At 44.5% G+C, this 72,089-nt stretch overlaps 1 protein-coding gene across 1 annotated transcript; it reads right to left on the reverse strand.

Moving 5' to 3' along the window:
* Window positions 1–8,286: 8,286 nt before the first annotated feature.
* On the reverse strand, window positions 8,287–51,547 carry LOC115321591 (connectin-like). Its single transcript, XM_040220878.1, has 3 exons — window positions 51,501–51,547; window positions 49,948–50,942; window positions 8,287–8,816 (listed from the first exon to the last, which is right to left on the reverse strand). The coding sequence occupies exons 1-3, from the start codon at window positions 51,545–51,547 to the stop codon at window positions 8,287–8,289; spliced, it is 1,572 nt and encodes a 523-aa protein (XP_040076812.1).
* Between the last annotated feature and the right edge of the window lie 20,542 nt (window positions 51,548–72,089).

Raw genomic sequence — 72,089 nt, forward strand, 5'->3', positions numbered from 1 at the left:
ACATGCGTATTAAATGACAGAGAAGAGTCTATATAAACTCCAAGATCACGATTGCCATCCACCCTTTGCAATGGGGCTTTGCCGAGTTGGTAACAGAAACAAAAAAGCCTTAGCTTCTTAGCAAATGACATAACAACAGTCTTAGTGGGATTAAGTGTCAGCCTCTTGAGGCTACACCAATTACTCACTGATCTGACATCATCTATTAGTTTCACACAGTCCTCTATAGATACTATCTGCCTAAATAACTTGATGTCATCGGCGTACTGCAGGATTTCTGAATTTAGAACACATGAGCTAAGGTCGTTTATGAAAATATTAAATAAAATCGGCCCAAGAATGGACCCCTGGGGAACACCAGGGAGCGGGACAAAAGGCCGGGAGAGATGACCAAGGATACGTACAAAGTTGTGTTTATCGGACAAATAATTGTGGAGCAATGTGCATAGTGTAGTACTCATACCATACGATTTCGGCTTTTGTAAAAGTAGCGAGTGGTCAACGAAATCAAATGCCTTAGACATATCAAAATATACAGCGTCAACCTGACCCCGCTGACACACAATAGGCGAAACGAAATTAAGAAAAGACACCAAGTTTGATTCCACTGATCTTCCGCGCACAAAACCATGTTGTGAGGGGAGGATCTTATGTTTAAAAAAAGCTCGAAATATGTTCCGAAAGTACTATTTCATAAACCTTTGCAAATGGACATAATAATGAAATGGGTTTATAGTTTTTTTGGATCATCTGTTCTTCCTTTATTATGTATCGGCACGGTTATCGGGTTTTTCCAAATCGAAGGAAAAGGGCAAGTCGATAATGAAAGGTTAAAAATATGCATTAGAATGGGTGTGAAAATGGAAGAGCATCCTTTGATAATAAAACTCGGGATACAGCTAAATGCGACCGATAACTTAGGCTTCAGTTTTTGTATTAGAAGTTCAATGTCAGAATTTTCAAAGAATGGAATTGATAGGCAATCGCTACCACTGTCAGCAACGTCAGATGCACATAAACCATTCCGGCTGCAAGAATACACAGAGGCAAAATAGCTCGCAAAAGCGTTCGCCACATCTTCGGGTTCACTAATCGGAATTCCAGACGAGTCAGCGATGTTTGTTATCGATGAAGTTGTGGCTGTACGGTTCTTGACGTAGAGTACCTCCCCGAACTGCAATGAGTCACGATATAAACTGCGCTTTACTGATTCACGATGCAATCTCTTATCGCGCTGCAAGCACGACATTGTCTGCGCACGTGATTCGGAAAATTTGGCGTACCAGAACGCCGAGTTAGAAGCCTTATATTTCCTATGATAACACAATTTGGATCTTAAAGCTGATCTCAGCTCGAAAGATTACTAGTGAGGATAACGAGTTGTTTGATGACGTTTTTTTAGGAACGAGGTGCTCAAGTGCACATAAGATATGTTTAGTAAACGCCGCTACCGCAGAGTTTACATCAGTCATGTTGTATATGTGTGCCCAGTTTACGCTATCTAAATATTAAAATAGACCAAAGTAATCGCCTCGTGAAAATGAAAAAAATTTCGTTCGGGGAGGGATGGTCCCCAGGCGGTGAATAATTGGATCTGGTTCGGTCTCCTGTTTTCGGGTGCACTTAATGGCTGTTACACATTCCGGGTTGATGCGGATGAACATCTTGAGAGCCTTCGTGCTAGAAACAGACTTCGAACCTCTAAAGACCGGTTGTGAGTCTTGCTTACAAACTAGGAAGAAACAATAAACGTCGCAGCTGGAGTTTGAGACTTTCGTGTGTGTGTGTGTGTCGCCCAGACTTTTGTTCCTCCGTCACGGGTTTCCACAGTGTGTGAAGGTTCATACGCTCGCCCGTATTTTGTTCCGTTATTTAACCAAATAGCGAAACTGTTTTCGCGTTGAATTACGCATGAACATGACATCAACCCCGAGACTAAGAGTAAAAAGGACACAAACACTCAAGGGTCTCGATACATCGTTCTTACATTGTTATTCAAAGTTTCGTTTCCTTTTTTAACGTTTGTTTCGCTCATACAAAATGTACCTAAAAATACTATCGTCTCTGTGATCAGGTACAGCTTACTGCTTTTGCGTACCTTCGAGCCAAACCCTTTTCTCTTAAAAAAAAGTATTAACTTTAAAGAACAACGAGAGACTATCAAGAACTCAATACTCGCTCGAGTTGTAGTTTTCATTTTTGAGTAATGAGCGAACGGTATCGATGAACACTCGCCAGATTCGGCGATAATTAATCAACAAGAACGGCGAGCTGAGCCACGCGCAAGATGGAAGCTCCGGACAGAGGGAGGGAGAGAGATTTGCTACGTTAAAAAAGGCGTCCTCGGATCGATGCTTGAGCGGCTGACCCCCGTGATTCATTAACCGCAGTCGCCGAAGAAGCGGCCGTCAAACACGAAGCAGCTTGGACCTAAGCAGCGTCTCGGCAATGTGTGCCGCCGACAGGTCGCTTTAGCCTTAGGCCACGCTCCAACGTGACGATGGGGCTTCTCCCGAGTGGTCGTTACTCACGACGAGGAGGCAGAAGAAAAAGGCCTCTTTAATGAGTCGCGTGCCTCTGGATTCGGGTACTCACGGGACAACGCTTATCTCTTTTTCATTTCTTTGTCCCTGCTTGCAAATATATCAAACGCTCTTTGATTTTTTTTTTCTTTTTAATTTTGATCGAGTTGTGTCTTTTTTTTTAATATGGAGCACATTAATATAAATTCCGCACACAATGGACAATATACTGTAGAACAAATTGGCCATACGAGTAGATATGTGTCTCGTTGTCATGGACAACTCCCATTATGAACGGCTTTTTTAGAAAAACGAAGGTGTCGCTTAACACCCTGTTCCCACTAATAAATAAATACCTTTGTTTTTCCGGTGACAAAGAAATATAGTAGTTTTGGCTAGGGCTGTCCGAACAAGCTTCCGTCATGTCCCCTTCCCACAGGCAGGTTATTTTGACGTCAGTTTACCACGCTAAACTGCAAGAACGATTTTTAACGACTTAAGTAGGACGTATATAGGAGACGTGTTTCGAGTTTAAGGTCCCATCGTGGGACTCTTCGCTCTGCGCGTTACCTGTCTGAGAAAATTTCGAAGTCTTTTCTGAAACAGTTAGCGCCAGAAGAAGTTATCGCGTCCCCTGTCACCGGTATTGTACGACCAATATTGGCCCAGATGCCTAGCTTGGCGTTGTTCATCGCGTGCGCTCTGCTTCGGCTAGAGTTCGGCGATTTCCATCCCCACATGTTTGGTCACAAAGGAATAAATCTGGACTATCCGACTACGCATTGGATGTATCGGAGCGCGAAACAAACAACAACAACCCAGTCATTGTGCCACTCCGTGAGCCACATTTCGTGGCCGCACTTTGAAACAGAAACGGAAGGCATCCAATCAGAAACTGAAGCACATGACGCTGCGTAATGCATGGAAACACTTTCTTGGTTCCGTGGTGCGTTAAATATAAAAAAATAAGCTTTCGCCGCATGAACGGCCCCGTCTGAAAGCATTGACTCTTGGGATAAGAAGGGTTAGGTTTTCATATATTTTATTTCAAATTCAGTCGCAATGCTGGAGGCATTATAGAGGCGGGAGGGTAGAATTATCAGTTTGTCGGAAGCATGACAATAAGGAATTTGGATGACATTATGTACAAAACGTAATCTAACAAATGTATCGTCGGAACATCTGATCGGGTTGCTACACCACCATCTTTGTAGGCGACTACAGGGTGACACAATGAAAAGCAGCACTTTGCGGTACCTGACCCGTTCCCAGGGCCAGTCGCGCGCGCATCTGGTCCAGTTGAGAGACCTGTAGCAATGAAGTGATTTAGGCAAATAGTTGGACTCGATTACACGAAAACAATGCCCAATCGTTTCCTGTATAATGTGCAGTGCCATTGACCATGAACTCAATCGAACGTTGTTCGAAATATTTATAGCCACGTTTGTTATTTTTAAACGCAGCCTGTTTGGGAGTCTACACACTTCTTTCCAGCGAGGACGAATACATTTACCCAAGGTATGAAAAAGTATGTTTCGAAAACCATACATCCTGCTACTTTTCGGGCGAAAGTAAATTGAAAAGAGCGACGCAGGCACGGAACTCCGTAAACCAGTTAAGACATGATTGCCAATATTTACTAGTCCGTCGCAGTAGTTCTGCAACCTTGGGTCACGAGTTCTGTAACTGAACTCTCCCATATTAATACACGACACAGGGCTCATTCGATTGGCCTGCACCAGCCCGCAGCGGTGCAGAAAAGTGCAAGAAAATGTATACTTCAGATTGTGTTTTCAGATAAGCTGCACTCGTAAATCGAATAAGGCGGTATGCGCCAAGTCCAGCTGGTGCAGGAGGTGCAGGGAAATCGAAAGAACCCCCAGTCATGACAATGTATCACGAAATGAAATTACTCAGCGACACTGCGCATGCCTCGTCACAGTGTTCACCGTATGCTCCCATTCACAGCGCAGACTGAAAATTTTGGTCGATTTCTTTCGTATTTTAGACTCATCATTCGTTAAGCTCGCTCCGTAGGTTGCAGTCATTTTGTGAACAAGTGCTTTGGAAAAGACAGATGGTATATGTAGAGGACGCTAGTGTAGCGACAGAACAACTATGAATCGTGGCGCCACCTTCGGGTTTTGGAATGGTGTATTTAAACAATGTGCGGAATAAACCGGGGGCTTTTTTCTCAACCGAACCACGTGGCTGGCGGGTCCACTCACTCTCGGCCGCCTCGGCCGCCTCGGTCGCTCGCGCCTGATCCTTGCGCGCCCGAGCCTTCTTCAGTATAGAGAATGTTTTTAAAGTGTTGTTCACGGAAACCAAAATGGAGTATGCTTCACAGGCTGGTGGGGGGGGGGGGGGGGGGGGAGTAGAGTATCATACATATGTACAGTTCAATATAATGGTCTTCAAAATAGAATGCTTTGAACGAAGGCAGCAAAATACTGTACATGTGTGGTGCACTGTGAATATTGTTCCGGAACGGTGCCTCATATGTATAGAATCTCAAGAATTGCCACTGCATCAGCAAGGGCCGGCCGCAGTCCTTTCCTCAAGAATTGGGAGCTTGAGCAGTCTCGTTTTTGCACTATTGCGGGGGTATCAGCTAAGAATATGTTAAATTTCTCGGAACTATTTAGAACGCGTATTTAGCGGGTAAAAGGGTTGGCTACTTTGCTGGCACCCTGGTTGTCATATATCTAACACACACTATAATGACTAAATGACAAATGAAAACCAGTTACAACATAGAGCAGTAATTATATCGTTTGAGAATAATATACGGTAGTTCATTGTGTCATAAAATACTACTCAAAACAGAGTCATTTAGGATGATCCGTCGTGCACACATTCAAGGCAGTCGAATAAAAACTGCAATCAGCCACATTTAGACAATCGGTAGACTCCAGATATTGCAGGTTTCCAGACAGGCACCATCGGGAAGTATTCTTGTACAAGTGTGTCATTTTCTCGCGAATGCGTGACGGCATCCGAGCAGTATCTGATATTTCTTATCAAAGTGCAAAAACGATCAGCTGAAGCTCCCTCGTAATTTGTTGTGCAGGTGCAAAAGTACACTTAGTGAGAGCGACTGGGGCCGCTCGACGAATCTCGCAACAGTACGTGGGTCTAGAACGCCATGCTAAGGGTCACTTAGAAAACACTGAAGCGTGCGCACATTTGTAAAACACAGTTCCAATTCAAGGCAAAATGAGTCAGTCCTGGTGTTTTGTATTGTCGCTAAAACAGATTCGCAGTCCTAAATTTTATGACACGTATTTTTTCGCGCAACTATTAACGGAAAGTTTACGAATTTTGTTTCTTCGTAAAGGAAACTTATCACAAAATAAAGGCGAAATGGAAAGTACCAATTTTGCAGTTTGATGACTCAGGCAGCGGTGTCAAGCAAGGGTTCAATAATACAAAATAATACCTCAAAGTTCATTTAAGAGGCTTCATGGAGTCACCCTCAGAACAAGAATCGTGTAATTAGACTAGATACGTCTACCATTTTGACAATGCTTTGGTTTTTTTACTTAAAAGGGTCATGGTTTGATATCTGCCGAGTAGTTAAGATGGGTGATGTATACCCGACACTGAAAGTTAATTTTACCTTGTTTCTTTGATATACTAAAGCTTTAAAGACATACAAAGAACGAAGGTAGTCGAAGTTGAGTGAAGGAACTTCCAACGAAACAGCCAGGAATATGCAAACTGGGAACCGACGTTTCGGTAAGATAATTAGTAACCCAATAATCACAGCCACTGGAAGGTTTCCAAGGTTTTTGGTTTCTATTTTTTTAACTTAAAGAAACGTTTTGATGTTCGATCTTTGATGCTATATCCTTCAGACATTCCTCTTGGCCGGGTCTTTGCACCCGTCTTACTCGTATGAGTTATGGCTCAAATGAGAGACTTTAGAACGCACTCGAAACTTTTGCGATCGATGCCGTGAAAATGTTCCTGCAGCGCTCAGACGAGGCATTTTAGAGTGAAAATAGAGCCTCATCTTATATAAGAAAGGTGGTGGAGAAACAAGGGCTTTGAAAGATGGGCACTACCAGAGATACGGTGCAAATGTGATGGTTGACCTGACCCGACGTGGTCATAAATCTCTTCCTTATAGATATCCGTGCAGGCAATGGACCAGAGGGGCCAGGCACGTAACCGAGATTTTGTTTCGGCGGGGGAGGGGGGGGGGGGCGCCCATGACAAAATGCTGTATGAGGGGTAAGGGGGAGGGGAGGCTCCAGCAAAGCTGAAGATTGCGGGAGGGGGGGGGGGGCGGGCCCCATGCCCTCCCCCCTGGCTACGTGCCTGAGAGGGGCACTGCATACAAGTCGAAATATGCACTGCACGGCACGGTGAGTACCAGCACAACATTCCTGACTTCTCGTATCTTACTCATACACTATAGCAATGAAGAAGTTTTACAGCCAAAAATTGAGGCCCTGAAGTGAGTTCACTACGCTGTTTTTCTTTTTTTTTTTTTGTATCAGGCCTTTTAAAGGGCAGTAAAAGCGCAGGAAAGGCGTGATTCTGGCGATCGCGTTAACTGTGCCGCACTCCGTACATTCAATCCCACTGCTCCACGCACAGTACGCGCCCACACTTTAACTACGCCACGATGGACACTCAATTAAAACGCTACGCATGACAAAGCAAATGGGGTACGAAAACATTGTGTCATGGCTACAACGACTGCAGCATTTCCGGGGTGTGGTCTTTTGTGTTTCCAAATTTAATTCCACGGCGGCTATGACTTACGGTCGCGTCTTACCGTACGAAATAGTCGCTTTTTTTTTATTAGTACAATTGATGACAAGCAGCTTGGCCTTAAGGCCTGTTCAGACATGCACCGCAGCGCCAATTCAGCGCAATAACCACAGCTCTAACTCAGCACTATACACCAACTCCCCTCTCTGACGTCACGCCACTGCGGTGGCGCTGTACCGGCACTGCGCATGCGCAGATGCTTCGCCTCTGGTGAGTGTGGTTTCTGCGCAGGCTCAGTGCCCACACCCGATGCGGGCAAACACGGCCTTGTTTGTAAACGCTGTGTTGGTGGATAGACACGGCGCAGATCTCGCATCAGCGCCGAAGCACCGCTGCCTTCGCATTACGTCAGCCTTGAGGTACATGCACTAACCGGCCATTAAGGTATCTCTTGCGAGAAGGTCTCAACCCATTTAAGGCAAATTCGCCGCTCCAACACTGTTGAACAAATCGAGCAGTGAACTATTTTATATTGATAACTCGGCCGATCGGCTCATGATTGAGCTACTACGTGACCAACAAGGGGCGTAGCCAGGAAGGAGAGGGGGGGGGGAGGGGGGTTTATGGGGTTTCAGCCCCCCGAGATCCAACCGACCCTATATTATGCGCGTGTATTTTGAAGTTCCCTCAGCTTCTCCGCACCCCAAGTCATGCTCATCCCAGCCACCTCAGCCGCCCCCGTAAAACATTCCTGCCCACGGCACTGTGACCAAAACCTTTGACGCAAAACGGGGAATTAGCGCGATACCCTCACTGTACAGCCTCGTATATTGGACGCTTGATCCGGCTTGCTTGGTTGGAGGCTGGGATAGTAAAATCGTGTGGCACAAAAGTCAATCCGTCATTCTCTCGCTAATCGTAGAAAACTAGGGTCACCACCTTCTAGCTAATCCGATCTCCTTATCACTCAGATCTCTCACTCAACAAACACAAATTGTTTTCGTTAAAAAAAAAAAACACTAATTAGCTATATCATGGATCAGCTACACGTAGACAGGGTCTTGGAGAACGCAGTCAGTCCCATAAACTGGAGTGCCTGAAGAGCAAACGCCGCGGCTTTAGCTGAGCTCCCGTTGCTCTTTCGAGACCTAAAAGTTTGTTTGCGCAGCGCCTTCTGCTGGCTGAGCACCACTTCCACGTCGTTGTCCATCGACTGCGCATCCCGGTCGCGTTCATTTTGGGTCACCGTGTAAGGAACGTTCGAAACGGCGCCTTCGTCGACGATCTTGTTTCCCTCGTCGTCGTCGCCGCGTGGTCCCTTGTCTTCGCCTGGCGGACGACGCGGGGGAACCTTGCCGCGCGATGCCGTGCCGAAGCGGGGTTTCGCGTAGTCCTCGGAGCAGCCCAGCTGACTGGCACTGAGTCGGGACACCTTGCTGCTGCTCAGGTTGCCCTGGGCTTTAAAGTCGCACTTGACGTGACGCAGCTCGCGCCGGAACTTGTCGCTCCTGGTGGCATTTTCCAGGTGCAAGACCCAGGCGAGGCGGCAGTCGCAGCTGAACTTGTTGCCTGGGAAGAGAAGGGAGAGAGAAGGGTCTGGATTAGTCAAGTCATTCGACAAGTGAGCACGCTGTTTTGTGCGGGAAAACTGTCGTGAACACGTAATGAAATTTAATCAATTTACTTAGCGGGATCGGAAACAGCGAGTGTCGAACAGTACTGGAGCTCTAAGTTAAACACTCGGCGAGAAAGTTGGCGAGATCGCTGACGGCCGCGAATGACCAGCGCCGCGCTGCGATTGGCCATCACGAAGGTCAAGAGCGGAGGTAGCTAATTGCGGTAGTCCGCGTGTGCAACTTCGAGCACCTGGTCTACTTTTAAGAGTGGGGGCTCGAGAAACGCCGGAAAAGAGAGACACCTCAACAGACGCAAACCCAGCGGTCCTAAGTCAATCGCCCTAAAGGCTGGACTCAATGGAGAGAATATGCGCCGAACGACCGACTAACTTCACCCGATGACACGTTCGCTATGCGCGCGGCTCAACTGAGCCACTGTTCTTGTGCCGCGCTTATGGCGCGCTCGCACTGGAAGCGGGTCCGCATCCGTGAAGCGGATCCGCGCGTCCTCTACCGCGAGTGGCTGATATCGAGCGGTTGGGGAGCGTTCTTACCAACCGCTTCGGGACCAATTTCTCCCAACCGCTTTCACGAACTGCGAAGCGGTAACCAATCGCATCGCAACGCGACGCTGACGCGACGTCGGTGGCTTTCAAAAGAAGATGGAATTTCTCACTGGTGAGGCATCCTGTCGCTGTAGTCCTAGTGTTGCAGCAAATCAAATGATGAACGTGATGTTCACGTTCGTCACTGGTATCCCTCGCGAAAATAATTTATCGCTTCGCTCCGGTGGTTTGGTTCGGGTAAGCTGGCTTGTTTCTTATTCGGGGTTCCAAAGCTCGGTGGATGCTCCGCCTTGTTCGTCTTTGCCCGTAGAACATCAGAACCCACCCCCGATTGACCGAAATGAGAGCTTTTGTACACACTAAGGCAGTCACGTGAAATACTGAAAGCTTTCGACTCTGTGCATGACCGACAGGAAGGCCGATAGAGACGTCGTGAACCTAATTGCGTATCCAACATACTACCGCGGAGCGGGCAGGGTACTGTTGCTAGCTCGTCCTGTAACATTTCTAGCGCCAAAAAGAGTAAAGGAATTTTACTGACACAATAATCTGTATACGTATGTGATGATGCACAAGTAATCCAAGCGCGCACTGTTCGTCGATCTTTTTAAGAGTGCACCGTCGTGCTCGGTCCCGTCCACACGTAACTGAAAAGTCTTAAAAGATCATTTTTGCGCTCCGATAACGACACTCGATAAAGAATACACCGTTTGCACAAAGTCGCCGGGAAAGTATTGAATACAGTTTTCGGGAATTTTTGTGTGTTTAATATGACTCCCTTTTATCTCGCGCCTTGCTGTCGTTTCTATGATGTCGACTGCCTGGTTGTTCAGGAGCCCAGATTGGTGGAGACGGAAAGGGGGGCGATCATTGGAGTAAGGGGCAGATCACAGCGCAACGAGAATACATTGTAAGGCGTCGCTTAGAAAGGCAGTGCACGTTTAGGGCGACAAATGTGGCCTATTCTTGCAGTACTAACTAAACGTCGCCATGTTCTTACTTTTATTCTTTGTCTTGTAATGTTGAGTGGAGGAAAAAAATTTTGGTCCTGCGGTTCTTTAGACTTCTCACACAAGCAAAGCCCAGCTACGCGCACATTGGTGACTCAGAAGAGAATGCCCCCAACCATTTCTTCAAGGTGAACCCTTCCCGCATGGATAGCTGACATTGTTTTCAAGACAGAGGGACAGTTTGCCCCCGCCGTTGTTTGTTCGTATCGTATTCGGTGTAGTGAGCGTCTCTGGTGGACCGTGGGGTGGAGATTTTGTTCCGGTGCTATACTCCCTTTTCACCTGACGTCCGAACGCACCTCACGCTACGAGCTATCCCAGCCAATCCCGCTCTGTGGACACAGCCACTTTCCGCAGCCGCTGTGCCCCCTCTCCAAGATCACGTGACATTCAAGCGGCCTTGGACTGGCCTCGATGGCTCCTGGCATCCGCTGCGCTCGGACGTAAGGAGAAACGGAGTATAGCCGGTCGTGGCTTCGTTGGTGGCGGATTCTCCTCTCGTCACTTACACCTCGATCAAGTCTGGTGTTTGTTTAACGTTAGAGAACGACGACCAGTGTGCGCTTTCCACTTTTCCCCCACTTCCTTATCTTCCCCTTCTACCCTGTCCACCATTGCCTGCTTCCTCATCCCCCATGGTGAGGAGGATCCCCTGTCTTGCAGAATCTCGAGTCTGGCCGTCGGCCTTTAACGCCGTCATGCATCGTTACCGTTTGCTCGTCACCCACAGCTGTACCCGACGTGCGCCGCCGAAGTCTCACAAGCATGCATTGTGCTCCCTTGTCGGCGCACGATGACTGCTTATCTAACGAAATTAATTATTTCACTCGAGAAAATATCCTAACAAAAAAGAGAGTCGATCCTTCTACAGTTTTACCGAAGCGACACAAACGTGCCAGTTGAAGAAAACATTAAGATTAATCTTTATTTTGCATAAATAGTACCTTTTATTCCAAACAAGTTGCCCTCAACTTGGACACAATCGGCTGGATAGTCGTGTGCACTTATGCGCACCATGAAAAGGTGAAGAAAATCCAGACTGTTGGATGCGTTCGCTGCCGCGGTTTCGGAGCACGTGTAAATATACCAGATTCAAGGGGACAGCAGACATACGCAATTGATTCCATCAATTAATCTCGACACACGAGGACGATGACAATAAATCTACTGCCTATGCCCGTGCAGAAAGTTATCTAATACTAGGTACGCTATTTTTCATAAAAGGAAGCGAAGAACAGCGCGTCTTCTCAAGCTTTCTCGTGTATATTATGGGATCAAGAACAACACATCTACTTTAGAAACCAGGTACTTCAAACCGAAGGCGTCGAGAAAGTGACGGATAGAAGGAGACAAGAGCGCGCAGTGACGTCAGAATGCCGAACTCTCATTGGAATGATTAGTGGGTAGACCTAAAGCTAGCTGCTTTTGTTTCCACTGCACTCTCCGAACGCGTTAGAACGCGGAACGCCGGTGTCCGGCGTTCCTTCCTATCAGCTCCTGTCCCTCACTTTCTCGGCGCCTAGAAATAACGAGTAAACATGTATAATAAGACACTTGGTTAACTCTCTCAATACCGAATATAATTTAACGAGCATAGGACGACAGTATAATAAGAGAAAAAGTTAGTTCAGTGGGGAGTACTGGATGAATTATTAACAAAATGAAATACAGTGAAATGTGCACTGCACCAAATTTAGCGAAGTAAACATCGAAACCCTTCAAAGTGCCATTTATCGGCGAAGATATTAAAATCAAACGCGTCACTCACTATTTCAGCATAAGTGAACAAAAAAAAGAAAGGTTAATCTGCTTTGAATTCAGATTCTTGGACATAATCGTTGAAACGAATACGGACGTGTTTGGAGGTTGAAGAGTGGAGGCTGTTTATTGCTTTGTTAGCGTTGTTACTAACCAACCTTACACAATTTGTGAACAAATATGAATTGGCATTACCTCAGTGCACAAACAGCTCCCCGCTGAATCATTTTTGAAAGTTTTGTTAAGTGTCATTTCTCTGTAATTTGTTGAGAATAAGTTTATTCCATTACAGGTTTTGTGAAATTGCTAATATATTTTTAAATCTCTCCTGTAATGGCCTCCAAGAAAAGGCCTGCAGTAATTATAATAATAAAAACCCTCACGGCAAGCACTTCGGTGCCCGCCTTATCTCTCACCAGTGGTGAGAGATAAGGCGGGCACCGAAGTGCTTGCCGTGAGGGTTTTTATTATGTATAAACGGGTGGTGAGTCACCACCCGTTTATACATTAGAAGGCCTCGTCAAAATATCCCCATCTCGCATTTGTGAAGAGACAAAGATCGCGCTTTTGCCGACAAGTCTCGCCCAACCAAGAGCTTTTAGGCCCCCTGTCTCATCACCGGCCGCGGAAGCGCTCACTTTTTTTTCATTGCCCGATTCTAAAATCAGACCCTCACATGATGTTCCAGCAATCCTACAAGGCCGTGCATCGAATACTCCCGTTCTGTTTGCTTCGATCGATTACGCGGTTGTCCGAGTATTTGCTGAGTCTTCGTTTAATTGTCTGCAACGACGGCCCTTTCGGGCGGTCCGAACTGCGACATGATGTGAGAAACAGACACCGAGTGTCATCCGAGCCACGTCATCCGGGACGATGATAAGTGTCCGAGTTTTCGGATCAATCTTTCTAGACACTACGTGACCTGTTCGTGCCTTCTGTCGTTTGCGTTTGTTTTCTTTTAACATTAAACGTTTATAGCTTATGTTTTCAGGTGAAGTGAAGACTCAAAAAGCATAGCCACGAATTCCTCCGCTAAATAAAGGGGGGAAAATGACGTCACGCTACTTCGTGTCACGTGACCTGTGCACAACTTGATCTTATTTAACATCTCAGCGCACCATAAGAAAATAAAACTCACGGACACAGGCACACTGAAAAGAAGAAGAAAAAAAAATAACACAATCGCTCAGGGCAGACTCAACTCTTGGTTTGTTCTTTGCTCTTTGTTCGTAGAAGCAGATAATCAATACAACGATGAGCGATTGTGATTTATTTGAAGTGTGCCTGTATGCGTGAGTTTGTTTCATCCTGGTGCGCTGTAATTTTAAATAACATGAACCACCATCTCACCCAGTGGTCAGTCTTAACACAAATTCAGTTTCCCCTATAAATTTAACAAAAACATTGACGCCATGCACGTGACATGGTCACGTGATCTATACTCCAATTCAGCTTTCCCGCTAGATTTAGCGGGAAAATTGGTGTCACGTAACCTACGCACAAAATCAGTTTGCACGCAACCAGTCATCAATCCCATACTACGCGGACACAGGCCGACCCGACGGGGAAAGTCAATGGGCCAATGAGTCAATGACTCACTAGGGTGGAGAGGGACCAATGGGGTGAGAGGGGTGGGTGGAGTCAGGGGGTGGAGTGAATCGGGTGAAGAGGTGTGGAGAGACCGGGAGGCACAGCTCCAGAAGAAATGCCTGGAGGTTACTAGTGCTACACCGAGAATGTTTCACGTCACAACACAAATGCAGGGCAATTTGAGATCTTTCTTTCCCTGGTTCGGTGGTTTGACATTCTCCATAACTACTGCTTAAACTACGGATTCCAGTCTCCTCGTCGTTGGCTTCGGAAGCATAAAAGTTATAAAACAGAATAAAACTAGAAAATAAAACATACTGATGTTTTTTTTATAGTTTATATTGCCGCTCTAAATGGTGCTTTACGAACATTTAAAGAAACGGTGCTACTCCAATGTTTAGAAGGGTGGCGGAGGTCGCTAGCATTATGCGTGAGGGATAAGTTTTGAACCTTTCCTACTTGGTTGATCATATTACTGCGTTAATATTTTATTTCGTAGGGACCGCGCGGTCATCATTAATTGTCCTATTTGGAACCTAATAGCTGCCTGCCCTCATGAAACCTAAATCAATGGTGTTTTTGAGTTTTTGCTTTCATCGTTGTTTGCATCCCGATGTCTATGGATTGTTTTAGTCCGTACTGAAAATGGCATGAAAATAATTGTCTACCGTGCAATAGTGTAGCTAATTAAAATAATTCTCAAAAACTTTTGAAATATAGCCTCGAGAAACTTTTGTATAGAATAGGGTCGTATACACTTTGTGCCGTAAAACCTCAACTGAACTGACATGAGTCAGGAGTGGGTAACAAAAATAAGTAGAGGACAAATAGGCACATATGTATATAAAAGAGAAGCCTAAATTTTTACTTTTAACACCGGTTATAGTATGCTTGGTAGCGTACCAATTACTGACCTTTTGAAACCCATGGGACAAAAAACAAAGTACGCGCAATCAAAATTCGATTTTTCTTTTTTATTCTTGCTAAACAAGATGCGTTATCAACGAGGTGTTCCCAGAAACAAATTTACAAAACTTCCATTTTTTCCTTTTATTACGCATCGCAGTTAAGGCTCATTTTCCGCCCAAATGTAGCAGCAGCCTGTCTAAACTAGATGCAAGTGTAAAAACTAACCTTTATCTCAATCAAAAATTACGCTCTGCCAAAACTTTCAACGCAGCTTGTTTTTTGTTCGTTTTCGAAAACTGGCGCTATTTAGCTCCATGTGTTCGATAGGTCAGTCGGCTGACATTTTCTTATAGAAATTTTCAGAAAATCGCATCATTTTTATTAAGTTCACGTTCATTTCTGAAGCTTTGACTTTGGGTTTGAACCGTTAACGCTACATTTGGGCGAAAAATGAGCGTACTTCAATCGGTAATTTATTTTAAAAAAAACAAAAAAACTTAGAGCTTTTTTGGGGGAAATCCCCTGTAGCTCAAACAGCACTGGTAGGTTCCAAAGGCGACAGTAACACTGAACTAGCCGAAGGTGAAGCATTGACATCCACGGACACAACATATAATTATATGTTCGTATTTTAATTAAATGAAAATGGCGCCGCTGTGCAAAATCGAAATAGGTTGAGCTGCAGAGACAGATAGCCATTACTTCTGGTGGGGTGCGAATCATTCGAATCGGCGTTTCAGGTTTGATCGCTAGCTTAGTTTATATCGGCTTTGCGATTGGGAGGAGGGGATGATATCGAGGAGGTGGCGTAAGAAAATTAAGGCGAAGCCTTGAGAGGCCTAAGAACAAAGAAACGAGAGCAGAGAGCGAGGGAGAGGGTTATGAGGAGAGCAAGTCTTCTGCTTCTTACCCAGGAGTTGCGGTGACGTCACAAAGACGACGAGCTCTGATTGGATCTGCTTGAAGGATAGTAGGTAGACCTCAAAGCAAGCTACTTTGAGCTATACCCACTATCCTTCAACCAGAACCAATCGGAGCTCGGCGTTCTCACGTCACCACAACTTCTGCAAATGAAGCAGACGAACTTGCGCTCCATATAGAATGTCATGTTGGCTCACGCGCCGTTCAAGGAGGCGCAAAAATTAAAAAAATAAAAAGAAAAGAGAAAGGAAGGAAAACTTTATCAAGTGTGCCTAGAAGAGATGCGTGTCGCAACCGAGTCCACCTTTCAACGACAGGTTGTAACTCTGTGCGTCTAAGAAACCACTCCACCATCATGTCCTCAACTTGGGTCTAAGGTGCTGTACAAGATTGCTGTTACTGCGCGTTTTCGATCGTTAAGCTTTCCGATAAACATGCTGAACAATATCCTGGTGCAAATCTGCTTGTGAGGCCCTTCACTAAGCTCTAATGGCAAGGAGCCAGTAAAGCGCCAATTCAGAGTGCGCACAACCGGAGAAAATAGAAAACGGGAATAGCAAAAAGAAACAAACAAGAACCTGAAAAAAAGACAATTTTGTGTGTTTGTGTTTTTGTGGGACGCCCACCTTTTACATCTTCCTTTGCACTTTCTGTTGTTTACGTGAGGTTTAACTATTTCCCCTGAACCGTGTGTTCCGTGAAGAAATGAATGCTGAGCCTTTCGATTCGGCATTCTCATCTTCGTAGAGGTATTCGGCAATCCCCCCGACAATATGGTTGGATATTCTTAACAGATGAGACATGTCAGCAGAAAAGAAAAATACTGCCAGAAGATTTTTCCAACATCCTGTCTCGATCTTTGCGTCTTCGTGACGTAGTATTGACGCGGGCCGACTGAGGACCATCATCCCTCAGGCGGGACAGACAGGCGCCTCTGTCACTGAATTCCGAATTCCAAGCCTCCGCCAGGCGTGGGAAGCGGCGATGATGGATGCAGCTTGCACTGTCGAACGGGGGCAACTTCTCTGCTTTCCTCCCACCATAAAGAATATCGCGACGGTGAGGCGTCCCTGTCGAAAACCCATGGTTCGTTCGCGTCACTTGTTTTTGTTTTTCTCCCAGTCCACTTTTGCATGCTCGTTCTTTCCTCGCTCGCCATTGTGAGGAATGGCGCAAGAATCCCCCACTCGTCTTGTTCCCGCTTTTCTCTTTCTCAGAAAAAAAATGGGGGGGGGGGGGGGGGAGGGGGGGAACCTGGCTACAAGCTTACTTTTAGCCCCCCCCCCCCCTTCCCCCTCCTTGTGATGTTCTCTAAAATAAGAGGGCAAAAAAAAATAATAATGGCGGAAGAAGTCACGTCTCCGTCTACTAAGCGCGAAACATCACTTCTCATTAGGGAAGAATAATCGGCAGCTCGAAGGAGAAAGGGTCGTCGTTGAAATACTGTCTTCCGACTAAGGTCGTAATCTTTCCAGATGCTCAGATGTTTTTTTTCCTCCAAACTCCACCAAAAAGAAACAAAGAGAACTCAAAGTGATATTGAAGGGTGACCTAGACAGAAGATAAAAAAAAGACCATTAAACAACAAAATAAACGCGAGCTTAAAACTACGGAAGTAATAGTGTTCTGCTGAACGTGATGTTCGGCATATAATGATGGAAGTACTACAATATTGTTCCAATGTATGAAGTGAAACACCCGCTACATGCGCAACCAAGAGCGAAGGGAGCCTCGAAAGGCAGAAGAAACGGGAAGCAGTATTATTTGTAAATTAGTAAAAATGGCGCATTGTCACATAAAAAATTCGCAGACGGCTCTGGGAACTTTTAAAAAATCGATGCAAGCACAAAATCGCTCGAAAAAGACAAAGACGAGAGAGCAGTCAAGACAGGCAGCCACTCAACTTTGTTTCTTTTTCGCTTTTCTATTTTTTCTAATTATGCACAACCTACCACGACCACTTGCTTTACTAAAATCAATGTTTAAATTATCCGAACTTTTGCCAGCAGCTAAGATGGAAAAGAATAATAATCGCATACCTCACAAGGCGCCCTAAATGCATAGCATTTATAGGTCCTCTGTGACGTCACGGTGTACCGTGACGTTACGTCACGTGAGCGACCGCTCGACGTGTCATCAGACCGCGTCACTAGCCGTCACATGTGACGTCACGGTGTCGCGTGACCTCACAGTGCCACGTGAAGCCACACTGGCGTGCGTTATGTTGCAAAGCAGGTGTTGCTTTTAACAGTTTTATTTTCCTCCATAGCTACTTCTGGGGCTTACGAAACGCTCTGATCTAAGCCCCCGGCAAGCGCTACTATACCCGTTTTTACCTCAAGAAAAAAGGACGTTTCGCTCAATATGCATACGCCGCGCGAAATAGTTCATAAAAGATTTTGTCATCGGAGACAGTAGCGATGCTTTTGGCGTTTGAAATGTGTACGTCTTGATAAAATAACGTATATCTAATCTAAAAGGCACCTACATATATCTCAATTCTCAGCATAAAAAGGGAAATTAGTAATGCTCCGCAAGAAGCTGTACTTTTTTTACTACGCTTCTTGAGGTGAAAACGAGTATAGACGCATTATTCGTCCCAGTCAGGGAATTGTTCACACTCTTGCGACCGAGTAAGACCGAGAGGGACCAGACCGGTTTTTAAGCCTTTTGCTACTTCTTAGGACCTGATGCTCTGCAGCGGAGCTGGTCCTAAGAGATCGCAAGAGGCATAAAAACCGGTCTGGCCTCTCTCGGTCGTACTCGGTCGCAAGAGTGTGAACGAGCCTTTAGGTGGTCGTTTTCTTGTCCGGGCAAAGTGAAAAACGCAACCTGATAAAAAAAAAATAATTTGAGCTTTGATAAAATATATTTTGAAAGACAAAAGACTACCCGTGTAAACGAACAACTAAGTAATTCCTTTTCCGTGCGTTATGTGTAAGAAAATAGTTTATTCTGAAGTTTAACTAGCCAGACCGAGCAAAACAAAAATCCTTTGTTGCTCTTTAGAAGTTCCTACTCAACTTGCTTTGCAAGTTGAGTTGGAACTTCTAAAGTTGACGAGTTGAAACCAAAGGCAACTCGTAAATTGCCTTCGGTTTCAAAGGAAGACCACTTCTCTCTAGCCCCGACGGACTCTAATGCAGGGGTCTTAAACTCAGCCGCCTCGCTGTCTCCGAGGCGAGAGCGCTGGCCCACCGATCCCCATGTGGCGGGTTCGAATCCCGGCCGAGGTGCCCGCAATCTGACGGAGGCTTATTGCGGAGAAGGCGTCGTAAAACCGAGCTTTCGGTTCCACGTCAAAAGATCCCCAGGGGGTCGAAATTAATCCTCAGTCCTCCGCTGGAGCGTGCCAGATGGCCGTCGTTGGTTTGGCACGTAAAACCCCCAAATTTCACTGTTGGGGTCTCAAACTCATTTAGAGTGTGGGCACCAGATAGTCCGAACCCAAAAAATCAATCGCCAACCTTAAAAAAAAAAAAAAAAAAAAAAAAAAAATATGGCAAAAAAAAAAAAAAAAAGAAATAAAAACAGCAATAGCGTTTTGCGTTGCAAAGGAGCGGAGTCTCTGAACGACACTCTACATGTTTTTGTTTTTTAGTAAAGGGGACAGGCTCGTGCTCGCTGCTTATTGTAAATGATCATTTTTGCCGTTGATATATTTTGCATTGATCATCTACCGTGGGTCCATATACACATAATGATTAATGGATGGAAGCACACTGTCATTTCCCTGTCCTTCAATTAACTTCAGAATCAGACAATATTTGTATATTGTAATTGAAATTTCTCTATTACAAGACTGAGCTTGGTGCTTTATTTTTGGCAGTTAGTTGTTCCTGCTAAGCGAGAGTTCATGAATTCGAGGTGCGTCATGAGCAAAAGGATCGTGTTTGTAGCCTAGAGGGAGGATTGTCGTAAGGGTGATGAACTTCAGGAACAGCCCAGAAACAAAAGTTAGGACCAAACAATACTCAATTAAAAAGATGTAACAGAAGTTTCCAAAAGATGGTAGCACGTCGTAAGAGCAGAGCTACGTTTCGAGTGAAAATGAGTGGACGACATGAAACGATGAGACGTGTAGCGCACGAAACAAAGGAGCGGAGGTCGCGGCCGCGGGATGAATGCGGGCCGCGTCTCAGCAAGCCGCGGGCTGCGTGTCTGAGACCCTTGCTCTACTGCCTACGGGTCTTATTTGTACTTCCCTATTAGCCTTACGTGAACTGATGTCAAATACTATATACCAGTCAACATGTTCTAAACGTAATTTGCCTCTGGAGAGTAAAAATATTAGAAGTGACACACGTCAACTTGTACGTTATGTGACTTCTTTAATGCTTTAAACAAGAAGTGCATAACGGGCATTTTCGAAATTTCAGGAATGGGAAAGCTAATTTGGCTTGGATTTTAGGAGGAATTTACGCTCATTATTCTCGAAATTTAACCTTGTTCTCTAGCTCGTTTGCCCTGCTTCTTTATTATTTTTATTTGGTTGCATAATTTTTTTTTGACGTGTAGTGAATTTGGTTTTATACTTTACTTTTGGTGCTTTGCAGCTTTCTATGAATGGCTGAATTGCTGACATGTTTTTATTACTTACAGATAGATTGCCTTTTGGAAGTAGTGTTTTGGTAAGCCTCGTAAATTGCTAATACATAAATGCATCAAAGCATTAACGGTTTACAAAATATACAAGTAAAACCAACGCATTTACACATCCCTGAACGGAAGACTGAAGAGAAGAAATCGGCCATCAGAAGTGGAACAAAAAAACAAGAGCACTCAAGTGAATATGAAAAATTAAAAAGGGAGACAAAAAGGCGACATTCAAGCTAGGAAGCACCAATCATAAGCATATAGCGAAAACAAAACTAAAAACACGTTAGCAGCGAGAAAAAAAAGTGATGTGTAGTTTAAAACACGGTATACCTGCACGTTTTGTTGAAAATATATGAAGACTTTTTGTATGGAAGTTAAGTGTGCTAGAAAACAGTAACTTCGGACGATCTTGTTTTTTCTTTCTATATTTCAGATTGTTCGCGAATCAAAAGAATACATAGCAATAGTAATTTACGAATGCTCTGGGTCATAATTTGATGTAAAGAAGCCCCGGTCAGGAGGTAGAACTTATACAGTTTTATATATTACAATACTACAGCATTGAGTTGTCTTAGTACTGAAAATATTCACTGTTTAACAGAACGTTTTTTCTGTCTTGGAGCAGCCAGTGGGAGCCAGTTCTTAGGTATTCGTTATAACGTTCCCCGTTATTCAAATTATTACACGTAGTACAAGCTAATTTTCTTAGATCCTCCCTTCCAGACATTCTGTCCAAGTCATCTGTACTGGTTACCAAAATAAAGCGGCTATTCTCGCGCGAAAAACGTATTTAAAAACATGATAAATAAACTAAAATTGTAGAATTAGCTGACTATACAAGCGGATTTGGTGAAAGGCATTGGTACTTCAGGAATGTAGACATCAATTAATTTTATACAGGCACTGAATTTTATGCTCCTGTTAAAAGCTTCCGCTTGTGGTTTGTGAACTCCTTTCCCCTTTCCATTTTGCGTCATTATTCCTTTCTAATCCAATTAAGTACAGCGCCCGTTTTCCGGCAATAAATAAAATTTTTTGTGTATCATCGTGGTAAAAAAATGGCTTAAAAGTGAAAACAAAAATCAAAAAAGATCTGCAATCTGAGACAGTAACTTCAAAAGTAAAAGATTAAAAAAGGGGGGAGGAGGTAAAAGAAAATTTGGACAAATAAAGTAAATCTTCGCGAAAATTGGGCTCTCTAGACAGGTAAGAATTTGTGCAATAAAACACTTTTCCTGCATTGTATCAGAAGCACCATTCGCTCTTCCCTTTGTTTCATCTCTTAAAACGACAACAAGTGCATTGTGACTTTACGGAATCTATTCCTGTCTCCAGTTCCGTGTACCGCGAGAACGGCACCGACAAGATCATATCACACCTCACCAGACCCTGTTGCCAGCATCAAGAAGTCTTTCCGTACGTGACTTAGAACTAATGAGAGATAACCACCACCACTTTGCCAAACATGTTTATCGGTTCAAGATACGCAGTAGGCTGTTCATCTTTAGATATAATCGGTATTATAACTAAGGCTCTCGGTCCTTGGTAAATCTAGCAAGAATCATGAATTAGAAAGCAATGCACCGACCTGTATCTTTCCCGTTCTTGTTTATTGTGAATGAACAGAGAGGTAATGAATTGCGTATTTAAGGCGAAATGTTTATAAAGAATAATGTACAGATCATTTTCTATATGACCCTTATTTTACCACTTAAATTCAGAAATTTCGCTTTTGTATGCTGTTTGTGCACCTTACTGTTCAAATGTCTAAATATTATTTTTTTTTTCGTTCGTGTTTTCCCAGCTTGAAAAGAGAACCAGCAGGTTAGCCTTTTCGTATTGCCAATAAATGATTTTGTTCCTCGAGTGCAGGTACCTCTGTCCTTTGAGCACGGCGCGCCATTAAAAATTTACACCGCAGCCGGTGACTGTGCTCACCGACTCTCGCGGTGCGCTGCAACAATTATAACATATACAATAAACACCTGAAAGAGCGATGGATGCCCGACCTGCCACGCAAGCCCTCGAGGGGCTCAGACTTCTAAGTATGCTAAAGGTGTACTCCAACGCACGCTGAGGTTGCCGACAACAAACCAGTCACCATTTACCATACATGTTTAGACATCATCAGGTTTGCCTTTCTTTGAGGTACGGCGACACTGGTTTACGCTGTAGATGCGAACTTCAGTCAGTGCAGTACCACAGCTAGCTTGGGGTTTTAACGTGCATCTAGCAGTTGTGGCTGAAGACCCCACGCCAATGCTCATCCATATCCCAACTGCCAAGGGGGGAGGGGGGGGGGGGAGGGAGGGTGAATTGAATCCAGGATCCCTGGTTTCAGCAGCGCGTTCTGTCGCGCCACGTGCTCCGAGCTGCGGCACCCCTGGCCGGCAACGAAGGGTGGAGGAGCTTGGTTGGAGCACCCACTCTCAGCAGTAAGTAGTTCCCACCCCTTTTGAATCTAGAGCAGCGCTTTTCAAACCTTGCGTCGCCGACGAAACCAGAGCTATATATCTTATGGGTCACCTGCGGACCCCCGTTGATGAGAACCGTGTCTTGCATAAATCGGGGAACTTACGTCGCTGTAGATCGCAGTAAGTTGAAGTCGTCAATCCGGCTCAACAGGTCGCAGAAGAAAGCAGAAATGGCAACACGTATTTGAGCGCTTTCTTCAATAAAGCCCGTAGAAAAAGGCGCTTACAACTAGAAACCGACAAGATTCTAAATGTATCTCGTGAGAACTCTATTAGCAGCAAAGATGTTCGGTCTATCGATTTCACCTCTATTGAGTGACTTAGTTGTCACCGGTGGGAGCGATCCATAACTCAGTGCTGCGCTTATTCACGTCATGTATCTGAGGTTGCGCTCTTAAAGCCTTTCTCTAATTGCTGTCCCTGTGATATTCTACTTTTCAAATGGCCCCAGAAGCTGGTTTTGTTGAATAAATTGGTACACTACATACGAACTTCATCGCAAGAGCAGTGTACTAACATATGATTAGAATGTTTTTTTTTTTAATTTATTCCAGCTTACGGGCACTACAGTGCTTGTACAACTATGCTCGCACGTAAGGTCTCTCAACGATATATTTCTTCTCGCCTTCCCCCACTTTACTAACCTACTGTAACATCCGGAGCACAACTAAAAGCCGGCGCAAATTCTGCGAAAATGAGGAGTGCGCTAACTTTCGGTGAGCGATAAAAAAAAAGTTTAAGATGCTCTTTCTGTATCCCGTGTTGTGAAAAAATTGTTTTCACTTTGAAAGAAAATGGAGCATGGACAACTGCCCTCCCCAGTCATTAATCTTTGCTTATCTCCCGCCGTAGCTAACTAACCCCATTTCGGCGGAGGTCCCCATTTTTCCGGGGTACTGCAATTACTAGAAATAAGCCATCTTTTCGTGTTTTTGAAAGAAAGAAAAGAGCAAATCCAGTCAAAAATATAGGTGGGCCATCTTTCGCTATATTGCGGTACTCATGGGTATCGCAGAGTGGGTTATAATGTCTGGAATTGCACCTTCGGGGGCTATCATAGAATCCGACTCTGATGGGACAGGTGCATAGCGTGAACACTCGACGTGTGTCCCTAGCAATCAGCGCCTCGGCGAACATTCATGTAGAGACGTGTCCAATCGCCGCGGGGCGGGAATAGCCGAACTCTAACGATGTAGGGATTTCGTCACGTTCCCCGTGCTCTTCCAGCCCCATTGAGTGGCTATGATCAACCTTGGCGGAGTAGGCGCCAGATCACGTGGTCCCTTTTTTTTGCAAGTTAAAAGGACGAATGTTCCTCGTTCCTCCCTTCTCTTTGTGACTGCCATTTCATGGAGAAAAAAAGATCGTAAAGGGTATAAAGCAGTTACGGGTTTTCATTTACAAATAAACTACGCAATGCCGAAAGCTCATTCTCCCCCGGAATGTAGTGGTAGCGGTTCCAACCAGGTTCCAAAGTTTAAGGACTATCCGTTATGTCATTGAAAAGCAATAGGTGATTTCCTGAAACTTTTGATGGAAAAACAGGGCCCGTTTTTGACTCTTTCAGGTAACTGGCGTCATTCAACTCCATGTACTCGAAAGCTCCGTCGGCTGCCATTTTCCCATAAAAAAATTAAAAAAAAAAAAAATCGCTTATAACTTTTGTGTAAGTTCACGATTAGATTCAAACTCCGGCGCCTCGTGTGGACCGCCAGCGTTACATTTGGGCGCAGAATAGGGCTCGGTCGTGCGTAGTTAACTTTTTCAAAAAAAAACAAAAAAAACCTTGTAAATTTTTGGGACACACTGTATTTCGTAATTTAGTGACACCAATAATTAATTCAGAGCGGTATATACTAAAGGTTCCTCTTTAAAAAGGTGCGGCTTTAAAACTAGACGCGAGCCAGCATGTTTCACAGGACTGTCCCTGGGCGTCCTTTTATGTTATGTAAGAAATACTACGGATGATTTTTCACCATCCAGGCAGGAAAGGGCACAAGGAGACACGACAACAAAGGGAGGCGACAAGGGTCACTTTCGAGAGTGTATTGTGGTTGCCCAAAGTGGCATCGCGACACAAGTTCTTTTTCATTTTGGCTGCACTATCCACATTCCGACCACGTTTCTGCGTCGAGCACGGCGTCCGAGAAAATTGTACCTTGCGGATTCGCTTCAAACCCGGGACAAGGGCATCCGAGGATGCTGCTAACGTGACCGAACTCACTGCGGCTGTTATCGAGAAAGGAAACAGTGCGGGCTTTTTCCATGATTCGACTACTTTGTTTTTCTTTCACTTGTTATTATCTCGTCAAGAGTTCTATCTTTATCTCGTTAGTACTGTTTTTTGTGGCTCGAGAAAGGTTTACCCACCCGCGGCGAGAACAGTGCGTTGAATCTTTTTTTCCGTACCTTTTTTTGAAGTAGGACGTTTTTTTTTGTTTTTTTTTCTGGAGTCTTATGTCTGCCAAAATAAGTTTTTTACAAAGCGCAACACATACTCTCAGGATTACCTACCAGAATACTGCCCAGCTGTGCACTTGAAAGGCCTTTCAAGTGTTCATTTAGTCACTCAGTCAACACGATGACCGCTCTGTGCCGGTCCCATGGCAATGCTGCTTCTGCTTCAATAACAAGTATGGAAACAATTTTGTTTTGACAATGATTACTGGGAAAGTTGACCCCCCCGAAAATTCTAATAATTGACCTTTCTCCAGTGAGCTTCTGCGCATGCGTACACCCTCTCTGCTTTCCCTCGCTTGACGCTGTCGCCATTTTCGGAGATTGGTTTTCCGCAAAACCAACACAGTCAACACCCATCTTCGCGTGTATTTTTGACATTTATTTATGAGCATCGGTAGTATGCAGCATAAAACGCCATTCAAAATGATACATCTTCAGGATGCCAATGTTATCTGAGAGTTGGATGGAACTTGGGCTGCCCTTCGCTTGTAGTTCGCAGACAACACTTCAGACGGGGCTCTTTACTTAAAAAAAACATATACTGACGTTCCAAGAGCATAGTAGCCAGCACTCACGCAGAAACTTGGGAAAGTGCACGCCGGAAATCTGTGCACTCTGAACTTCGAGAAACAAGTGAAGAAAGAAGAAAGCTAGCGTAATGGAATTCGCTTCTTGAGTTCACTCTTTTTGGGTAAAGCGCTATAGTTCGCAGACGATAGAAACCTAGACAAGTAAACAATGCTGAACGCGTTTGTAACTTAGCAATTTCGCAGTAATCTAACGCATGATCTGCGTTGACCCTCCGATGGGGAAAAAAACACGCCGCCCAACATTCCATAAGTTAGCACAGCTTTGTAACCGCCGAGGTTCACAGAACCTTGGTGTCACCCATGTCGCTCTCTACGTCGCGGGACGTTTTCTTTCATTCACACGGACCTTGCATTCAAGTGGCTTCTTTGAAAGGAGCGAGGTTCGGCGACCAGCTGGCCAAAGTAGCCGAAACAACTCGTAGCTTCTACCTCATCCCGTACAAACTTACGAATGCACAATAGGGGCGCACATCGAGGAACCACGGCTGTTTGAAGTCGCGTTTGCACGTGTTTTTGTCTGTGTGCATTCAGCTTAAAAAAAATGTCGACTCGGAGGAACGAGAACACGCCCATTGTTTTCGAACCGTATAGAGCTGCTTCCGCTGCAAAACAGACCGAGATGCAGCTTCGGGTATTTTCAAACAGCGGTGCTTGACACTCTCGGCTTATACAAACGCACCGAGTGCGCTTTGGTAAACCTGACACAAACTACACCCACCCCCCCCTCAAGAAAAAAAAAGTAGAGGAGAGACAGTTGCTGCGTTTATTTCTAATTAAGGTTTTTTTATGTGCCTTGTTTACAACATTTTTCAACGTCTGCTCCATCAAACCTTTTCTGTAACAGGTGTGACTGATCATCGTATTGGGTAACAGCTTTCAAGAAACAAAAAAACCCTATAAATGACAACTTCGTTCGATTTTATTAGTTGGAAGGGAATTCCGTTTGGCTCGATGTTTATCTCGTTAGGCTATCGCTTGGTAAAAGGTAATACAGGCCTCTGTCAAAAATGTCCAAGGCCAGTCTCTCCCAAATACAACATGTATAACATTTTTCTCTATATTTTGAATTCACTGCGCAGCAAATCAAAAATGTGCGTTTAGCGCCCGTAGGAAAACTCGGCGTAATGCCGGCCCGACCGGCTTGGAATATTAGGAAGCTTTAATAAATCGTTTCAATAACTCCGATAACGGTACCCGATGGCAATACGCTGCACCCGCTAAGGCCTCCGGGGTGTATACGGTATTGCTACTGGAGATATCGGAAACACTGCTAAAACCTCATATTGCCCACCTGTGTTCCTCACTTGTCTCTCGATATTTGCACGTGTTCCGTATAGTTGGCTTCCCTCCATCGTGTGAATGACTTACAGGAAAAAAACGAGTCACTTGTTCAAGAGATGGAGGCGAATGTGTGTGTTTCTGCGTAGATTTGCGAAATGTAAACAAATATTAATAATAACTTCGAAAAAAAAAATACACGAGCATACTTTTCTACTCTCATATTTGTTTCAGCAACGTGCGAGTGGTGTGTACAGTTGCGAACGATTTAAAAAAGACCAGGCGAGAATGTGGCTCACAAGGCCAGCCGCGCTTTATATCACAAGAAAACTGAACAAATACGTGGCTCCAGCGACCGTTTCGTCGTCACTCCACGCTTGACCAGTTGACTCTGAATCAATTCTCATTTCGCCGAAGGTTATGGCATCTCGTAACTAAACATAAAATTAAGCGTGGCTAAATCCACTGGTCCGGCATGGTGGGCGATCACTTTTTTATTTATTTATTTATTTATTTATCGATACTACTAATCCTCATTGGAGGATTTTTGTAGGGTGGTACGAAAACACAGATGCATAACCATAGTGCAGAAAAAACAGTTACACAGAGGATAAAAAGTATATGAAACAAACGGAGTGGATGAGACATGGTATGTTCACATCATGAGCGCTTCGACATCATCCATGAACTGTTTCAGCGAGCTAGCGTGAACAACGTGTCGGGGCAAACTGTTCCATTCCTGGACTGCTAGCGGAAAAAATTGAAAATTTAAAGCAATTATTTTTAGGTTGGAACTCCCTGAATAATTTGCCATGGTTTTAACGGGTTTCTCTTCCATCGTGGGGAATAAGGTATTTAGATTTTTCTATTTTAGTCAAGTTATTGGCTATTTGGTAAATCAATTTCAATCTCGTGAGCTTAGCTCTTATTTCTAATGGCTGCACGCCGAGCACTCTATACAGCTCAGATGGTGAATCTCGCGTGCCAAACTTATTAGTAATAAACCTTACAGCGAGCCTCTGCACTTTGTCCAATTTTTGTATGTTAGCTTTTGTGAAGGGGAACCAAACAGGGCTGGCATATTCAAGCACAGGCCGAATAAGTGTCGTGTAGGCTAAAAGTTTCGTATCGCGGGAAGCGTATTTTAATCGCCTTCCTGTGCACCATAATTTCGTTAGCGCTTTTTTGGTCACTGCGTCTATGTGCATGCCCCAGTCAGGATAACTTGTGAACAGGACACCTAAGTACTTGAACTCATGAACGTTTTGTATACTGTTTCCATTGATCTTATCAGAATGATTAAATATGTTTTTTTTCCTACTTATGGACATGGCTACTGTTTTGTCTGTATTAATAAGCATCTGCCATTCTTTACACCAGTCTGAGATCTTGTCTAGCGCGCTTTGTATTTTTAAGTGGTCCGAAGAATTTGTTATTTCAGAATATATTATGCAATCATCAGCAAAGAGTCTAACGTTGATGTCGATGTTATCAGTTATATCATTAATATAGAGCAGGAAGAGAAGGGGGGAGAGTACTGAACCTTGAGGTACTCCTGAACACACGGCCTTATTAGCTGAGCTATTTCCGTTAATTTTCACGAATTGAGATCGTCCAGAGAGGTAGTCTTTAATCCAATTTACAACTTGTCCGTCGCTTAGGATTTTCGTTAACTTGAAAATTAGTTTGTTGTGGGAGACTCTGTCAAACGCTTTTGACAGGTCTAGAAAGATGACATCCACTTGGTTTCTTCGATTTATAACCGAGGAAAAGTTGTTCACGCTTTCAGTTAACTGGGTGATGGTTGACAATCCGGATCGAAAACCGTGCTGGCATACACCAAAAACGTTGTTTTTTTCGACGAAAGCAGTGATATGCTTTAGGATAACATGTTCCAATAATTTGCAACATGTTGATGTAAGATGTAAGATAGTACGTTCACAAGAGAAATGACAATAAGCAGTTTCTGTTTTATTTCACCAAGCGCACCTACTATCGGTGTTGACTCAGCAATGGTTTGCCAACCAAATGAGGAGGAACTATACAGAAATCGAACAAACTGTTGTAAATACCGTTTGTGTACAGAATAGCCTCAATGATAACTCAGCCATCCCTTGTTCGATAAATCTTCGGAGCCATGCACTCGCCTGGACTTTATCGTATCGTCCGCAACTGTACTTAAAGAAACTTTTTTTTTTTTTTTTTGCACGAGTTCTTTTTTTATCTATTAAAAAATCAACAGGAATTAATAAAGCTTACAATGCCCTAAGTACCCGAAACTTGGAACGAAGCGCGCTGAATATCACTACAGCATAAAGGACAGTAAAATTATACTAAATAAACCTTAGGTGTATTTTGTTTTTGCATACTTATGTGCCTTTTGAACGTACAACAGGTCTTTGGAGTGTTCCCCAGCAGGTGTGAAGTTCAAAACCAAGCAACGGTAAGTAACAGGAAAATGTAAAGCAAAAAACACATTTCTACAACTATTTTCCACTCAAATAAAACGCCCCACTAAAACCAACACGAGCGAAATAACTGTATGATTACATTGCCAGCATAAGCAATCATCAGTCAACCATTTATATTGTGACGTCTGAATCGCAAAATGCGTATATAAAACACAAAATAATTGCATTTTTAAAGTTTCGATGACTTTTTTTAAATCATTCATTCATTTAGATATGGGGCGGGATTAACTGATTGAAAGTGTTTCTATTATTATAATCTGAGAGTGTTTTTGACGATTAATCTGTCTTCTTGGTGCGCATGTGCGCGGAAAATAAGATTATTTGAAAATGTTAGTTCGAGAGAATATTGTCACTACAGAATACTGATCTATTTACGGTTTTTCTACAAGTCAATAAAATATAAACACAACCAATGAACGGCTTATAATAAAAATAGCGACAAAAATATTAATCTTGCAATCCTTCTACGCTGCTCGGATTATTTATTTTGTTTGCTGCCAATTATGGAGATGTAAAATTTAGCGTCTTATGATTTACATAAATAGCTTTTTTTTACCTTATTAAGTTGGGGCTTTTTTTTTGTATTTCGTGCTCGGGTTCCCAGCTATGTTAGCAGGTTCCAACTTTGATCGCACCAGGGATTATTACGCTTGAAATTTAACGGGATCCTCCCCGTGAAGCTTTTTTTTTGAGTTTTTGACGACGCATACGTAATTTAGAAAATGGTGATGAATAGCAGTTTTGAATGGGCTAAGAGCAGCGAAGATAGCTTGATATAGTTACACCAAGATATTTGTATGTGGGACATTATTTGAAAGGTCAATGCAGGGATGGGCAGTATTTCAAATACAAGTATTTGAAATACGTATTTCAAATACTTTGTGTATTTTGCATTTGTATTTAATTACAAATTGGGTAATGCATTTGACGTGTGTATTTAAATACTAAAACATGGGTTTTCAAATACAATTCTAACTAAATACAATTTTGTGGGCAAAAATACACCCTCAAATTTATTGTCACTGTCCAGAACAGAAAGAAAACTACGCTCTGCACCAAATGCAGTGTCTCTCAATCAAGCACAAGCGTTTAGTTATTTTATGATTACGGTGCTAGTCCAGGGCAAGAATAGTGACGAAATCAACGTTCACAGGCAGACAGGCTAAATAAGTGCCTGCGACAACTTGTGATGCTTTCCAGCCTGATTTCCATCGATATTTTTGCCTGGAACATTCTAAATGCGCGGGTCGTCCAGGTTTTCGTAACTGGTGCGAGTTGCAACAACAAAAAATTCTCTAGAACCGAGACGACCAAGGCTGCGCGCCTTGGTCGTCTCGGTTCTTTGGGTCTAAAACCAAAATATAATCGACAAAAAAGCTGATTGAAGCTCTGTACTTTGTTCACCTATTACGTCGAAGCTGATTACATTCCTTGTGATTATATTTCGATTACATTACTAGAGCCTCGCACACTAACTCCCGACTGTGCGACGCAAAATTAAAATGAGATACCCAGAAACCCGATGCAGGTGCCCTGAAGTCGCTGACGCAAATTTTGAGGAATGTATTTGGAAAAGTATTTGGAGGAGACCAAATACATTTGGTTGTATTTGTATCTTGTACTTAAATGCTTTTTTGGGAATGTAATTAGATTTGTAATTAAATACATTTTTGACGAAGTATTTCGTATTTGTATTTGGATACATATTTGCGTGTATTTTGCCCATCCCGGGTCAATGATATCCAGTGCCGTATTTTTTTTTTATGTACAAATCAACAGTTTTCGAGGATTTGAGGCGGATTTTCCGCGCGCTTGGTCAATAGTCGATGCATGAAAAGTAGAAATTAAGTCATATATTGTCAGCTACGGTAGAGATTACCTTAAACACAATCAAATCACTCCCGCAAAATGGTGTGTTTGCAATGTTTGGTTGCATTTTTACTCGAGAAAAGGCAACGTTGATTGTAATGTTTGGTTTTCCGAGGTGCTTAGGTTGTGTAGGTCGAGTTTCCGTCAAAAAAGGCGATATCGCGAGGTCAACTCATCGTGAGGTCAACTAATCAAAAAGGTGAGGTCAACTAATTTGCAGGCATGGAGTGCTTCTACCTTTGCTTACTTTTTTTTTTATTGAACTCCGCTACCCGACCTACGACCACAGTTTGTGCGCTCGGTGGTGTTGGGGATATCAGCGTGTTCCGCGTGTTGAAATTAATAAGGAAAACGGCGACCGAGTGTTCAGTCGAAGTGGAGCTGAAATAACAACATGTTTGCTTGTTGTTCGAAGCTCTGACGCAGAGGACCCGAGCTCTTGCGATGCGCCCATTGCGCGACTCTGGTGGCGCATGGCGACACACGTAATTGTGCTCCTTGGCGACGATCAGCCGATGGTATCCGGACAGATATAGGGAAGCATGTAAATTTATGCGGTCAAAGGGCTAACTTGAATCACATAATATGGGAATGCGCTAGGATAGATCGTGGAGCAAATGAAAACAAAATACTGGGGCAGTTAGCTGACTTAGGGAGCTGGGAGATAACCCTGCTCAGCACAGATCCCGAAGTGCAAGAACAAGTCGTCCGTCTGGCCGAAGACGCCACCGGGGTCCAAGGGATCCTGGCCGTCCTCTGAGGGGGAGATGGAAGGGGCTCCTTAGCGGGTTCCTGACCGGCTCCTACTCCATCTCTTGGTGCAAATAAAGTCGATCTGACTGACTTGGCGACTCGAACAATAAAGGTCTGCTCACGCATGCAGTGAAGCGCCGCAAGCCTAGCGCTGACCTCGCGCTAACCGCGTGCTGACGGGAGCGTTCACCAGCTTTGTATCGCACCGTCGAAACTGTTGCTTATGGCAGATGATAGGCAGCTGATGAGACCTGAGCAGCGCTACATCAGCGCTTCGCTGCATGTGAGGATAGGCCTTAGGACTCACACCTGTCAAGTTCGGTTTAAAGGGCTGGTTAGGCCTTCTCTTCCACGCTCACAAAAAAAATAATAAGAAGAATAAAGGAAAAGCTGTGAATTGAGATTTACAAGTTCCTTTCGTGACTCGTCATGGTCCAAGGTGCCAGGTGGGCATACGACAACACTCACTTTTAGACAGATGAATTAACTTAAAAAGATATTTTTTCTTACTTGCATCAATAAAAGGATAGGACCGTTCCTTTGCATGGGATAATAAGTGGTCAAAAGAACAAGAATGTGAGCCTCACAGTTGCATGGTCTAAGAAATGGGATGCGTGCGGAAAAAAAAAATATTCATGTTACGGTTGCTTTAGAAGATATCTCCTAGCTCACGTGAACTTTGTAAATTTTATCATTGAAAATAAACATTTGTTGTTGTTTATTGCTTAGCTTCCTTGATGTCGAAATTACACTACAGTGAATAAACTTCTACAGCGTTCGTGTATTAATATTTTATCCATATGAAAGGTAACGGCCATTTAAAGCTTTTTTTCCTCACTTTATTGTTTGCTGATATTTTCTTTCGTTGTTGTTGCGTTTGTCAAGAAATATTTATATAAAAATTATTTTTGTACCGCTGCGCATCTGCGGGGGGGGGGGGGGGGGGGGGGAGGGGGGAGGGCTGGGAATCAGTTAGATCCCGCCGTATGTATATGTATATACCGGGTGTTTTTGCGAGGACTTACAAACGTCCCTAAAGAAAGGGTGTTCGAGAAAAACAGAAACTTCTCGGGAACAAACTGCGAACCATGGCGGACGATTGCAGAGGACATTGTAATTGGCACTATAATTTATTTTTTAATTGGGAAAATAAACCGGATGGTTCCAATGAGAAATGTTTCAAGCGTCATCGAAAACCCCTACATCGAACAATCTTAGAACAACTAGAAGGACTGGGGAAGTGCAAAGGGGCGCTAAATGTGCAACTCGTGCAGCAAGCGCAAGGACGGTGATGCGAACACTCAAGGAATAGGAAAATCATCCGCGTTTCTTCATCACCGGCCTTGCGCCTGCTGCGCTTTAGTGCATCACCGCACTTCCCACGTGCAGCAGCAGTCAGCCGTCTGAAAATTGACAGATATAGGAATCTTCGATAATGCTCAGCAAGTTCTAACTGAAACCATAAGTTTATTTCCACTCATTAAGAGGGTAATTATTTCATTTTAGGTAAGATTATTTATTTAGATTATTAGTATGTTTTGTTTTGGAATCCTTTGGATCCGCCGAGACGCAGTTTGCTCCCGAAAAAAAATTTATATTTCTCAACCACACGATTTTCAGGAATATTTGTAAATCTTCGAAAAGCACTCGGAATATATTGTGAATAAATTTATTATTATTACTATTATTACTTTTAATAATATTATTATTATTAGTATTAGATTAAAAAATAGGTGCGAGCATTAGCTAAAGCCTCTCGCCCTCTTCAAACAAAAGCAACTTTCCTCTATTGATCATCCCCACCCCTTCCGGATTAAGGGCTCCCTTAAAGTGATTGATTTGATCCGACATTTGCACTCCAGTCAGGACCACAACATGTTCTTGCCGGATGTCGAGGACATGCATTACAATCTCGACCTCAAAATTCTTTTGAGCTCTGTGTCCGAGGCAATCGACCCGCATGGAATGACGAGGTCCCGAAACGCGTCCGGAATCCCGGTCGGAGGCTTCCTCGATCTCCTCTGGCTCTACCTGAGCTCCACTCTGGTTGAGCACGAGGGAAGAGTCTTCATTCAGAGGTCGGGCGTTTGTATCGGTTCCTGCCTCGCGCCAATCCTCAGCGGGATTTATCTCTGTTTTCGTGGATCGCGCGGTGCAGGAGCATCTTGCTGGCTCGGGTAATGAATGTAAGATCTTCCGGTGCGTTGACGACTACCTCGTTCTTCACCCTGTATCCAACTCAGATATCCTCATCCTTCAGGCTTTCAATACTAACGCCAACGGCCTCACCTTCAAAAGGGAAGACCCTACTCAGGAGGCCCTCCAATTCCTCGATCTTCGACTAACCCACTCGTATAACGGTCTATGCTGGTGTTTTCAACAGCGCTCCCAGAAACCTGCCCTCCCCTTCTCTAGCCATCATTCAAAAACCGTTAAGTCTGGAATTGTTCAGTCTCTCTTTTCCTCCTCTTGCGAAAGTCCTATAGCTGCAGGCAACCAGGCTCTGGAAGGCGGGTTACCCGGTGGACCTCCTAGACAGCATCAGCAAGAAGCTCATCCTGCAGTCTAGGAGCCGCCTAAAGAAGGCCCCCTCTGGGACCCGATCTGCCCGCCCTGCTTGCATTCCTTACTCCCAAATTACGGCACACCGACTGCGCGCAATTGCACATCGATTCGGTACCAGGGTTGTTTTCACATGTAAATTTAAATTGGGAGGCACGTGCAAGCGAGTCACCAACCCAGAACTCCCTCCCTCATGCACAAAAAGACACGTGCGGTGCTTCCGGCCCTGCACAAGGGAGAAGGTGTATAATATCCCTCTTGCGTGCGGAGCCGAGTACATCGGTCACACGGGGCGCCGCGTGAATGACCGTCTCCGGGAGCACGCCAAGGAGATCTCGTCTCCTTCTTCCGACTCCTTTCATCCAGTCGTGGCTCACGCCAAAAACTACCCCTCGTGCACCCCCGAGTTTTCGAAAACCAAACTTCTCGGCGGGCACACATCTCGGTTCGGCAGAGAAATACTTGAGTCTCTACATATCAAATCTTCTGTCTCAAACCTGTCCAGCCCATCCTTTTCTCTTTCCGATCGAGAAATTCGCTTCCTGCGGGGTGAAAGAGTTCCTCCAAAGACATAAAGAAAGTCCGAATTCCCGTATCTTCTGCTCTTTCTCTTCTCCGCCCACTCCCTTCCCCCCCCCCCCCCCCCTTTTCTCTTCCTTCCCCAAAAGAGCACCGCCGGTGCATCTTCACCTTGTCCTCTTCTCTGCGCCCGTCCCCCCTCCTCCCTCCTTTCCCCAAGAGGGCACCGTCGACACTCGGGCCTGCGTGTACCGGCGACGTGTCGATTGACACACAGCAGACTTCACCTTACGCCGTGCACGCGCAGCTGCGAGCAGGGCCACATGGCTCACCCTTCCCTCACCCACCATCCTCCCTCTCAACCTCCCCGACGCCACCGTCGAGCTTCAGGAGGCGATGTCGAGCTAGTGAACGTTTAGTTGAAAGTCGAAAGCTTGTCTTTTCTGTCTTCAATGTCGGTTTTTCCTTATCGTAAATTAGAAACCAACACGCTCAACCATCTACAAAAAACAAAAGGATGGCTATATTTATTTTTTATCTAGGTATCTATCTCATTGGGGCTATAGCAGATGTGAGCAGTACACAGATATACCGACAATACACAACAAACGATCAAAATATCGCAACGAGATCAAATTACATAAAAATAACCCTCCCCTCACACGCAAACACACACACATACACACACAAATAAAGAAAAGAAAACATATATATAATCGATGGGCCCCGAAAAGGAAGAACCGTGATTGGTGTTCCGGGGTCATGGCGAGGCGGCATACGGGCACGAGCTACTGAGTACGTGCGTCTCGAGACCTTCTGCGAGACGAAACCCATGACGGCGAGGAAGGGCGAGGCGGACCCCTCCAAAGACTCCAAACACAAGACGGACCACTCCGGTCGTGACGTAAACAATCAGCACTGATCATAATCGGCGTCCCTCTTCCTTTTTGTTTCTCGCCTGCGGGTATCTACGATTGAGGCCACTTACAGGGGTTAGCACGTCGGTTATAGTCACTCCAGTTATCGTCTCGGTCGCCGAGGCACACGTCCCTCGCGATTGGTGATGTCTCCCAAAGGGGAAGCACGAAAGTCTCCACTTCGTTCTTCCGGATTTTGTGACATGACAGACACGATATTTCTAGAGAGTTTATGACCCTGCCCATGTGTGGAACAAATACTGCCGTTGTATTTCAATCTATTGATCATTTCGTCATAATATATGCAGAATTGCGTTTTACAAGGAACGCAAATAACATATACAGCACTTTCAGCCTTCCAGGCACGCGATGCTGTGTCAGGGGTCGCCACGTCCTCGCTTTGAACTGTTCACTTGTTGTTCTCAACGCTTTCGCGGCTGGCGAAATCTTCTCGAAGCATCTCCTCCACTCTGTTTCTGCTTTTTTTTTTTTTTTAAGTTAAAAGCCTTATATGTTTCATTACGCGAAAAGGCGTCGTCGGTGTTGTGCCCAAAAGATGGAAACGAAAATACGTCATCAAGCACGCACTGTTCAAGATATAGCGGACAAGCATTAGAAATAAAACGCAAAGAAAAGTACAGCAACGCCAACGCTTATTCACGGAAGCCGTGAAGCCGGTGGGGGCGCCGCTGCCCAAGGTCAAAGCGGACGCGCCTCAGAAATAAAACACAAACAAAAGCAGAGCAACGCAGATGCTTCGTCACAGAAGCCATGAAGCCGGCGAAGCGCCGCGCCTGCGCAAAGGGGGAGCGTGATATCGCCGCCGAAGCGCCGTCTGCAAAAGGTGCGTTTGGGACTTCATCTGTGCTCGTTGTGTGCTTCCTGTGGCGGACAGTAATGCGACCACGCGGGACCATAATGCTTTCGGATTCCTACATGTAACCAGTCTCAAGTGTCCTCCTGTGTAATTTTCATCGCAGTTGCATCGTGCGACCGGAGAAGATCGCCGCGTAGGTGTTTGGCAGCCGGCCAACACTCTTAGACCGTATCACGTGCTTCACAAATTAAGGAGAAACGAGAGTTAACTTTGGTAGACGTTTTGTATTAAAAGAATTCAGCCTTGTTACCTGCAGTTAAAAACCAATGTATGTGGTTTCAGTTGCAATATTGTGGTGACGGCGCAGTTTCAAGCGTCAATATTCCTGATAAGCGAATGATAAAAGCACGGCATTACACGTGGCTCACGTTGTATGACTCACACTCATTACGCACGAAAGAATTCTGAAGTAGCGATGGTAAACGTGCTTTTCTGCCCCGTTGCATACTGAATTCTGGCATTTCATCGAGCAAAATGCCTATCTGCAGGGAGATGCGAAGGGTGGCCTCTCAGTCGTCTCTGGTAGAGAACCGGCAAAGATGGAAACACTCTTCCTCGTTCAATACGTTTTATACTATTTTTCAGTATACGAAAAATGTTCAAAGTTAGTGCCCTAGGGAGCCAATCAAATCGCCGGAACGAGGCATATGACGGTGTAGCATTGGCGAGCCAGACACCCGTTGGGAGTTGTAACATGCTTCGCTCTGTTCCTGTGATTGGCACACAATGGCTTAGCATTCGTTCTTCCAGCCGTGCCTCATTAATATAGGTACCTCCTCCCCCCCCCCCCTCCCAAAAAACAAGAAAAAAAAAGAAACATCATTCATAATGTGAGTCGTCTTTAATATTGAGACAAAAATTACATGCATCCACCCAGTTCGTTCCCGAGAAATATGACAATCTACGGAGAGAAAATGTGGGAGTGGAAATTATTAGAACACGCGGAGACACCAGAGCGCGAGCTGTGGTTAAATGATTATGGGATACACACGAATAGCGCACTGCACGGGCCCGGGCCAGCCCGAAAACCCGAGCCCGGCCCGGCCCGCGGGCCAGGCTCGGGCCGGGTAGCACGCATTTTCTCGAGCCCGGGCCGGGCTCGGGCTTGAACAAAATATTTTCCGGGCCGTGGCTGAGCAGTCGTGTGCCACAAATTTGAAATTGTTGATAACAAAAAAGGTGCTCATTGATCTTCTTGGTTCAATGAAAATAAACAAGCGAAGTGCAAAAATATTAGGCTGCTGTTAAAAAAAAAAAAAAAAAAAAGACGTCTTGCATTTGGAAACCTTTTACGTGGATAAAAGGAAACGTATGGATTCCTCCATCATAGTGGGAAAGTATGGTCAAGAAACCGAGGACACTCCAGTCGCAGGGTACAACATGAGCGTATTTTTCCTCTGCGTTTCGAACTGAACACAACAAAAACAACGTGAGCCTGATTTTGCTTTTGTGCAGGGAGCCTTACTATGCCGCCAAAGATAAGCTAACTAGACATTTTTATTCTTATACAGCTTTATGAATATGCACTAGCGTGATTCTGATTATTTCTTCACAAAAACATGTAGAGAGGAAAGTTCTCTGAAACGAATCGAACAACGAAAAGCCGGATATCTGTTCAAGAAATGCGTATATGAAGAATACGGCCCTTTTTTCTTTAAATCACTTATACACTGCATATTTGGCCAATATTCTCAAAATTACACAAAGTCGGGATATTTATTGTCTCAGAAAATCTCGATCCAAGTCCAAAAGAAATTTAAATCAAATATGCTCACTTTATGCTTAGACAGTCTTGAGGTTAAAGCCTGCAAACCTTTTTGGGCTCATGAATATAAACTGTCGGGCTCGGGCCGGACTCAGGCTTATATTTAAAACATTTTTGTCGGGCTCGGGCCGGGCTCGAACTTCTGTCTAAAAATTCTGCCGGGCCCGGGCCGGGCCCGGGCTATGTCTCTTCCGGGCCGTGTCGGGCCGGGCCTAGAAATTAAACATACTGTCAGGCTCGGGCGGGGCCCGGGCCGTGCCTCTGCCGGGCTGTGTCGGGCCGGGCCTAGAAAATCCGGCCCGTGCAGGGCTCTACACACGAAACCAGCTGGGTGTGTTCAGATAAGGACGGTCATGGTGGTGTCGTGCCTATTTTTTGTTTTCAATCAAATTTTTATATGAGGTAGCAAAACCTGTCCACACAATGGTACAGGCCTTACTTTTGCAAGATACTTCCTTGTATTCGTGTGAAAAATCGCATTTGAGAGAAGGTTGAAAAAACGATTTTTCCAACTGCGCGATCACGCAACTTTCAAAGCTGGAGGAATAAAGAATACAGGTTTCTGCACCGTCAAAATGTTTATGTTTAATTCAAGCATACTTTTCTGCCAGAATTAGTTAAAGTTAACTTATATGAGCATATATTTCAAGCAAAACAAAATGCCGAACTTGGCTTCCAGAACAAATCTTACATAACGATGCATTTTCCGGCGAATTTTTAAGTCGCTTTAAATTCATGTTTTAAAGCTGAAACGTTTTGTGTCGAGTGTTTCATGCTTTGTGAACTTTCAACAAATTAATTAGCGTTATACTGCTGAAAGTATTTTCTGCATTGCGCCCGAAAATTTCGTCAAAACCGAAAAAGTCAAAATTTTGCGATTTTTGAGCGGCAATTAAAAAAAATAATCATTCTCGATTTTCTTTAAATTTTACCCGATGGGACCTTGATGACCGGTAATTACAAATCTGCAAAGACATGTTCCATTATTTTGTTTTAAAACAATAAAATAAACGTGTAACCAGGTCGTGGTCGCATCAAATACAGCTGTGGCGTTTCCGTCTTAACGACTAGTGGTACACGAGCGACGCATGCCACAGTGTCCGTACTTGGTCATATTAAGGCCCAGGCGTCATGAAGCACTATAAAAATAGCACGCGCACTTGGTTTCATTGCTGATATGGCTGCTATTGCCAATGAAAACTGAACGTTGCGGCGCGTATACGATCCTTATTAGGGTATTATACTTGGCTAGTTAGATGTTCACTGTGCTACCATTTAAAGTTAGTACTTTAAGATTGGTACCGGACTGACAAAAACATTTTATTCGTATTTATAGGCCCCACTCGAAAGCTTGCTGACAAAATAGTTTAATTCATTTCACCAGGCATCACTTAAACGAGCGACATTGCGGAAACTTCTGCCTCGACCGATGGCGCGCATGGCTAGGGCGGAACGAAAACAGTGTATGTCTCGAAAAATAATGGCGAATGGGAAATCAAGGTTGAGTTAGGGGAGATTTAGGTAGCGTAAGCGGTTCAATGTCCGAGGCAACAGCCAAGTGTGCGCTCGGGTGATATTCAAGTCGCTCCAACAGGATCTCCTGCGACGCTTCATCCGCGATGAGAAAAGTCATGATCTGTGACTGGGTTGAGGGGGCAAGAGGGTTATCGATCTGGGGAAATATTTTTATAAAATTTCGAGAGAGTCATATAGTGCAAAAACCTGCAGGTGTCTATTTTCAATTAGAACGCTCTTTGTGAGAATCAGCCCGCGCCGCCACCAAGTGCCGTAAGCCGTCACACGCGCACAGGTTCGTGGTTCACTATAGACAGAAAAGGAAGAAAAATCTGCTGACCAGACGGCCGGCCTACACCGCGGTGAGGCCTTGCCAATAAAGAGGACGTAACACAAGCTTTTAAACAACGGGAGTTTAATTAAAGCGATCATTTAATTAGAAAGATAAATAATATAATGGGGTTCACAAGTATCGAAGCGTGGCAATAAATAGTATTAGCACTTTACCCAGCCGGTGCGCGGGCGGAAAAATACAAATTTACCTAGCAAATACACAGAAGGAAAACAAGTACTAGACAATTGAAAGCTGAACTCCTAAAATCCTGAATTACTACCAACCAGATTGCAATACTGAGGAGCTAGCGGGTGAAGGGAGTGTCTAATCTGTCATTGTCCGGGAGTGTCGGCATTAATTTAGTAGGTTCTTGAAAACCCGAAAAATAGGCCCCATTATCTGTTACAGTACCCACAAAAAATCTGCGGGGAACGTCCCCAACCGCATGCCCCCTTTCCTTTTCTTTTTTTTTTCACAACTGACTTTTTGGGGGCTCTTTCCCCGCTTCCTCCTCACCCCCTCCTCTTCTCTCTCTCTATCCCTTTTCTCCTTCCCTCTTTTCTCCTCTCCCTTCTTCTTTCCTCCTCCTCCTCGAGCCTGGTGCGACGCCAGACGAATCTGTACCGGCATCGGTACCTTCCCTTGCATTGTCTGAGGGGGTGGTACCGGTGGATTCTACGGTGGGCTAGTGGGCAGCTCGATGAAGCCAACCAAACACTCTCACACACACACACACTTCTTGCGAAGGCTTCCCCAGCACAGACCTGGCCAACCACCGTCGCTTTTCTCGGGCTCGATCCGCTTTTCGTAGATCGAATCTCACGACTCCAAGTCTAGAGCAGACTTTGTGTTCACACAGGTTGCATTTCGTACGAGACGAAAAGAGCGTGGTTGGAAGCGCGACATATCAAACGAGCTGCAGGGAAGCCTTCCAACCGTTTGTCCCGCGGGGTCTTGTGTATATTGAAGGGCTTAGGAATTTGAAAAACTGTGGTGTACGCCTGGGTCGGTCTCCGGGAAATTTGACGAGAGGAGTCTCTAATATATCCGGGCGCAGCCAGATTTGGTGAAATAAGTAACCTAGAACACGTTCAGGGGACTCAGGACTTCTTCCACTCAAAGTCCGCGCTGTGTGCCACGTAGAAGAAATTCTCCTGATCTTTCATATTTTCACATGTGAAGCGACTGGATTCTAGGCACCCTCTTGGCGTCCTTCTACTCCAGTTCTTTTCGCTCTCTAAATGCCTCAAGCTCGCCATCCACGTAGAGCAAAAAGACGTTTTTCATTCCCCCCCCCCCCCTCCCCCCTTCCAGTGCCCGTACAAACCCACTCGCACCTTGTATGGCGTCAGTGGCAGGCAGGCGTCTGCAAATTTTGCAGGGTGGGTTGGTGTTTTACAAGTCCCCCTTTCCAGTTGCATGCATCCTTGCCTTTCCTGCTCCCGAAGAGATCCACTTCGTCGTCTGGAGCTCACTGTACTGCAACTCGTGGAATTGGTACCGGTTCTTAAAATGAGCGGCCGCTCCATTGTTAACGTAAGTGAGGCGAGAGTAGATTGATGCGTTGTCCTCGAGGTGTGCCTTAATTTTTGACAAGGCTAAGCATGCATGCGCCTTGTCATGAGTTAGATTGTCGCAAATAGCGGAATAGCTCCTCGCGTAAAGATGCTGCATTGGACCATAAGCGGAAAATCCTCAATGTGCTCTGGAGCGGACACAACAACAGACCCATGCATCAAACATATTTCGTACATTCGTGTACAGTCTGCTAGCACCGGCAAAACTCTCCAGGAATCCTTCCCCCCCCCCCCCCTTCCATTCTCTTTGCTTGTTCTTCCGTGGGGAGGGGTGGTTGTGGCACCGCACGAGGAATGACTTTGGTTTTTTGTTTACTATAGCCACAAGCCTGGCCGGTTTTGTTACACCGCGCAGGGACGCTGCGGGTGTCACGTATCGCCGCCACGAGTCGATGAGATCCGATCGCCTTTGCGCGTCGCGTGCGGGTGTAACCTTCGGCCTCCTTTTCTGCCGTAAGGGGTGGGGGGTTGGGCTATTACTTATTTTTTGGCAAGTCCGCCTCAAAAAACACTTGTTTTCCTCCGGCGCCGTCTTCAATTATGCTCCGGCTTGGAGTCCAGTTACGCCATACGTGACAATGCCACAATCTACCAACGGCTTAACCTTCCGTTCACGCCACACCCTCCATCGGTCGGGCCAAAAGCTCCTGTAACATCGCTCAAACCTAGCGGTGCCTAGAACGACGAATCAAATTATTTTGTCAGCCAAGTACTGATATTAAATGACTAATTTGAAAATGTAGCACGATGAGCATCTAACCAGCCAAGTAGAACACACTAATAAGGATCGAATTCGCCGTAAAGCTCAGTATTCATTGGCAACACCAGCCACATCAACAATGAAAATAAGTTCACGTGTTATTTTTAGAGTGATTCATCGCACCTGGGCATTAATATGACCAAGTACGAATACTGTGGCATGCGTCGCTCGTGAACCACTAATCGTTAAGACGGAAACGCCACAGCTGTAATTGATGCGACCACTACCTGGTTACACGTTTATTTTATTGTTTTAAAACAAAATAATGCAACAAGTCCTTGCAGATTTGTAATTACCTGTCGTCAAGGTCCCATCGGGTAAAATTTAAAGAAAATCGAGAATGATTATTTTTTTAATTGCCGCTCAAAAATCGCAAAATTTTGACTTTTTCGGTTTTGACGAAATTTTCGGGCACAATGCAGAAAACACTTTCAACAGTATAACGCTAATTAATTTGTTAAAAGATCACAAAGCATGAAACACTCGACACAAAAAGTTTCAGCTTTAGAACATAAATTTAAAGCGACTTAAAAATTCGCCGAAAAATGCCTTATTATGTAAGATTTGTTCCAGAAGCCAAGTTTGACATTTTATTACGCTTGAAGAATATGCTCAAATAAAATAACTTTAACTAATTTTGGCAGAAAAGTATGGTTGCATTAAATGTAAAAATTTTGACGGTGTAGAAAGTTGTATTCTTTATTCCTCCGGCCTTCAAAGTTGCGTCATCGCGCAGTTGGGGAAATCGTTTTTTCAACCTCCTCTTGAATCTGATTTTTCTCACGAATACTATGAAGTATCTTGCAAAACCAAGGTTAGTTCCGTTGTGTGGACAGGTTTCGCTACTTCATATAAAAATTTGATTGAAAACAAAAAATAGGCATGACACCACCATGACCGTCCTTATCTGAACACACCCAGCTGCCTTTGTCTCTACTCAATCTTTGAATGTGTTCGAAGGCAAACGCCAAACGCCGGACGCCAGACGCCGGCGTTGTTCGACGTTCGAACTCGCTCGGAGTGTGAGTAGAGTCAAGGGCAGCTAGCTTCACATCTACTCACTAATTATTCCGACCAGAGCTCAGCGTTCCGACACCACCTCCGCTCACGCATCATCTCCTCTCCTTCAGCCTTTTTCCGCATAGCTGGCTATCCCTTTCTAACGGTGTCCATATTTACGGGACATGAATTACCACCTCATAATAAGGCGGAGTTTAGTCATGATTACAGAGAACTACTGAGTTTTTTTTTCTTACTTTCACGGGTTTCTATAACAGCTACCGAGGTACAGGCCCTTACAAATTGAAATGACAAATCTCCGGGTAGGACAGTGACACTCAAAGTAATGTCACCTCTTGTTTTCCGGACAGTATAGCGCGTAGCAATAACAAGCTACTATACTTTATCGGCTACACAGATTACGGGAGAAATTCCACTCCGCGAGGAGGAAGGTGGGGCACCGTTTTTCGAGTACTCCGTCACGGGAGCTCTCCCCGAAGCACGCCAATGGGAGGACGCCGAAGACGCCTTCCGAGTTTGGTTGAAGGACCCGAGAGATTTCGGGGAAGGGCTCCCAAGGTCGGACCGATCAGACCCCGAAAGAACGCCGCCGTGCCTCACTTGAGGCACGGCGGCGTTCAGGTGACCAGGTGACCGTCATGCGAGAGAATTACGCGACATCATCCATCAGTATGCCTGTGACAATGTGATAACACTGCCAACCAGGGTGACTACAGACACTGCTACATCTCTTGACGTCTGCATTACAAACCTAGATAGTGGTCATATTACAGCTGGCGCTATATTATACGACCTTAGTGACCATTTTCCTATCTTCTGCTTTGGGTCTTATTTAACTGGGGAGCACAAGAACGAAAAACAAACGTTTTGGCACCGCCCAATAAATGACGGCTCACTACAAACTTTTCGCTGCCTTATAGAACAAGAAGGTTGGGATGACGTCTACGAAGAACGTGAAACGGACCGTGCCTATAAAATTTTTGAGACCAAATTTAGGCAGAATTATGATGCTGCATTTCCCCTGAGAGAGATAAAAAGAAGGAAGAAAATAAGAAAACCGTGGGTATCTGGCGACCTGTATGAAAGAATAAAAGAAAAAAACCGCAACTATCATGCTTTCATCATAAGTCGGGATCTCTCTCTTTTAACTGAATTCAAAAGGTTTCGAAACAAACTGAACACCGATCTGAAGAGCGCGAAGTGCGATTATTATCAAGATAAGTTTCTGCATCATCACAATGATAGTCGAAAAGTATGGGACACCGTAAATGATTTAACCAATAGAAGGTCAACACGATATAGCTTGAAGGAAATATTAATAGACAATAGAAATGTATCTGATAAAGAACTAGCAGACGAAATGAATCGACATTTTATTAACGTAGGCACGTACACGGGGAATAGTGTCAGCACAGATAACAGTGTGTCCACGATGAATGAGATGCAGTCTATTATGCTAATTCCAACTACGTCAAATGAAGTGCAAAGAATAATTAGAAACTTAAAAAATGATGTGGCCGCTGGAGATGATGGAATAAAATCTTTACATATAAAACAGACCGCCGGCATTATAAGTCCCATTTTGTCCCATATAATAAATATGATGCTAGAGTCTAGTGATTTTCCCGAAGAATTAAAAATAGCCAAAGTAATTCCTGTGTATAAGGGAGGAGGAGAGGCAAATATTATTAATTATAGGCCGATCTCGGTTCTTCCAGTATTTTCAAAGATTTTTGAGTGCATTATTAATGACAGGCTAACGAGTTTTTTTTCAGAAGCACCAAACAATAACGCAGGCTCAATACGGTTTTCAGAAAAATAGGTCTGCGGAACAAGCACTAATTGATATAAAGGATAAAATTGTTGAAAATATTGAAAACAAATTATTGACTCTTGGAGTTTTTTTTTACTTACAAAACGCGTTTGATACTGTGCAGCACAATATTCTATTGAAAACTTGAAATCTACGGTGTACGAGGGGTTGCACTAAGACTAATAAAAATGTATCTTTCAGAGCGTTATCAATATGTATCTATAAATGACCATTCATCTAATAAATTGAAAATACGACATGGTGTTCCTCAAGGCTCTATTTTAGGCCCTCTGTTATTTCTCGTGTACATGAATGACATTACGACAATACCAGGTTCCCCTGAACTAATAATGTATGCCGACGACACAAATATATTCTTTGCTGGTGCGACGAAAAAGTGCGTCGAGAAGTTGGCTAATGAATATCTTTCAAAATTATCAATATGTTTGCAAATAAATCGTCTACAATTAAATACAAAAAACACTAAGTATATCATTTTTAAACCAGCAAATAAGCAAGACTATAGTTCCATTAAAGTAATATACGAAGGTACAACATTGGAGCAGGTAGCAGAACAAAAACTTTTGGGCGTCTGGTTTGCTGAGGATCTATCATGGAATTGCCATGTAAACAAACTAAAGGCTGATTTATCTCGGGTAACAGGATGCATTTATAGAATAAAAAATTTGATACCGACCTGGTTAAAACACATATTGTATTATTCTTTATTCTACTCCAAAATTTGTTATGGTATTCTGGTCTGGGGAACGACGACGGCGGCGAATTATAATAAAATTATCCTTTTGCAAAAAAAAATCTCACGAATGTGTGAAAATTATAAAGGGGATGCCAGAAATTTAAGAACACAACCACTCTTCATCAAATATAATATTCTTAAGGCAGATCAAATATATTACTTCAAACTTTTACTGTGGATACATACAAATCGACTTTACACCACACCAGCGAACAGCCTTAGTGCATATCCGATTAGAAATCCGAAGCGAAGGATGCCGGCCATAAGAACCAACTATGGTCAACAAACTTTCATTTTTCAAACAACTAAAACTCTAAATAGAACGGACTTCAACATTAACTTTAACAACACGTTACCTGGTTTTAAAAGGGATTGTAGAAGTTTCCTGGTTGGCAGTGAAATCGCATTCTCATTTGGATAGTGTATTTCACCAAGAATACAATCACTAGATATAGCTAATTTCAAAGATTTGTTTTCATTGTATTCCTTCATGAGAACCTGCTTGTGATGCTGATATGTCGGAGGAGCACAAGATTGCATTCTAGTTTTTTGTTGTTACTGTTTGTTGTTACTGTTTTTGGTTTCTTACGACCAACACTCGTTTATAGTTTTTTTTAGCAAATGAATATAGTGTCTATTCTTCTTGTTTCTTTGACTTGTTTCTCTCGTTTTATTTTAACTGTATGATGTTTTGTAGAATCTGTTATTATGTAACTACTTTGAGCTGCTGGACTTTAGGGGGCAGAGGCTTTGTCAGGCATCACGCCTTTATCTCTGCCCCCTACGCGGCAAACCCGCGAAACAAATAAAGAAAAAAAAATCGTTCGGGCTCATTGAGCGAACCCCGGAGAGTCGTTTGCTCGGCTCGAAGCGAGACAGAGGCTCACGAATACAATGACCCGCTGGATGTTTCCAGACCCTGATGCGACGCGAGACCCGGCTTTCCGTGGCAAGTTCCTGCGTTTAGCCTTAGAAATCGAATCATATTTTCATATACGTGCAACTTCAAACGAAAAACTCTGCTAGTAAAAAACGAAAGTGGCAGTGACCTTTATTTCCAAAGTAAGAAAATGAGTGAAATGCAGTATTTAAGCAGCGATAGTCTAAATTAGTTTAAAGTACATTTGACAGAAGCTTTGAGGAGTGACAAAGAACCCACATGCTTATCAATTTCCTCGCTAAATTTAGCGATGGAACTGACGGGGAGCAGATCATGTACAGCGTTGTAGGCGTTACGAAGAAAAGTAACGAAATACGTTACTCGCTACTTGCAAATAAAAGGAACGCGTTACCGTTACCGTTAAAGGCCGACGAACACCTCGCCACGTTGGCCCGCCACCTCCTTTCCTATATCCTCTCCACGTTTTATCTTGCCCCAACCTGGCTCCCCCCCGCAGCTTAGGAGAGGGGAGCGCTAAAAGGATTATCTTCCCTGCAGAAAACCGAGGTTGGTACGTCGGCCTTTAAGAAGTAACGTACGTTACTTTAGCGTTACTTTTTTGTATTTATAAATTAACACGTTTTACTCTTTTGACGTTACAAATATGCATAAGCGCCATATTTTAAGTAGTATAATATAAGTCCAGAAACTGAACGTAATTACCTTATCTTTTACGGTGTATTTCTTTTAAAAAAGTCTTGGGAAGAATATGTAACGTGTAACGTAACTACATAACACGTTATTTGAAATCAATAACGTATGCACGTAACCGTTACAGTTTAAAAAAGTAGCGATTAGGGAGTTTTAGGGAACCGTTTTATGCGCATCCGATACGGTGCGATGGGCCGTCCGGTATGAACTGCGCATGTGAGAATCTTCTGCGGTAGCGCATGCGCAGTTCGTACCAGAGGGCATGGAGTACCTTATCGGATGTGCAAAGACGGTTCCCTAAAACTCTGAAGTAAGTTGCAACGTTACCGGGAAAAGAACGCGTTACCTTCAGCACTGGTCAGGTGACATCAAATTTCCCGCCATTTTTTTCTAGACGGAATTGGTCTATACATGTCATGTGACGCTGGGTCACGGGATGTTAATTTTCCCGCTAGTTTTAGCGGGGAAACTGAATTGGGGTGCATTGGTCTCACGACGTCAGATCACGTGGTATCAATGTTTACCCCTAAATTTAAGGCTGAAACTGAATGGGTGCGTAGGTCACATGACGTGAGGATCATCACCAAGTGTAGCGTGGAGAACAAATTGGCGTATACTATATGTCTAGACGCCTCTGAGTGGCAGCCGACGTTTTGATAAGAAACGTAAGACTTCTCTTTCCTTAGCTTATGCGCTCCCCCTGAGACTCCTAAGAGTTCCATTTAGGGTTCTTTCTACTAAATACTGCAATAACCGGGGCCTTCGAATGCACTGTCATGTCACGACGCCTGCAGCGACCTCGTAGCAAATACTATAGTATATATATACAAGCGTGACTTTCAATCGAATTTTGTTTTTAGTATGGCGTCCAATCTGCGTCTTATCATACTTACCTGCATCGATCGCGTTCGTCAATTGTAATCTCGTAAAGCTAGAACATAAAATCTTTATAGTGACTGTGAAATTAAAATGATTTGATGCGTTCGAGTCAAGAAACACACTTAGAGGGTCCGTGAATCGGGAGCTGATGGCCGGTAATCGGATGACCCTTCTCTCCCGTACAGTATTATCTGGTTGTAGGCGCCACAGGCTCTTTCTTGTCGCTACTCATGGTATGACACGGCTGTCGACTGCAACGTGTTCTAATTTTTGTTCTCTTCTATTTTTAGTTTTTACGACTTCGTCCTGTTAAACTTCCGGCAAGCCCGACTAAGTTGATGGTTCTAGAGTGGAGCTGATGCTCTTGTTCATTTTGAATACACTGCGAGACTGCCGGGTCGAGACAAAAGAAATTTGTAGTTGGAGTGGAAAGCGAATGTGGATTTCACAAATACAATTTTTAAGAAATAAATTAATGCAAATAATCAAACGCTGATTCCTGCCTTATGTTTTGTGAACTGCCTCTTCTGAGCTCTAGTTAGCCCAAAGGAAAGATTTCACGTTTCTTTAAAAATGGCTCCCGAGTGAAGCTCTTGTCGCAGGAATTTAGAGACGGTGTTGTGTTTGTCCCCCTTTTTTCTTTCGTTGTCTCGAGGTTTTTTCTCACTAGGATACGTTACTCGTTATTTGCAAATAAAAGGAACCCGTTACCAACCTACGTTACCTTAAAATAACAGCAACGCGTTACCGTTACCTCTAAAAAGTAACGCACGTTACGTTTTGTATTTATGGATTAGCATGTTTTACTCATTTGACATTACAGGTATGCATCAGCGCCATATTTCAAGACATAATATGTACATCCAGAAACTGAAAGTAGTTACCTTATTTCTTATAGTTCTAGCAAAAATATATATATATATCTCCGCGGTTTTTTAAAAGGGGCTCACCAGTGAGGCTCATGTCGAAGGACTCTGCGCCGATCTTCCTCAAGTCCTCGACCGTCCTCCAGGTAAGCGTGAGCAGCCTGTTCTGCGAAAGGTCCACGGTCACCAGATTGGGCGCCCCGACGAACATGTTGGCAGGCAAGACACGCAGCCGGTTGTGGGACAGGTACAGGACCGTCAGGTGCGCGAGTCCGTCAAAGGCCACCGGATCCACCTCGGAGATCTCGTTGTACTTGAGGTCGAGTTCGGACAGGAGGGGCATGGCGCCGAAGACCCGGGCGTCCAACCGCCGCAGCTTGTTCCTGAACATGTCCAGACGCTTCACCTGGGAGAGGCCCTCGAACGTGCGCTCGGTCAGGTTAGTCATCGCGTTGTCGCTCAGGTCGAGCTCTTCCAGCTTCGAGAGCCCCGCGAAGGCGAGGTCCTCGATGACCTCGATCTGGTTCCGCTCAAGGAACAGATAGGTCAGCAGGGGAAGGTGGGGGAAGGAACGCGTCGTTAAACGCTCGAGTTTGTTGTCTCCCAGTTCGAGTTTCTTCAGCCGTGGTAAGTGGGCGATAGAATCCTTCTGGAGCTCCGTGATCCCGTTGGAATCGAGAGAAAGGACGGCGAGCTTGGAGATGTTGTAGAAAGAGTGACTCTTCAGAGAGCCCAGCTCGGCCTGTGAGAATTTGAGGCGCTCGAGGAGCGGTTTCCGACGGAGGAACACACTGGGCAAGAAGTCCAACTTGTACTTCTCTCCGAACGCGGTGAAGGTGATCGCCACGACTGACGGTAGCCTTTCCAGGGACTTGAAGACGGCATGGTCGGCCGACAACGTCCTGACCACGAAACATGTCACTTCCGTGCCGCCCTCCAAGCCGGGGTGCCGCACTTCGTCGCAGCGACAGGACATTGGCTCGTCTGCGGGCTCACACACACTGAGGGTTAGCTCTTCTGTGGATTCCGTCAACGTATGCGTCTGCGTGAGCAGACCCAGAAGAGCCAGTGCTGGAAACCTGTAAAAGAGAACCGGGGTTACGCCGTCTCAGCATTTGCAAGGAATTTGCGTAACAAACTGGAGAATTCGTATCATACGTAAACACGTTCAAAATATCCCTACTCTCTTCGACACACTTAGATCATCCTGAGTGCAAACTGACCCACGATGCATCCCAAACACCAGTCATCAGTGTTTATTTTTAAACATTTTAGGCAGTGGTAACGGCGAGCGCGCCATGGCACTTATGTGGTCATTCAGCTGGCAGTTACAAAAGAACCTTCTCTCATTTTTCCACCAAGGCCAGCCACTGGAGTGTAATACGGATTGCCGTCCTTAATGGCTGAGACGATTAGAGATAGATTTGTACTTCGCGCGCATCGCGGTACAATATACACGCAGAAGCCTCTGAGAGGGTTCGTCCCTCGACCTCACGTGCCAAGTTAACGGCTCCGATTTATGGAGGAACTCTGCAAATGTCGAGCAATAAAGAGGACTATGAAATACAGGTGCAATCAAATGAAGAGTTGATGGGGCAGGCTTGGGATTAAAATTCGTTTTAGAGGTACGTTCGCACCCTGCATCTATTTCACCAAAGCATGGTGCGGGTTGCAAAGAAACCATGTTTTAGCACGAGTGTAATCTGAGCGGCTTAAATGTTTGCCGGGCGGCACTTGGTACGAAGACCGTCCTCTCGAATCCCATTTTCACTTGATGGCTCTACTTGGCATTCCCGGAGAGTCAGAAGCATTGCAACTGTTCAGCTATAGTACCAAGAGGACAGCCATCTTCGGAGTTTCTTCCAGAAAAAGACCGCAATCAGTGTGATGGCCAACTGCATCGAATGTGAAAGCTATTTGGAAAGTCCAAGGCAACAACCGACGTGTTTTATAGCCTATTTTTTCACCGTCTTGCCTAATTAGATGGGAAAACTGCGGCGAAGCTCTGGCGCCTTCGGAGTGTTACGTTCGCCTGTGCATAGTTTCGTCTGAAAATAATCACGGTGATTGCAACCCCACTCCGGCTATTGTCAATTCTATCTCATAGAAAGGTTCGCTTTCCGAAAAGATATCATGCTTGATTCACCGCTCGGTTTCTGTGACATACAAGTGTTCGTTTTGGAACTGGCGGTTTTCCTGGTTGCAGGCTCACGAAAGCTATTAACCTAATTGGTGCTCAGAGGATGTACCAAGAGACTGTTCGCTGGTTCCTTCCGTACTAAAACCCTGTTATTAAGGTTCAGTTTTCTTACTAAATTATTCGTGTTCGCTCTTTTTCGACGATCTACTTTTCTCAAAATCTCGAACAAAATAGGCAGCCCCTTAAAATGTGCAATTAGCTAGTCATTTTTCACATAAAGTGGTAACTAGGGAGCAAGGATTGGAGTGAAGGACACAGCGAGGATTCATTGAAAGAGTGCAAATGTTACCTCACTCGTCCCGCAAAAAAACGTTGCTAAAAACATCTATCTTGCTATAGGTTCAAGTACTGCTTCACTCAGTGGAGCAGTACTTGAAACTCCGATAGCTAAAACAAATTTGATTATAGATTAGCAAACAACACCGGCCGCTCTGAAGGGTGCTGTAATATGGTATATGAAAGGTTTTCAAGCAATCTCTACCCTCGGAGATCTCAGAGAGTCAAACGATTTGATCTACAGAGGAAACGCGGCAAATGACAAAGTCGGAAAAATGTATTCAGCGAAATCTTAATTATTCTACGCAACACAGGGCACGAGATGCTACGAACTCCCAGGAGTTCGTGCCTCAGTGTCGCGGCGTATGTGTACTTGGTATATGGGTGAAAACGTATTTCCAACATTCGCAATCTCTGAGCTTTCTCTATAAATATTTGGGAAACAACTACTTGTGACACTTCAGAAGCAGTGAAGGGTGCAAGGTGAGAGTTCATGGGCTCCCATAGCTTTGACTTCATTGCCACAGATCATTCACGCCAAATACCGTTTTCTGCACGAATGTAGACGCACGAGCATCGTTTCATGGGGCACAGTTGGCAACGCTGATATCCTCCGCTTTATTTCTTTTTAAACTGCGACCCAAAGTATTCTGGATTTTCTTAACTACAGACTTTATAACTCCAAATGAGCGTCTCGTGAACGCTTCACCTTAATAACTTGAGCGGACTTCACAAAGGCAAGTACTTTAAATCACCCCAATACACATCAATTTGCGCGAATTATTAAAAAAAAAAAAAAAACGATTCACGAAAATTATTTTTCGCAACAAATACAGATATCCAAGTTTTTTTGTTTATTTTTTGCACCATTTTTAGTGAAAAGCGTGACTTGAGTATATACTCTTAAAACAATCCCGTATTATTATTCCTTTCAAAAGTGATTTTGACTTCCTCCTTTCCTCGTTCTTAACGTGTGTATTTTCTCGTAAGTAAATAAATGATAACATTTTTGAAGAAACCACCTCTAGAAGAAAATCATATAAAGTACAGAAACCAAAACACCCAGTCCCGAAAAATGAAAAACAAATACAGTAAATTTTGTCAAAATCAATAAATGACGTTTATTCTAAAGCAAGCCTTCCGGGTTTATTTTCTATTTGAGGACTGCAGCTTGCGTCATCGCTCTCCAACCGTCAAAGGAAGGTGGGCGGCAGCGGTGATACTTTTTTTCTTTTTTTTTAATCTTTAAGTCAGTGAAAAACGCATAAGTCTGCAACAAACTGAGATATGTTGCGCTTTGCGATATGTAGCGCTTAACGCATGAGCGCGGAACTTCCCGGAAACCACAATTTGTCTCTCCTTTGTCAGCGGGTTTGAAGCGCCTGGACGAAAACGGTCGCGCTTTGCAGCCTCGCTATTTTTAGGATGTGGTCCTCTCCGGGGGATTTATGGGTCGAGGATGAGTCAGTTGCGCCGTAATGATGTTAAGCGAAAAAAAAAAAAAAGGTCTACACAAAAGGGAAAGCATGCGCCACCCACGCCGGATCGAGCCACCAAAATTGGGAGGGACATAACAACGCCTCTCGTGAAAACTGACATACAGCTCATCCGTTTCTTCATCTTTTAGGTCGGTGTCAGCAGCTTGTGTACCGATTATTCGCTTTTTCTAGCGATACAGTCGCCACCTCGCTGATCTCGGCAGAACTACTCCCAAGGGCTGTCGAGAATGACGTTTCTTTCAAACGGACTTTCCGTCTGCTAGTTTCGGTCGGGTAAACAAATGAACCCCGGGGACAACCACAAACAGTCCCAGAGGGTGCAATGTAAAACATGCCACGAAGTTCGCGGAGTACGAAGAGGGAAAGGTCTGTTCAAGTCCACTAAACTGCGGCAGTCAGTACATCGGAAAAACTGGGAGATGCTTCAGCCATCGACTCAGAGAACACAACTTGGAAGCATAAAAGGCTTCAGATGAGCCTTTTCACCCAATCATCGTTCACGGACGAACGTGCAGTGACTGTACTTCTTATTTCTGTGATACTAGAATACTGTATGGGCACATCAACAGATTTGGAAAAGAAAACATTGAATCATTTGCCACGGGGATTTACCCCCCCCCCCAAAAAAAAACAAAAACAAAAACAAAAAAAACAACAACAACAAAAAAAAAAAAACATTTGTTTACCTTCATTATCACTGACAAGGACAGAGGTGGAATTTCTTGCACCAAAGATAACTAGATAACTGATAGCTCATCGTGACGCCTGCGCTTTTTAAAGCTTTATGTTTATAGTAAATTCCCGTTCCTTTTTATCAATTTTCTCGTTTCCTTCTTCGAAAACGTTGAAACCTCTGGGGGTGGCCGGTGGTTGTTCTCTTGTGCCATTTATTTGTTATTGCTCTAGTATTCGTCACCATCCTGTCATTTTTTATTTGAACGAATTGCAACGCGATGGAGAAGGCCTTTTTGAGGCTCCAGTCCAAGTGGCAATATTTATTGCTAGTCAGTCATTCTTAAGCCGGGGTCACACTGCTTATAGCTCGTACGAAATACAGTCTGTATACAGCTTCGAATGCGAGCCACCGCGAGATCCGTGCTTCGAATGCCACATGGCAATGAGTTCAATGAGGAAAGTTTGGCACGCGGCATTCGAACCACGGATACTGCAGCGACTTGTGTTTGCAGACTGTCTCTTGTAGGGTGTGTGCGCAGTGTGACCCCGGCTTCATTCGCGGTGAGAATCTCTTGAGGGGCGCTTCTGCTTTCCTCACTATGGGTAGTGCGCGTGCTACCCACGAGGTTATGTTTTAATTTTCATAGAGCGCGGAAACTTAGCATTGCACGTGCTTGCACCAGCAGAAGAAATTGAAGTATCCTCACTCTGGGTTGTGAAAAAATTCCGCCAGGCGGCGATACCCAAACTTCTCGCCGCGAATAGTCGCTGTATAGTCACTGAAAGCCGATGAAGCGCAAGGCGTGCCAAGTTGTGAGAATCTCCTTATCCTTCTGACGGCAATCGTGTTCAGGCATTAACCATCAAAACGCCCGAGAAGGAAGCATGTAGCGCGTGAACATATTAAAGGAGCGGTGCAACGGTATTCCATTGAAATGTTTTTGTTTTTTGCTTAACACGAGCTCACTGGCACTAGAGGGACTCAAGGGTACTCGCACGCAACGCCATTCACCAAGAAACTCCTTTGTTGCGGTGTAATTTAAAGGAGAAAAGCGATCATTTTCATTCAATCTCTCCGTTGCGAAATTTGATGACGTAATGTGGGGATCGCAGTACACCCCAATGGCGATATTGGAATGCGGTTCATTGATTGGACCCGAGCATTGCGTGGCCACTCGATTTGGGCTCGTGACAATTGCTAGCTCGAGAAGCATTCGGGTAGTGGCCCGTGTCCAACCGCTGCAGCGACGACAATAGCCCAGCCATAACAATGTCTGGAACCCAGCGCGTGTCCTGTGCTTCTCCAACCCCAGAGCGTGTCTATGATCAACATTGGCGGCATATAATCGGCTCCAGATCACGCCGCCCCTTGTTCTGATTGCGAGTTGAGGGGGAGAACGCTGCTCGTTTTAGGGGCGAAGCTACTTATACCCTTGTTACACGGGCGCACTTAACTGCAGTTACGCTAAACCACAATTAGCGCACAATACTTGCCGACAACATTCTGCGGCGATGCAGTCAGAGCTATGGGCGAACGTGCGCTTGAGCATCTTGAGCACCCATCAAAGCAGTGCACGCGCTCTCTTCACTTCTTTTGAAATAGCTGTCCGAGGGTATAGTGCGGCATCTGTGCTGCCAGGTAACCGCAGTTAAAGCTGAGTTAACCGCGGTTAAGTGTGCCCGTGTAACAGGGGTATTAGTGTCTAGCCTTGTCCGTACGGCGTCCGTGCTCACATCGATCTTGCTGGTGCTCGTGCTCGTGCTCGTGAGCTCACGTGCTCACGTGCTCACGTGCTCACGAGCAAGTGAGCACGTGCTCACGTGCTCGTGTAGGGCAAAAAAAAAAGAATAAACAAAAAATGATGAAAAAAAATTTTGCGCAGTCGACAGGATTCGAATTTGTCCGGGGAGACCCCAATGGATTTCTAGTCCATCGCCTTAACCACTCGGCTACGACTACGGGGCGAGTAGGGGGCTTTGAGATGTGGTAGTGACTCAAGAGCTGGGCAGTCATGGATGAAACGTTGCATGTAGCCGCTCAACGTCTATGCAGGGGACTGCGCTGCGGTCAAATGTGTATATAATCGCGTTCGAATTTGCATGCATTGGCTCAACGTTTATAGACGAGGGGGCGCTGCGGTCAAATGTTCAAATGCGTATATAACCACGTTCCATACCGCACATTCTCTTTATGACATGGATGAAAACGAACGAAAGGCTCGGCATGCTGCGGCTCAGTGTCTACGCAGACAAGCACCACCAGAGCTTCGCCCCAATCAACATCATTCACCAGGTAGAGATGCGGTCAATTTTATTTCTTTAATTTTTTTATGAAACCTCTATTGCGTGGGGTGAAAAACGAACACGTGTTTTATAGGTCATTAACCTCAGGGATCCGTTTTAAGCGATATTTCCGCAAAGTACAAAAATTGTTGCATCGCCCCTTTAAGGGGTATTCACACGAGGGAGAAATCCCGGGGATTTCTCCCCGGCACGCGCATCCCGCGAAGAAAACGTCAGGCTTTGCGACGTGCAAAAGCCTCGCGTTTTCGTCTCGTGATGCGCACGTGTCGGGGAGAAATCCCCGGGATTTCTCCCTCGTGTGAATACCCCTTTAAGTACCCCTATGCGGTTCTCAAGCTGTTTCTGACTGGAGCAGCTTAAATAAAAGCAAGATATGACTCGTTATCTGTTCATTGCGGAACGATAATAAAAAAATCTCAGAACACATCACGCCCAGCGTACCGCATATATATATATATATATATATATATATATATATATATATATATATATATATATATATATATATATATATATATATATATATATATATATATATATATTGTTACGATGGAAATCAAGAGCAAGGACAAGAGCGGTCCGTTTCAGCCTCGATCTTTTAATCCAACTGCCCGCTCCAGCTCGTGCTGGAGCGAGCCCCACCGCCAGCGGCCCGATAAAGACGGTCATCGTCGTCTTCTTCGTAACATTACCCCCCCGGTGTGGCGGCGGTCGTCCCGACCGCGAGTGCAGAGTAGGGTCTGTTATGGTGTGAATGGCTGCAAGTAGGGTTTCATGCGGGCGACATGTACGGTGTCAATGGAAGTCCGGCGAGGGTCAGCCGTTGGTTCGTGGAGCGTCACTTGATATGTGAGGTCTGATAACCGTCGAGTGACGCGGAAGGGCCCGGTGTACCGGTGAAGAAGCTTGGTACACTTGCCTTGGTGCCGAGTTGGTGTCCAAACCCAGACGAGATCTCCAATAGCGTAAGAAACCGCGCGATGGCTCTGGTCATAGCGTTGACGTTGGCGTTGTTGAGAAGAGGCTGTGCGTAATCGTGCTATTTGACGAGCTTCTTCGGCGCGGCAGACAAGTTGTGCAACTGCTGGTTGGAGTTTTTGTTCGGTAGCACTATATGGCAGAAGGTTGTCGAGAAAAGTCGTTGGAAAACGATGGTGCAGAAGGAAAAATGGAGAATAGCCTTGGGTATCTTGGATTGCAGTGTTATATGCGTAGGTCACAAAAGGAAGCACAGAATCCCGTTGTGGTTGGTCTGACTGTAGATACATAGACAACATATCAACGATTGTTCTATTAAAACGTTCAACCATGCCATTCGTTTGGGGATGGTACGCTGTCGTTGGTTTGTGTACAGTTTGGCACAGATGTAGAAGCTCCTGAATGACGCGGGAGAGGAAGACTGTTCCACGGTCACTGATAAGGTGCCTGGGAGGGCCGTGGCGGAGAATTACTTGTTTTAAAAGAAAAGCAGCAACGTCTTCAGCGTCTGCGGTGCGGAGAGCGGAAGTCTCTGCATACCGAGATAAATGGTCCATCGCCACAATAATCCAGCGGTGACCAGCTTGAGTGACGGGAAGTGGTCCCAGGAGGTCAATTCCGACTCGTTCGAATTGATAACGCGGTGGTGTAAGAGGTTGCAGGAGTCCAGCTGGCGCTTGGGTTGGTTTTTTACGTTGCGGAAATTGCAGGCAGAATGTGACATACTTAAAAATGTCGCGGTATATTCCTTTCCAGTAAAATGTGTTTCGAACGCGCATGTATGTTTTGAAAAATCCCATATGTCCCGCTGTAGGGTCATCATGTAGAACGCGCAAAATATTCGTCCGGAGGTGTTTGGGAACAACAAAGAGTAATTCAGGCCCCTCGGGGTTATAGTTACGACGATAAAGTATGCCTTCTTTCAGTGTATAAAGACTGCTCAAACGCTGTTCTTGGCGTGTAAGATGAGCCTTTTTTAGGCATTTGAAGACCTCTTGTAAGTGCGAATCTCTTCGCTGTTCAGAAGCAAAATCTAATGTGGATGTCAAGGAGATTGCCGCGATTGGTGGATTATGATGTGTCGCATGTGCCGTAGAAACAGGATTTCTCGACAGACAATCTGGGGCTTCGTGTTTTTTGCCAGATTTATAAAATATAGAAACGTCGTACTCCTGAAGCTTTAGCCCCCAGCGTCCGAGTCTTCCGGAAGGGTCCTTTAGATTCGATAGCCAGCACAAGGCGTGGTGGTCAGTGATAACTGTAAATGGTCGCCCAAATACATATGGCCGAAACTTTTGTATTGCCCAAATCACGGCGAGACATTCTTTCTCTGTAATTCCATAATTCATTTCAGATTTGGATAGCGACGGGCTGGCATACGCGACAACATGTTCCTTTGAGTCACAGATTTGAATGAGGATGGCACCAACTCCATAGCCGCTAGCATCGGTGTGAATTTCAATCTCACGAGACGGGTCAAAGTGAGCCAGGACAGGTTGTGTTGTTAGTGCCGCTTTGAGGGAAAGAAACGCCTGCTCTTGGTCTTGGGACCACACGAAAGGGACATTCTTTTTTTAAGAGGCGTTGCAACGGTTCGGATAAATCAGCAAAGCCGCGAATGAAACGTTGAAAATAAGAACACGGGCCAAGGAAAGAGCGCAAAGCTTTTAAATGTGCAGGGCGAGGAAAATTTGTGACAGCCAGGAGCTTTTCTGGATCGGGGGATATTCCCTGACGGCTGACTACATGGCCAAGGATTTGGATTTCCGTATTACCGAAGGCGCATTTCTTTACGTTGAGTTGTAGACCTGCTTTACGGAAGCATCGTAAGACCAAAGTAAGGCGGGAGAGATGTTGTTCAAAGGTAGATGCGAAAACTACAACATCGTCAAGATAACATAAACAAGCTGTCCAGCGTAGGCCGCGAAGTAAAGTGTCCACCATCCGCTCAAACGTGGCGGGCGCATTGCACAGGTCAAAGGGCATTACTCGGAACTGGTAAAGACCATCGGGAGTTACGAAAGCTGTTTTTTCTTTGTCTTTTTCATCTACAGTGATCTGCCAGTATCCGGTACGCATGTCTATTGAGGAGAAATAGTTGGTATCATGTAAACGATCAAGAGCATCGTCTATTCGAGGAAGAGGGTAAACGTCTCGTTTTGTTATTTTGTTTAGACGTCTGTAATCAACACAGAATCGCCATGTACCGTCTTTTATCTTGACGAGCACTACAGGGGAAGACCATGGGCTCGAGGATTCCTCAATTATGTTTTCTTGCAACATCTTGCTTACGTGTTCTTGTATAATGAGTCTTTCAGAGGAAGAGACACGATAAGGGCGACTACGTAGTGGTCTCTGATCGCTGGTGTCGATCGTATGTCGGACAACAGAAGTTTGACCTAAGTGAGGATAACTGATATCAAAGACATCCACGAAAGAACAAAGTAGATTGTAGAGCGTATCGTGTTGATGACGTGAAAGACGAGTGTTAATAGTTTTCTGAAGTAAACTTAACGCTTTCTGATCGCGGTGAGAGGAGTGAGGCTTCATCTTTTCATCAGTGACAGTGTCGATATATAAGAGATCATTGAAACTTGTTCTTGAAACGCAGGTTCCAGCTGGTAGAACTTGGCAAATTTCAGTAATATTTGCTAGCCAAACAGTGGTTCGATTATTTTGTGACTGTGCGAGTACGGTAGGCAAAGCTAGACCTTTCTGCAACAAAACTTCTCTGTTTGGTTCGAGCAAATATGTAGAGTCATTGACGTCGGCTTCTAATTCGATGAGTGCTGCAGTCAATGGTGGAATACGAGTATGAGACGTTGCACGAAAATTAAGGAATGGGCGAAAAAATGGCTGGGAGTAAGGTATTGGATCGCTGAAATGAATCGATTTAGTCGCGCAATCTATAAGGGCACGTCGAGTGGCTAAGAAGTCCCATCCTAAAATGATGTCATGGGTGCAGTCAGGAAGGATAACAAAGCAATGCCTGTGAGGTTCACTTTGAATGGTGATTTCGACAGAAACGATACCAAGAGGATTAAGTAAAGTCGCATCCGCACTGCGAAGAGTGCCACCGTTCCAAGGAGTACAAACAAGTCTAAACATTTTGCGTACATCTTCACGAATGATTGAAATGGATGCTCCAGTGTCAACAAGTGCCTTGAATCTTACCTTCTTAATGAAAACGTCTAATAAGTTGAATGTTGGCGGAGTCGGTGGGGGATGTCGAGGAAAAACAGCAGCAGCTGGACCCCCTTTCGCTGCCTCTACTAGTTTTCCCCATCGACGAACGACTTGGGGAAGGTCTGGTCAGTGCGTAAAGGAGAGCGGCGTCGGTATCCGGGAGAAGGGCTTCGGTCTCGAGCATTGCGACTGGAGGGTGATACCGATCGTCGTTGGTACCTGTGTGGGGGGTCGTCGTCGTATTCGTTGTAAGAGGGCAGTTGGTTCGTGCCATAAAAGGTGGACGGGCGGAAATCGGAAGTCCTTCTTGAAATATCCGATATGCGGCGGCGACAGAAACGGGCAATATGGCCAGCTATCCCGCAATAAAAGCAGGTCGGTCGACGGATAACCGGGTAATAGGGCTGTGACCATGGGCGTTGTAGTCCCGAGTTCTGGAAGTATCTTGACTGTTGTGGAATCTGTTCTGGCTCGAAGGTGTAACGTGGTGCCGAGGCCGTAGCACATACCGTCTGAGCGTGTGGAGCTCCTGATTGCGCCAGCTCGGTGCGAATGAGAGCTCGCAGATCATCTGGCGTGGGGCTTGATGAGTCGTCTTGTTGATGGTGACAACCACGCGGGAATAGCAAGGCAAGCTCCTCCTTGATTATTTTTCGAATGGTAGTAGTAAGGTCAACAGTGGAAGGGACTCCGGAGGATGGTACACAATTCTGAAGTCGGTGGACGGCCACAGGGCGAGATATGCGGCTATTTCGAAGCCCTTCCCAGCGCTGACAGTCTTCCTGAAGTTCTTTCACAGTCCGTGGGTTTCGTGACGTCAGCATGGTGAAGGCGTCCTCGGCAATTCCTTTCATTATATGGCCGACCTTTTCTGACTCGGGCATGGCTGCGTTAACGCATTTGCACAGCGCGAGGATGTCTTCGGTGTAAGAGGTAATCGACTCGCCTGCAGTCTGGGCTCTTGTAGCAAGTCTATGTGTAGCATCTTCTTTGCGGCTGACGGGACATCCGAAAATATCCGACAGGTTCGCTTTGAAGGCATCCCATGAGGAGATTTTGTCTTCATGGTTATCGAACCACACTTTAGCTGTGTCTCGTAGATAAAATACCACGTTTGCGAGCTTCAGGGTGTCGCCCCATGCGTTGTGGGTGCTTACTCGTTCGAAGCTTCGCAGCCAGTCGTCAACGTCGTCGGTGCCGAAGCCGGCGAACGTCGGAGGGTCCCGTTGGCGATAGGGCACTGAGCCAGGGCGGAGCGCCGGAGTGCCTGCCGCTTCACCTTGTGACATGGCCAGCGTAGAGGGCCGTTAGTGGCTTCGGAGAAGCGTGGTGATTAGCGTGCGGAGAGGCGAAGAGGAAAGACCCGCACCTCCACCACGATGTTACGATGGAAATCAAGAGCAAGGACAAGAGCGGTTCGTTTCAGCCTCGATCTTTTAATCGAACTGCCCGCTCCAGCTCGCGCTGGAGCGAGCCCCACCGCCAGCGGCCCGATAAAGACGGTCATCGTCGTCTTCTTTGTAACAATATATATATATATATTGTTTGTCCACATTCCCGCGCAGCACTCGGAGAGCCAATAGAGAGTTTTGGGGAACCGTTCTTGCACATCCGACACGGTACGGTGTTATCTCCGGTACGAACTGCGCATGCGCTACCACAGAATACTCCCATATGAGCAGTTACTGGAAGGCCCATCGTACCGTGCCGTATCGGATATGCGAAAACGGTTCCCTAAAACTCTTTATTGACTGCGGTCACCGGAAAGAGCTCGGCGAGAGATGAGGCTGAAAAGAGAAAAAAAGGCTCAGGCGTTACATCGAGGGGTGATACTGAGAATTGCGTGAGCATGTGAAACGTCATGTTGACTGTCGCATCACAGACTTTATCGGTAGTTTGAAACATTCATTCATTAATCGAATACTTTCTTTTTTATTGTTGTGCTGATCAATCGCTTTCGTTTTCTAATGATGCGCAATATACATATAGCATAAAGGGGAACCATAAATTCTAGAGCTTATTCAGAAAAAAACTTGAACGCGATAAAATATTGTTTAAAAACGTCAATAGAAATAGATCCAGCGTCGATGGCATTACACAAGTTCTAAATATGCTTCCGGCCTCATTCATCGCCAAGCTGCCTTCGTAAATCGTACTTTAGACTCCAGAAGTGCAGTGCAGAAAAGTAGGAATAAGACGTTGAAGAATTCAATAGAGTGTTCCACGTACGTGGCGTTCTATTGTGTTCTCGGTTGCTCCGAGAGATGACTGTTTTAACACGGACATGGAGTGCACCGATGTATACAGAGTGCGACACTGTTGGCACGGACAAGCTGTCGCCGTTTTGTTTTCCGTTTTTGTGTCAAAATTTAAAGGCTCTCATCAAAGCTGGTACTTTGATGAAAAGTGCTCATTCGGGTACCTAAGGTAAGCTTTTGAAATTTGATGATAGTCAATACACCTGCTAAGTAGCAAGGAAAAAGAAAACGCTGATGTCGCGTTCGTGCTAACAGTATCGCGCAGTTTAGTTTTGTACGATCACCGATTAATGGTACACGTTAACGACCCTATTGACAGTGATTAATCGTAATACTTTTATTTGTCATGAGAATACCTATGGAAACGATCTGGTCGACGAACGGAAAAAATCTTTTTATGTGAGACCAGGAAGCCAAAAAACACTCCAGAACATCGTTCGAGACAGTACATATGAGCATATGAGCAGTCGTATGCAGCACTGCCCAAATTGCAAATTTCCAAGAAATACATCACTCGCCATTTTAAAGCACACTGGCTTCCCGACGACTTAACCTCATCGCCGCCATCAGAGAAATAACGCGTGACTGAAAGAAGGGGAGAGGAAGGTGAAAGAGAGAAATGGTGGAAGAAGAAAGGATTCCGGCGGAGTGTTTATCGTTTTGCCTTGATCTAGCTTAAAGGCATACAGAACCAAACATTTTAGTATCCATAATAAGTGGCGCACGATCTTTCCACAAGATCGTACCGGCGTGCGGTCGTGTATCACTACTGCGTGATGCACGTTAAAGACCCCAGGCTAGCGGCTGTACCGCACTGGCTAAATTTCTCATCTACAGCTGGGAGACTCGTCGCCCCTGTGAGGCAGACCAAGTTCTAGGCTGTATAAACACACACACAACCCAATTTTTTTTTTCACCAGCCGGCGGTGTGCGCGAGCACACGTAACGAAATGGACCTTCTCCGAGAAGCGTTCTGCGCACGCGCGAGCGCCCGATGCCAAGTGGTGGAAGTCGGCACGAAAAATCGTGGAAATCCGGAATGAGGCTGTAGATCGACGAGTAGAACACGTAATTGCAGTATATATTTAATATTGTTACACAAAAAAAGAAAGTGGACGGAAAGAAAAACACGACGTTTGGTGGACGCTACGGATTTCCCTCTTTAAAGTCGCGTTGGGCACGCGACGGAGCTCAGAGAGCGAAGCAACTGGTAGCGTAGCTCCCAGTATCGATTGGTAGCGCAGGAAGGTCACTTCCTCGGTTTTTAATTTGTGCAGCCACCGCCTGGTGCCGTCGGTATGTGGAAAAGGTCCATTGACGTCACAGTCCTTTATTCACGCCTGAGATGACTGAAATGTGTGTGCTCCGGGGAAAAGGAGAATAAAGACAGGCTTTCATCTCGACAAGTGAATGTTACGTGCTTGTTAGACCAATTAATCGTCTACCTTTTACACCAGGCCCCACAGTGGAGATGAAGAGCCTGTCTTTATTCTCCGTTTCCCCGGAGCACACACATTTCACTGTCATCGCGTAAATGGAGGAGTGTGATGTGAATTTCGTTGCGTGTCCTCGCGCACACCGGCGGCTGCTGACTCGTAAAAAGATCGTGCGCCAATTATTATGAACACTAAAATATGTGGTAGAGAATTTTTTCAACTAAAAATATAAATGAATCTACATTTTGTAGCATCAGCGTCGTTTCGGGTGTTCTCCGGCTTACGAAAACGCAACACGTTTACCTTCATATGTTTTATAGATGTTAACACATTAAATGGTTCGTTACATCGATGTTCCTCGCTGGCGCTTCCTCGTGGGTATACATCTTTCAGTTCCATAGTAAGAGTGAAAAACGGGACATTAAACAGCCCGAAAAAATGTTGAATCTTTTCCCCGCCATCGGTTCTCAAAGCCTGGCAAACTCAAACAAGCACAATAAAATACGCTCGACACAGATCCTTCGTGCATTATTCAGAGTTTCCCTTCCGGCGAAAACCTGGAGAAATACATGTTTTTTGGAATTCTCAAATGTCGCGTTTCCTTTCACTTTTATTCCGGAGTATTTCTTAACATTTGGTGGAAGATTAACTGTGCCCTGGCGTATCCCAGCGTCGACAAACATCCCACTCTGGTTGAAGATCATAATCTTGCGCTTCCATTTGGAAGAGCGAAATGACGAACCCGCGCCACGACCCAACAAAAACATGAATTACATTTTTCCGGTCTCTTGGCAACAGTATGCAAGACCTTTGCGTGGAAGGTTTTGGGTTTCTCTGCGTTTGAGACCGTGCCACACTCCGTTTACACTAAAAGGGGCGGCGCAACCGATTTTGTGTTGAAATGTTTTTCCCTCTACACGGGTTTATTGGCACTATTGAAACTCAAGTATACTCGCACGCAACACCATTGTCTAATAAACCACTTTGTTGCGGTGTAATGTCAAGGAGAAAAGTGAGCGGTTTCTTTCAATTTCTCATCCGCAATACTTGATGACGTAGCATGGGGGTCGCTGTATCCCCCAGTGACGGTATTTCAATGCGGCCCATAAATTGGACCCAAGCATTGCTTGAGCACTCGACTTGTGCTCGTGATAATCAATTGCTCAAAAAGTATTCGGGCAGTGGCCCGTGTCCAATCGCTGCAAGGACGACAATAGCCGAATCCTAACAATGTCTGTAACTCAGCGCGTGTCCTGCGCTATGCCAAGCTCAGCCCATGGCTATGATCAATATTGGCGGCATATAATCGGCTCTAGATCACGTGGCCGCTTATTTTGGCAGCGAGTTGAGGGGGTAAACGCTGCTCGTTTTCCTTTAATTATCTATGCGACGTTTATTCTGTGCGGAGAAAAACAAACCCGTGTTCCATTGGTCATAAATGCCAGGGATTCATTATAAGCGGTATTTGCGCAAAGTACAAAGAGTGTTCCACTGCCCCCTTCAAGGGGGTTTGAAACGATTTTTCTACTTTCTTTAAATACTACTTAGAACCACTCCCTAATGTTAAAAACTGAATAAATTTGCTTTAGTCTTTCTTTCTAGACAATGGCAAGAGCCACCAAAAATTCGAGAAATATAAGCGTCGTTCATCCCCTCAACTCGGAGCCAGAACAAGCGGCCACGTGGCCAGGTGCATATCCTATTCCGCCAACGTTAATCATAGCCAGGCGCTGAGGGCCTATGGGTGGCTTGGTAGAGGTCCTCGCATCTTCAGATCAAGCTCCAACCTAACGTCTGCAAAGAACGACGATCTTGATGGTATGAAACGCGCGTTGCAGAAGCACTGTGGAAGTTTTAACATATATAACGTAGTAACCGCGTTAGCGTTCTCCGCCGAGTCACATTGAGGACTAAGTAACTTCACGAGAGAGCCATACGGCCCCGAACTGGCGCTGCATCTTAACGCTGTTTCACACATATGCAACGGTTCCACTCGCGTGCAACCGAAACTACCGAAACGACCGAAACAGCCCAAGAAACGCTAATCATGGAATGCTTCGCGAAGGTACCCCTAGCATCGCTTGCCATGCTGTGTCCGGCGAACGCTTGTCCCGGTAACTTTGCCGTTATGCGCATTTCGGTTGCATCCGAACGCAAACAAGGCAGATGTGTGAACCAGCCTTTAGGAACTCATAACGTGGCGACATTCCAACGGAACTTCACAGGCCTCCATCACACGCAATTTTGAAATATTTTATTTGTTTTAAAATTAGCCTTCTTGACTTCTCTCCTGGCAGCCCGGAAATACCAGTCTAGGCTAGTGTTTCTGGGCTGCCGACGCAACATAGACTACCTCTAAACAAAAATATAAGTTTAAATATTTCGTTTCCGGGAGTTAAGGCCTAGCCGCGTTGCTAAGAGTGCCGACTCCTTCCTAAAGAAACGGTCTGCATATTGAGGTTTCGACCACGACGAAAGGGACAAAGGAAAAACACAAATCTCCGAACACAGCTAGGAGACTGGTGCGCAACCGAAAAAAAATCCGCCTAGTGCGGGTGTCGAACCCGGGACCTCCCCATTTCCAGTGGATCGCTCTACCAACTGGGCAAACCAGGGTTTAGACGTCAGTAGAGCAGTCAGGTTTTATCAGCTGCCACCAGTCTAACACCAACAAGGGTTAAAGGTTTGCAAATTAAGGTTATGATTATAATGCAGTTAAATGCAAAGGTGCAAGCAAGCTGGACAAGAATGACGAAAATAATCCCACGAGAAGGGGAACAAGAGAGACAAAGAGCTCTCCGCTGGAAATGTTCAAATGGAGAGGTCCCGGGTTTGATACCCGGAGCAGGTGGATGTTTTCGGTCGTGCACAAGTCATTTAGCTGTGATTGGAGATTTGTGTTTGTCCTTTGTCCCTATTCCCCTTCTCCAGGGATTATTTCCGCCATTCTTGTCCAGCTCGATTGCACCTTTGCATTTAATTGCATTATAATCATATTGAGTTGTCTCGCTCTGCACCCCACCCATCCAGGCTTCTATGTTTTCGGAAACGGTGGGGAGCGCTGCACGGGGTGTATAATAATAATAATAATAATAATGAAGTTTTTTTCCCATTCGATACAGGAATGGAGGAAACAGAGGGAAAAAGCTGTTTAACAGCTTGACGAAGCCCCCTGCTCCCTTACAGTTCCACATGACAGATTAGAAATACAAAGCAACAGCAGAAATATCATCATTGTATACAAAAATAGATTATAACCTATCGCAGAAAAGTAATATATTCAATTCAAATAAGAAAATAAATCTTGCATTGTGACAGACATTATATAAACGTTTTTGTTTAAGAGGAAATTTAGTAAAGTAGGTAGCATATACTTTAGAGACTGCATGGAATAGTTGTTATAGCAAAGAGGCACAGCCCAACGTGCCGCCGAACGAGTTGGATAGGAGGTAACATGTTCCCTTAGTTTAGAAAGTTTGGCCGAAATATCCACGTTTCTCTTTAGAAATTATTATTATTTAAATCGTGATTTAAATCATGATTTATATCGTGACTTCAGTCATACCAGTTTTCGATCTTGATGTACAGAAAAAATAATTCAAAAATAATCCCCGCCAATTTTCTTTTTTAATTTACCGCTTTTCTATCATTGGATGCGTTCTATTTGCATCTGCTTTGCATCTAAATAACACAAAAATTACCAAGGAAGAAAGATTTACTTCAGGTTGAATACGAGCGAAACGGAGCGCTAGATCGGAGTGCTAAGCTTGATTTCTACCTTCAAATTCGGTCATCACTTATGGAACGTCATATTGCAGCAATGCCAGGGCGTAAAAAAAGGAATGAAAACTACAAATGTAATTTTCTATTACAATAAAGTCACAACTGGAAAGAAAAGCAAAGGAAACTTTTCATCTAACACAAAGTAATTCAAGTTGTTTCTGTTCCAAGTAAATCATCAATACTCATCTATAAATTAAGGTGCACCTTAAAGTTACAGTATTTTTCCAGAGTTGTTTTCAGTGATCGAAAACTTGTGTTTCCAAAGGAGTAACTCAGTATTCTCGTCGTCAGCATTGTGATGTTAAATGCAGAAAACCAATACTGAGTCACTTCGCGCACTTTACATCTTACATTTGCTGTTCCTCGAGCCACAATTCCTTCGTCAGCCCTGCATATCACGGAGCAGTGGTAAACCATTCGCGAAACCAAAAACCGCTCGCAAAAAAGCAAATTCGAAGCAGCCTGCTTGGCTCATTGTTGGGAGGCAACCAGAAAATATCGCGAAGCGTGAATGAAGATGAAATCACTCGCCAACAGATAGCAGATCATAAAAATGAAGAAACGCCGCTTAACAGAATCACAGACATAAAAATATAAGAAAACAACTTAAAATAGAATAATGAAGATAGATTCAGTTTGCATTCAAGTATTTTCAACACTGACAGATAAATAATTTACGCACAAGCAGAGACGTAAAATATAAGAAAACAAACACATAATAATAGTGATTATGCATTTAGTTCGCATTCCAGTAGTTAAACACTGACGGATACCTTAATCAATATCGTGCATATATTTTTCGCAGTTGAAACAAATTATATATATGTTCAGTGTATCTAAACGATTTAGAAGATAGGGAAGTGTATTGGGCAGGAGATCGAACAAAAAGGGGCGCTTTATCGAACTTGTTGTCCCAACAGCTCGGTGCCTACAGACACAGCCTAACAAAAAAAACAAAAAACGTTGCGGTGGCTTAGCTCGGCTATGCCAGGATATACGTAGCGTGAGCTTATGCGCACAAAATGAGAGGCGCTATCAAGCGGCTCCGGTGCAGCGTCAGACTTGGCTACTGCGCAACGGAGGCGCACAGCTGGGCACGCGGCGGCGCCAGTGCGTCTGCCGCGGCTATGATGTCACTCCTCTAGGATGTGCAGACCGGTGAGGCGGGCGCGGCAGCGGCGGAGCGCGCGGCGGCGGCGGCTCCGGCGCGCCAGCTGTGCGCCGTGTGACGTCACTGTTCCTCGCGCATGCGCAGCACGGAGCTTAGCTCATTATTCGAGCCACGCGAAACTGCTCAACCTCGGCCAGTGTAGCTCACGCTACAAAAATTTAACCTCGTGTAGCATGGTCTGGGCACGAGCGCTTCGCTTTGACCAGTGCTTTTGTCGCACGAAGAGCGGCCTTCGAATCGTCATATTAGACTTCTGGGATCAAAGACAAAGAAGAAAATTCGGTTTGTTGTCCCCACAGCTGAAGCATACGGCTAGAGGCGTGACTGCTCGATTTGCTGCCCAATACCTTAGCATTTGAATTCCAAAGTTTGTTCTGGAGTGCGGCACTATTTTTTCTTTCTACTCAGAAGTTTTCATGAATTACTCAAGGTTGGACATTGTTGAATAAATATTTTCGTTGTTTTCAAAATAGTTTTTTTGTAGGAAAGGGGAAGTTTAAAGTCGTAATGACTTAGAATTTGCGCTGAATTAAATTTATTAAAGAGTGACTTCGAGTGACTGTCGTAAGGACTGTGGCATATAATACTAAATGGAGCTTTTTTAAATTTAAATTTGTTTAACATTTTTTTATGTCATGCTTTCCCAAACTAAAAAGGAGTAGTCATATTGCGAATTAAAAAGAGAATTATAGATGAGCAGCAAACCCGAAATGGGGAGTATGTCATGATGTATAAATTGTATCAATCCTGGAGAGTCTTTTTTTACATATATGCTGCAAAGTTTCATCCCACATCTTATACTGATTAAAGACTATACCAAAAACTTTTACACTTTCTAATATATCAATTTTATTTTCGCCAAGAGAATAGTCACCGTATGAAAGGTATTTGTGTTACGTGCTTTCACTCCCTTTGTTTTGTCAATGCAATTTCAGTCAAACGACCCTTCCTAAAACCATACTAACAGGGAGTAAATATTGAAGATTTTACACAAAGGCTATTTAACCATTGATGCACAACTTTTCCCATTCCTTTAGAAAATACACGCAAAATAAAAATGGGTCATTAATTTCCCAAAATATTTTTATCTCCGGCTTTGTAGAGAACTGATACCTTTGCTACCCTCTTGGATGGAACAGCGCGGATGAACAGTCAAACCCACGTGCACACAAGAAGGAAACAGACTCGCAGCGCTGTGACTTTTCCTTCTTGTGTGCATGTGAGTGTGACTGTTCACCCGCGCTGTTCCATCCAAGCATGAATCACCAACTAGCCCAAGCATCCACATTGCTACCCTCATTTTTTTAGGAAAAGTTCCATTGTTTAGTGCTAGATTGAAAATGTGCATCAAACATGGAACAATCAACCATAGTATATACTTAATTAGTTTATTTTGAAGATTATAAATGTCGGAGGATTTTTTATTTTATTTCGAAACGCTGAAATTATTGTATTTTCATCAGTAAGTAAAACGAACAAACTTTCGTTGCCACTCAGTACCTATCTCGAAGCATCATCTGAATGCAGGCTTTGTACAAGCTCAACGAAATATTCATTAAATTTTCTGCTAAAGCCACGCCACTTACTTCTATATCATCAATTGTAATTTGCAAAAGCCACGCCACTTACTTTTATATCATCAATTGTAATTTCTCTTGACCTCTCTTCCTGCAACCTATGTTTAAATAAGGAATTGATAGTTTTTCGACACATCATTTGTTCTCTTATCACCTTCAATCAAAATATTGTGGTATGCACGTTTTGCATGTCTAAAAATTCGGGCTAGTAAATGTTTCTTCTTTCTTTTTTAATAAAGGCGATAGTTGTGTTTCTTTTATGCACACAAATCGGTGACAAACGGCATTTTTAATTTTATTTTTTTTATTTTATGCGTAACTCATGGTTTGCGAGATTTGCGGGGAAATCGGAAAGGACAACAACGATCGCACAAAATAATGAATCTATCAAGAAAGTTGTCAGCCGATGTGCTAGATAGCACCGCACACCAGTCTTCACGATTTAGGTGTTGTTCAAACGTTCAAGGTTATTTGCGCTTATATTTCTAAAATATATTTCATTTGCATAGGGTATGTTTCATTTTAAACCGACATCAGCAAGCATATAATTTTGAAGGTGATAATTGATAGTTTCTCCGATCAATCATTTCATTTCATTTATTGACCTCAAAAGCATCTATTGATGCATTACATGAGGGGGATTACAATAATGGGGGAGAAGTCGTGACTGATACATATATGGGATGAAAAAAAAAACTTATTCCCCAGTGCAACAACAAAAACGCCAAAGTGTAGAAAAGAGGAAAACGTGCAATGAATTGCACACACATTGTGGAACTCGAACAGTACAAACACTGAAGTTAACAATAATACAAATCAGATTCATAAATATCTGTTTAAAAAAAAGACAAGCAACTTGCTGAGGTGTGACAGGAGTAGGTTT

Source organism: Ixodes scapularis, unplaced genomic scaffold, assembly GCF_016920785.2.
Source record: "Ixodes scapularis isolate PalLabHiFi unplaced genomic scaffold, ASM1692078v2 PGA_scaffold15__6_contigs__length_5221840, whole genome shotgun sequence".
NCBI classification, from domain to species: Eukaryota; Metazoa; Arthropoda; class Arachnida; order Ixodida; family Ixodidae; genus Ixodes; species Ixodes scapularis.

What these genes read in the sequence shown, in the direction of transcription:
- LOC115321591 (XM_040220878.1), bottom strand. Translation starts at nt 51,547, where the DNA reads ATGGTTTCTTTGCAACCCGCACCATGCTTTGGTGAAATAGATGCAGG. An exon ending in TTTGGTGAAATAGATGCAGG is followed by an intron (nt 50,943 to 51,500) that starts GTGCGAACGTAC and finishes TCTCTTTTACAG; the next exon opens with GTTTCCAGCACTGGCTCTTC. An exon ending in CTTCGACATGAGCCTCACTG is followed by an intron (nt 8,817 to 49,947) that starts GTGAGCCCCTTT and finishes TTCTCTTCCCAG; the next exon opens with GCAACAAGTTCAGCTGCGAC.